The 72,089-nt window shown below is 50.4% G+C and overlaps 1 protein-coding gene and 1 pseudogene across 1 annotated transcript; both read right to left on the bottom strand.

Annotated features, from left to right (window-relative positions):
- Window positions 1-31,238: 31,238 nt before the first annotated feature.
- On the bottom strand, window positions 31,239-46,600 carry LOC147710104 (uncharacterized; annotated as a pseudogene).
- A 5,946-nt stretch (window positions 46,601-52,546) lies between these two features.
- Window positions 52,547-55,524, bottom strand: LOC147710103 (uncharacterized). The gene has a single exon (XM_086919940.1). It carries the CDS (start codon window positions 55,522-55,524, stop codon window positions 52,636-52,638), a length of 2,889 nt encoding a protein of 962 aa, XP_086776066.1. The 3' UTR covers window positions 52,547-52,635.
- Window positions 55,525-72,089: the final 16,565 nt, after the last annotated feature.

Raw genomic sequence — 72,089 nt, 5'->3', positions numbered from 1 at the left:
AGAAGGGGTAAGTGTCAGAGGGGTAATGTGAGATCAGAAGGGGTAAGTGTCAGAGGGGTAATGTGAGAGCAGAAGGGGTAAGTGTCGGAGGTGTAATGTGAGAGCAGAAGGGGTAAGTGTCAGAGGGGTAATGTGAGAGCAGAAGGGGTAAGTGTCAGAGGGGTAATGTGAGAGCAGAAGGGGTAAGTGTCAAAGGGGTAATGTGAGAGCAGAAGGAGTAAGTATTGGAGGGGTAATGTGAGAGCAGAAGGACTAAGTGTCAGAGGGGTAATGTGAGAGCAGAAGGGGTAAGTGTCAGAGGGGTAATGCGAGAGCAGAAGGGGTAAGTGTCCAAGGGGTAATGTGAGAGCAGAAGGAGTAAGTATCGGAGGGGTAATATGAGATCAGAAGGAGTAAGTATCGGAGGGGTAATGTGAGAGCAGAAGGAGTAAGTGTCAGAGGGGTAATGTGAGAGCAGAAGGAGTAAGTGTCAGAGGGGTAATGTGAGAGCAGAAAGGGTAAGTGTCAAACGGGTAATGTGAGAGCAGAAGGAGTAAGTATCGGAGGGTTAATGTGAGATCAGAAGGAGTAAGTGTCAGAGGGGTAATGTGAGAGCAGAAGGAGTAAGTGTTCTAGGGGTAATATGAGATCAGAAGGAGTAAGTGTCACAGGGGTAATGTGAGAGCAGAAGGGGTAAGTGTCAGAGGGGTAATGTGAGAGCAGAAGGGGTAAGTGTCAGAGGGGTAATGTGAGAGCAGAATGGGTAAGTGTCAGAGGGGTAATGTGAGAGCAGAAGGGGTAAGTGTCAGTGGAGTAATGTGAGAGCAGAAGGAGTAAGTGTCAGAGGGGTAATGTGAGAGCAGAAGGAGTAAGTGTCAGAGGGGTAAAGTGAGAGCAGAAGGAGTAAGTATCGGAGGGGTAATATGAGATCAGAAGGAGTAAGTGTAGGAAGGGGGAGGCTCTAGTTGGCGCAGTGCAACACTAGCGACAAGCAGGGACTCTCTCTTCCTCGTCAGGGCTGAGGGTTACCTTCCAGACAACCTCTGCTTACCCTCTAGGTAGTGTGGCTTAAGCAGTCGTAGGCTAATCTTTGGGGCACATAGGTTAAACACTTGCAATAGTATACCGTCACAACCAACCCACCACACAATGAGACCAGACTGTATTCTGTAAAAATATATATCTTTATATAGACTTCAAGCAGGCTTATGAATACAGTTGTCAGACTTTCAAATAGCGGTTCCAAGTTACTTAGTTCAAGTTGCCACAGATCGTTCTAGCAATAAGAGTTCTTTCGGGCCTTCTGCCCAGTTCAACAAAGTTCTTGTGGAGCAGGCGGCTCCCAGGGGATCTGTCCCACGTCGCGTTGCCTTCCCGAGGTCGCTGTTCGTTGCGGCTCTCAGCCGAGCAGTTCACGGGTCATCCGGGGCAGCGGTGTTCTGTGGCGGCAGGGTCCTTTCCTCGTCGTCCGCTCCGACCCTGGAGGTGGCGGTTGCATGGTGGCGGCAAGTGGCAGTACGGTCCTCAAGTGCAGGACGTACCCAGCCAAGTGCCGGTGCAGCTGTGCGCTCACAGCTGGCTGTCGGGCAAGGTACCGACCTAGGGGACTCTCACAGGGCGACTGTCCGTCTTTGCAAGTGGATTGGCTGCTCGTTGCACAGTCAACTCGAGAGCTCGGACCGGACGGGTCCTCCTTCGCTTTGCTCTCGGGCTCCCGGTGCAGTTGCGGTCTCGGTGTTCGGGCCAGCGGCGGCTGGTCCTTACTTTGCTTTCGCGGTTTCTCTGGGCCCCGGTCACGGTGGTCAGGTGGATGTCGTTGCCTTGGAGGAGATTCCTCCGTCGGTACTGCCACGAGGAGCAGCACACGCAGTTGCTTTCTTCAGGGTGTAGCGCCCACTGGTCCTGGGGCGCTGGTCAGGGGCAAGTTCAGTTCCAAGCCCTTGGAGATCATTTAGCAGAGTTCGGCACAAAGTTTTGTAAAGCAAAAGTCTTTTCGTAGTCTTTCCTTTTTCCTCTCCTTCGGCAGCAAGGCACCAGACACAGGCAAGAGACAGCACTCTTCCTTGTCCTTCCCGGTCCTTCTCGTCGGGCAGAGTTCCTTCTGTAGCCCAAACAGGATCTAATTTTCAAGGAGCAGGGCTCCTTCTTTTATATGGCATTTCTTTTGTTCTCGCAGGCCAGGGGGGCCTCTGCATAGCCACTCTCAGTCCTTGAGTACCCTGGCGGGTGTACTCCGGCTTCTGCTTTCAGTGTGAGGGGCAGGCGCATCAGACGCCCCACAGGAGGTGGAGCCAGCATTGTGCGGACAGGGGCAGCCAGAGTACCTTGTTGATGGGGCTTCGCCCTTCCTGGGCCAGGTGTCGGCTGAGTCATCCGACGCTCCCCAGGAGGGTGGAGCCAGCATTGTGGTGGCAGAGCACAGCAAGATCCAGAGTCAAGAGCCACTCCTACCTCCCACTAAGGTGTAATCTGCGCATTCACCACCTGTCATCCTCCCAGCCCTGTCACTCACACGTCCCAGACAGTCAGATACACATACCAGCAGAGGCGGGCTGAAATGGTTAGGCAAGCAAAGGCTAACTTTCTAAAAGTAGCATTTGCAAACCCAGGATACTAAAATAAACTTGACTACAAGAAATATTTTATCATCCTGAGTTCAGGCATACTAAACATGACTCGCTACCATGCTCCTTGAGCCTGCTGGGATTATAGGGTGTAATAATTCCAGCAGCTCAGTCTGGCCTAATGGAGCAGGTAGACTTCAATAGTGAAATACGGTTTTGGTTGTAAGTCACTACTAGGACATGCCACACACATCAGGGCTTGTCCTACCTTACACCTACAACGCACCCTGCCCGCAGGCCTACCATAGGGGTGACTAATATGTAGTCAAGGGAAGGTTCGGGGGCTGGCAAGTGGTTGCACTTGCCCAGCTAGCGTGACAGTACGAGACCGCACGCGGGTTCTGCGGGCGCAGTTCCCAGACACATCTTTACGGCTGCTACGGTGGGTGGCGCAACCAGCGCTGCAGGCCCACCAGCAGTATTGGCATCTACAAGCCCCGGCACTCTCTAGTGCGCGTTACTAGGGACTAAGAGTAAATCCAATGCACCAATCATGGATACCAATCACATGTACAATTTACAGTAGGGAGCACTTGCACTGCGGCACGGGTCAGCCGTGGCGCAGTGCCCTGAGTATCCGAAAACCAGCAAAACATCGGAGGCACATCAGCAAAAAGTGGAAGGGAGACTCACGCCAAGGTGCCAGGTCTAACATGTGTCCCCTCCAGCTGAAATGTGGGGGGAACTACCCTTCCCCAGGGAGTTCCACATCACTAAGGCGGAAAAATCTGGACAGACCGTCAGCGTTGGCGTGATCGGTGCCAGGGCGGTGTTCCACCGTAAAGTCCATACTCTGTAGAGAAATGGACCACCTCAACAGTTTCGGGTTCTCACCCCTCATTTGCATCAACCATCTGAGGGGCCTGTGGTCCGTCTGAACTCGGAAGTGAGACCCAAACAAGTAGGGTCTTAGCTTCTTCAGCGCCCAGACCACAGCAAATGCTTCACGCTCTATTGCACTCCACCTACTTTCCCGTGGAAGTAACCTCCTACTTATGAAGGCTACGGGTTGGTCAAAGCCCTCCTCAGTCATCTGTGAAAGAACGGCCCCTACACCATGCTCTGAAGCGTCTGTTTGCACTATGAATTCCTTGGAGAAATCAGGAGCCAGGAGCACGGGCGCCGTGCACATGGCAGTCTTCAGGGTGTCAAAAGCCTTCTGACAGGTGTCAGTCCAAATCACATTCCTGGTCTGCTTCTTCGAAGTCAGCTCTGTCAACGGGGTCACGATCGTGCCATAGCCCTTGACAAACCTCCTGTAATACCCAGTGAGCCCCAGGAAGGCTCTCACTGCAGTCTGGGTCTTGGGGGGTTCCCAAGCCAGGATGGTCTCAATTTTGGGTTGCAAGGGTGCTACCTTGCCGCTCCCAACTTGGTGTCCCAAGTACACCACCGAACCCTGCCCAATCTGGCACTTGCTTGCCTTGATTGTGAGGCCTGCTCTGCGCAGAGCCATCAACACTTCCCAGAGGTGTCGCAGGTGTTCTGGCCAGGTGCCACTGAACACCGCGATGTCATCCAGGTAGGTGGCACTGAACTCGTCCAGCCCAGCCAACACCTGGTTGACCAATCTCTGAAAGGTGGCAGGGGCATTCTTCATTCCAAATGGCATAACCCGGAACTGGAAATGCCCATCTGGTGTAGAGAATGCCGACCTCTCCTTTGCCCCATCGGTCAAGGCGATCTGCCAGTACCCAGACGTTAAATCAAACGTGCTGAGGAACCGGGCAGCCCCTAGCCGATCAATGAGCTCATCAGCTCTGGGGATGGGGTGCGCGTCAGTCTTCGTGACTGAATTGAGTCCTCTGTAGTCCTCACAGAACCGGAGTTCGGGTGTGGCTCCCGGCGTAGCAGCCTTCGGAACCAAAACCACGGGGCTGGACCAAGGACTGCTGGAAGACTCAATCACCCCCAGGGCAAGCATCTTGGAGACCTCCTCCTTGATGCAGGCCCGGACCCTGTCAGTCACCCTATAAGCCTTATGCTTCACAGGTAAGCTGTCTCCAGTGTCCACATCATGGACGCACCAATCTGTGACACTCGGAACCAGGGAGAACAGGTCTGGAAACTGCCCCAGCAACTGGCGGCAGTCTTCCTGTTGTTCGGCGGTCAGGGTGGGTGAGAGGTTAACTCCATCCACTGACCCATCTTTCTCACAGGCCACTAAGAGGTCAGGGAGAGGCTCCGACTCCTCCTCCATTCCGTCATCAGTTGCCAACAACATGCCCACTTCGGACCTTCGCAAGTGGGGCTTGAGGCGGTTGACATGTAGGACCCGCAAAGGGTTCCTGGGCGTCTTCATGTCCACCAAGTATGTCACGGGGCTCTTGCGCTCTACAACCTCAAATGGGCCTGTCCACTTATCCTGAAGGGCACAGGGCTCCACTGGGGCCAGGACATACACCTCTTGTCCAGGCTGAAGCTCGACCAGAGTGGCATTCTGGTCGTACCACCGCTTCATCTCTTCCTGGCTGGCTTCCAGATTTGCCTCGGCAAGTTGTCTGAAGCGTCTGGTCTGGTTTCTGAAGGCCAGCATGTAGCTATATACATTCTGGGGAGGTTTCCTGGGAGATTGCTCCCAGCCTTCCTTTACCAAACTCAGTGGTCCTCTCACGGGGTGGCCATACAGTAGTTCAAAGGGGCTGAACCCTAGGGACTTCTGTGGCACCTCGCGATATGCAAAAAGCAGGCATGGTAAGAGGACGTCCCACTTACGCCTCATCGGACCTTCTAGGCCCATGATCATGCCCTTCAGGGTTCGGTTGAATCTTTCAACCAACCCGTTACCTTGGGGATGGTAAGGCGTGGTGAACTTATACGTTACGCCACACTCTTGCCAAAGGGACTTCATATACTTGGATATGAAGTTGGTCCCCCTGTCGCTCACCACCTCTAGAGGGAATCCTACTCGTGAGAAAATTCCCATCAGTGCACGTCCCACCACGGGGGCCGTCACTGTCCTCAGAGGGATGGCTTCAGGGTACCGGGTGGCATGGTCCACCAAGACCAGGATGAACCTGTTGCCCATGGCTGTCTTGGGGTCCAGAGGCCCAACAATGTCAATACCCACTCGCTGGAATGGCGTACCGACCACAGGGAAGGGTAGGAGGGGAGCCTTCATCTTCCCTCCGGTCTTCCCACTTGCCTGGCAAGTCGGACAGGTTCTGCAATGAGCGTCTGAACTCTTATGCATTTGGGGCCAGTAAAAGTGGGTGACAAGCCTGTCATAGGTCTTGTCCATCCCCAAATGTCCTGCTAAAGGCACATCATGAGCCAGACCCAGTAGGAAGGCTCTGAACTTCTGGGGTACCACCAGCACACGGGCTGACCCAGGTTCAGCAGCCTTAGGCTCTGAATACAGGAGGTCGTTCTCCCAGTACACGTAATGTGTTTTGGCCTGAACACCATTGGCCTGGTCTGCAGCCTGCTGCCGCATACCCATGAGAGAGGGGCATTCTTTCTGCTCCTTGCAGAATTCCTCCCTGGAGGGTCCTCCTTCTTGCTGCCAATGGGTCAGCTCAGGCAGGTCCCCCAGTTCGGGGATCTGTTCCCCTGTAGGCTCCAGGGCATCCCCCTCAAGGTCTGCTCCCTCCTGGACCATGGGACCCTCAGGGGCCGGTTTCCCGCGCCCCCTGCGCCCTCTCCCTAAGGCCGGTTCCTGGGCCTCTCCTTCAGGCCCCAGGACCTCTTGATCACCCCTACTGGCTGTCATTGACCGGGTGGTCACGCACGCCCAGTCAGGCAGACCCACCATCCGCAGGTGAGTCGTTTTCTCCACCTTTTCCCAAGGGGAGTGCTCCAAGTCATTCCCTAGCAAACAGTCAACAGGCATGGTTTTTCTTACACAGACCTGCAGAGTACCAGAGACCCCCCCCCACTCGAAGGGAACTTGAGCCATCGGACACTGACTCTCAGAATTATCAGCGTTGATAACCCTACAGTAGGCATGGGGTGCAACCTGCTCTTGAGACACCAGGTGCTGCCTCACTGCTGTCACACTGGCTCCTGTGTCTCGAAGAGCCTCAGCTTCCTTGCCATTGATGATCACCATCTGCCCATATTTCTTAGTGTTAGAGGGCAGGTAGTTCGTAGGGATCATCTCACTGTCTCCTAGCGAGACTAGGGTCATCTGAACGGGATCTCCACCCCCCGGGACCATCACTTCTTCTCCTAAGTGAACACTAGTCACTTGTCGGGGCGGAGCACCAGTGGGTGCGGGTTTTCCAAACAGGCGACACTTGGGGTCACTGGATATGTGCCCAGGCTCGCCACATTTGTAACAATTGAAGGGCCCCTTTGGAACAGGTTTACCTGTCGGGCCCCATTCTGCTTCGGGGGTGGGGGAGGCTGAGAACCCTGCTGCGGGCTCCCCTGGGAACTACTTTGGGGGCCTTTTTGGAACCCTTTCTGTTTTCCCCCATTGTCCCCCCCACTCTTCTGCTGGGGACCCTGCCCACTCTTGGCGGAGTCTCCCACGGGACCCTTGTGGACCCTGGTGCTGAGCCAGCGGTCTGCCTCCTCAGCAAGCTTCCTCGGGTTGGACAGCTTGCTATCGATCAGGTGTTGGCGTAACTCAGGAAAACAGTGATCAGACAAGTGCTCCCATGCAATCAAATCAAAGAGACCTTGAAAATCATTAACTTTGCTACCCTTCACCCAACCATCCAGTGCTCTGCAAAAGTAAGTCACATACTCCACATACGTATTCCCAGGCCGCTTAGTACATCCCCTAAACTTCTGTCTATACATTTCAGGGGTAAGCCCGTACCTGCGCATTAAAGCTTCTTTCATGTGGGAATAGGATCTCTGTTTCTCAACGGGCAAATCTAGCAAGGTATCTCGCCCTTCGCTAAGGAACCTTCCCCACAACCCCGCTCCCCAATCCTTGTCAGGGACCCGGTGGGAGGACATGGCTACCTCGTATGCCCTAAACCACTGTCCTATGTCATCCCCCTTAAAGAACTCCTTAACTACGTCCTTCGGGATGTGCACTCTTGACTCTACCTGCACTGGCGATGTGCTGCCACCAGAGGGAGGACGATCCAAGTCTCTCTCCTTGAGACTTATCTCCCTCATTTTCACTTCATAATCCATTTGGTGCTTTCGCTCTTCCAGCGCCATTCTTTTTGTTTCCAACTCCAGTTGGATTTTCAATTCTGCCAGCTTTCTTTCGTGATTCCTTGTTTCCTTCCTGTCTGCCAGCTCCTCTGGCGACAGGCCTTTACCAAAGCTGTGCACGCTGTCTTGCCTTTCGAGATCCACCAGATCCATAGGTGCAGTCTGCTCTTCAGTCGCATCTTGCTCCGCGAGGGCATCTTGATCCTCCGGGGCCTTTCTGGACTCTATCCAGGCTTTCAGGGCCTTGTAGAATTCTGGCTTATTCTTGCAACCAGCGTGCGGAACTTTGAGTTTCTTACAGAAAAACTTCAGCTCCGTCTTCGAGTATTTGTCCAGCTTTGCGGCGTCCCACTCCACCTTCAACACCTCAGAGGTCGTGGACTCCGCTCCATCCAGGCTCTTCGTGCCCGGCATGGTTCTCACACTCGGAATCTCCTTTCAGTGAAAAGCAAAGTCTGTGGCTACGTAACTGGACTGAAATCACTGTGCAATGGTCGGAAGCTAAGGTATAGATACCGCAAGTGTAAATTCGAAAAATCCCCACCGCTGCGTCCAATGTAGGAAGGGGGAGGCTCTAGTTGGCGCAGTGCAACACTAGCGACAAGCAGGGACTCTCTCTTCCTCGTCAGGGCTGAGGGTTACCTTCCAGACAACCTCTGCTTACCCTCTAGGTAGTGTGGCTTAAGCAGTCGTAGGCTAATCTTTGGGGCACATAGGTTAAACACTTGCAATAGTATACCGTCACAACCAACCCACCACACAATGAGACCAGACTGTATTCTGTAAAAATATATATCTTTATATAGACTTCAAGCAGGCTTATGAATACAGTTGTCAGACTTTCAAATAGCGGTTCCAAGTTACTTAGTTCAAGTTGCCACAGATCGTTCTAGCAATAAGAGTTCTTTCGGGCCTTCTGCCCAGTTCAACAAAGTTCTTGTGGAGCAGGCGGCTCCCAGGGGATCTGTCCCACGTCGCGTTGCCTTCCCGAGGTCGCTGTTCGTTGCGGCTCTCAGCCGAGCAGTTCACGGGTCATCCGGGGCAGCGGTGTTCTGTGGCGGCAGGGTCCTTTCCTCGTCGTCCGCTCCGACCCTGGAGGTGACGGTTGCGTGGTGGCGGCAAGTGGCAGTACGGTCCTCAAGTGCAGGACGTACCCAGCCAAGTGCCGGTGCAGCTGTGCGCTCACAGCTGGCTGTCGGGCAAGGTACCGACCTGGGGGACTCTCACAGGGCGACTGTCCGTCTTTGCAAGTGGATTGGCTGCTCGTTGCGCAGTCAACTCGAGAGCTCGGACCGGACGGGTCCTCCTTCGCTTTGCTCTCGGGCTCCCGGTGCAGTTGCGGTCACGGTGTTCGGGCCAGCGGCGGCTGGTCCTTACTTTGCTTTCGCGGTTGCTCTGGGCCCCGGTCACGGTGGTCAGGTGGATGTCGTTGCCTTGGAGGAGATTCCTCCGTCGGTACTGCCACGAGGAGCAGCACACGCAGTTGCTTTCTTCAGGGTGTAGCGCCCACTGGTCCTGGGGCGCTGGTCAGGGGGCAAGTTCAGTTCCAAGCCCTTGGAGATCGTTTAGTAGAGTTCGGCACAAAGTTTTGTAAAGCAAAAGTCTTTTCGTAGTCTTTCCTTTTTCCTCTCCTTCGGCAGCAAGGCACCAGACACAGGCAAGAGACAGCACTCTTCCTTGTCCTTCCCGGTCCTTCTCGTCGGGCAGAGTTCCTTCTGTAGCCCAAACAGGATCTAATTTTCAAGGAGCAGGGCTCCTTCTTTTATATGGCATTTCTTTTGTTCTCGCAGGCCAGGGGGGCCTCTGCATAGCCACTCTCAGTCCTTGAGTACCCTGGCGGGTGTACTCCGGCTTCTGCTTTCAGTGTGAGGGGCAGGCGCATCAGACGCCCCACAGGAGGTGGAGCCAGCATTGTGCGGACAGGGGCAGCCAGAGTACCTTGTTGATGGGGCTTCGCCCTTCCTGGGCCAGGTGTCGGCTGAGTCATCCGACGCTCCCCAGGAGGGTGGAGCCAGCATTGTGGTGGCAGAGCACAGCAAGATCCAGAGTCAAGAGCCACTCCTACCTCCCACTAAGGTGTAATCTGCGCATTCACCACCTGTCATCCTCCCAGCCCTGTCACTCACACGTCCCAGACAGTCAGATACACATACCAGCAGAGGCGGGCTGAAATGGTTAGGCAAGCAAAGGCTAACTTTCTAAAAGTAGCATTTGGAAACCCAGGATACTAAAATAAACTTGACTACAAGAAATATTTTATCATCCTGAGTTCAGGCATACTAAACATGACTCGCTACCATGCTCCTTGAGCCTGCTGGGATTATAGGGTGTAATAATTCCAGCAGCTCAGTCTGGCCTAATGGAGCAGGTAGCCTTCAATAGTGAAATACGGTTTTGGTTGTAAGTCACTACTAGGACATGCCACACACATCAGGGCTTGTCCTACCTTACACCTACAACGCACCCTGCCCGCAGGCCTACCATAGGGGTGACTAATATGTAGTCAAGGGAAGGTTCGGGGGCTGGCAAGTGGTTGCACTTGCCCAGCTAGCGTGACAGTACGAGACCGCACGCGGGTTCTGCGGGCGCAGTTCCCAGACACATCTTTACGGCTGCTACGGTGGGTGGCGCAACCAGCGCTGCAGGCCCACCAGCAGTATTGGCATCTACAAGCCCCGGCACTCTCTAGTGCGCGTTACTAGGGACTAACAGTAAATCCAATGCACCAATCATGGATACCAATCACATGTACAATTTACAGTAGGGAGCACTTGCACTGCGGCACGGGTCAGCCGTGGCGCAGTGCCTTGAGTATCGGAAAACCAGCAAAACATCGGAGGCACATCAGCAAAAAGTGGAAGGGAGACTCACGCCAAGGTGCCAGGTCTAACAGTAAGTATCGGAGGGGTAATGTGAGAGCAGAAGGAGTAAGTGTCAGAGGGGTAATGTGAGAGCAGAAGGGGTAAGTGTCAGAGGGGTAATGTGAGAGCAGAAAGGGTAAGTGTCGGAGGGGTAATGTGAGAGCAGACGGTGCAGGCAGCCGAAGGCCTATGTGTGAACAGAAGGGGCAGGGAGTGTGATGAAAAAGGGTAGTGTGTAGACAGTGGGCAGAGCGCAGTGATGCAGTGTGTAAAAAGAGGGGGCGGTGCTTGAGCAAAGTGGGCAGTGTACATGCAGATTGTACCAGGAGCAGATTCGGCAGAGTGTGAGCAGGGGGTACTGTGTGAGCAAGAGGGTCTAGGAGCAGGGTGGCAGCGTGAGAGCAAAAGGGGCTGTGTGGGGGCAGAAGGGGCAGTGAGTGAGCACAAAAGGGCAAGAGTATGGGCAGAATGTCACTGGAATAGATGGATCTATATTTGAGGGTAAACATCGAATCCGGAACACCGCATGCAATTACAACGTGGCCGTTACAACGACTTGCTCTAGGGGTCAGAAGGTGTAGGATTTAAAAACCAACACCTTCCCTACTGCTGCACAGAACGGAGTTGGAATAGTAAATTGTACTAGTCCAACATCCAGCTCACCCCCTAGAGCAAGTCATTGTTCGGACTTGCGGAGTAACGGCATGCGTTGTTACAACTCGGTCGCTGTAACAACAGCTTTGTAATTGCATGCGGAAAAAAACAAGGGTGGTAAGGTGGCATATCCGTATGTGAGAGCAGGCAGGGAGCACATTGGACAATTTGTGAGCAGCAGCTAGTGAGTGAGAAGGGGCGGAGAGCAGAGGGAATATGGTGTGAGCACAGGTGCTGGTTTTTGAGCAGAAAGGACAGAGAGCCGATGGAGGCAGTGTGGGAAGAGGTGGAGCATTGTATGAGCAGTGCATAGTGTGTCAGTAGAGTGCAATGAATGAGCAGAAACACCTTCAGCAAAGTGTCAGCAAAGGAGGCAGTGTGTGGACAGAACCTAGGGGTGGGGACAAGATGAAGCGGTGTGTAAGCAGAAGAGACAGGGAGCAGAGAGCACTGGGGCCCTACCACTACTGTGGGGAATGTGGCTCATGTGGCTGTAGCTTTGCTATTTCTCACCCATTCTCTTGGGAAGGTCCTGGCTCACGAGACGGGACTGATCTATTGGGCAACATGGCAGTGCCAGAAGGGCTGGTCTGACTGGTCACGGTTTTGGCTGTGAGTGGGCCTTTAACATGGACTGGTGTGTTGGTTTTACTTGAATTCCCTGAAATTACCACATCACCTACAAAACACGTCTTTACAAGTTCAAAACTGCCCCGATCTGCAGATGTGGGTCACTTCTTTAACCGTGATTCGCTAATTGGAGCCACTGTTATGTTGGTGCCTGTGTCTGTTTTCTGTCCCACTCCGACTACGCTGGCTCATACAGTTTGAAGGGAATACACGTAGGTTTCTGGAGGTTGGGAGCATGTGCACATCTTCATGCACGCATTGCAAGCATTTATGATAAAAAAACATTCTGGGAGTTGGGTACAGAATTGTCTCGCAAGCGGGTTGAGTGCTACTGGTGGGTGAGGGGAATCACTAATAGGGGAGGGGCATCACTGGTGGGGCGGGGCAACACTTGTGGGGGAGGGGCATCACTGGTGGAGGAGGGGCATCACTGGTGGGGGAGGGGCATCACTGGTGGGGAGGCGCATCACTGGTGGGGGAGGGGCATCACTGGTGGGGGAGGGGCAACACCTGTGGGGGAGGGACAACACCTGTGGGGGAGGGGCATCACTGGTGGGGGAGGGGCATGCCTGGTGGCGGGGCATCTCTCGTGTGGTAGGTAAATCACTGGTGGGGAGGGGTTTCACTGGTGGAGGAAGGGCATCACTGGTGGGGGAGGGGCATCACTGGTGGAGGAGGGGCATCACTGGTGGAGGAGGGGCATCACTGGTGGAAGAGGGGCATCACTGGTTTACAATGCCAATAGCTCAAACTCTCACAAATCTGAGACCTATTGCATTGCAAAAGCTCGTTTTTAGGAATGTTTAGGACTATAGAAAGTCTCTCAGATGTTTTTGTGTGAAAGTATGATTCAATATTGTTTGGCCTCATGTTGGCTTGAATCAGCTGAAAATAGGTAGTAAAATTCTAATTTCTTCTGAACAGTGGGGCCCCAAAACCTTCCTTGCCCAGGGCTATGAAAATACTTAAGGAGGCCCTGCATTTAGATCTCTCCCAGCGCCACTGTTGGGCCTTTAACACATGGCTTGCACACAACTAATGCACTTTCTTACTATATCTGTACTAATTGTGCTGTCTTTGTTTAGATTGTATTTTATATCCGGTGCTCAGGGGAGTGCTCGCTGTACCCCCTAATGTTTGTGGATGGCAGGACGGTTCTGGGTCTGTGCTGTCCTTCCCTCTGCCTGTCCTCGGATGCTCCCTTGACACTCACCTTTAACAAAAGCAAATAGGTCGGACTTATGGTTCTCTTCTATTCCTAACATGGGGCAGACTGCCACCTAGTGGAGACGCTTCTTATCGTGGTTAAACCAAGGCCACGTACGGCCAGTACCGCGCATGCGCAGACATGCAGCACACGTGTCCCTCTCCAGCTCTCTCTTCTCTGCTCCTCAGTGTGACCTGGAGCCTGGTTCTCTTGTGCTCTCTGATTCCTCATCAGTGATTCTCAGCTTCTCTTTCTCTTCCTTCCTTCTGAGGGCCTGTGGCTGCTGCTTACCTTTGAATTCAAGCCATGCTCTCTACTGTAGCCATGGCGGGGCATGGACGACAATGTATTAGATTATAGCATTTATATAGCGCTTACTACCCTTGTGTGGGGCACTGAAGCACTTACCTAGATGAATATTACGCTATATTGTGTGTGTGTGTGTGTGTGTGTGTGTGTGGTTGGAATTAGTTTGTTCCTTTGTGAGAAGTGTTTCCAAGTCACGCGTGATGACCACCGAGGTGCAGTTATCGAGGTTCAGGATGCGGCGCATGGTGTTGGGTGAGGATACGCGAGAGATGGAGGCGCAAATTATAAACATAATAAGGACCAATCAGCTTAGTCACGGGGAGTCAGGGTGAGGTGTCCACATCAAGGGGGGTAAATCCGAGAAGGTCCAGTCATCCATCTGCTGACATGCAGAGGTGGTGCTGACGAGTAAAGGACACCTGAAGGGCAAGGATGGAATTGATGACGTAAGCAGGAGCCTTGCGCCATTTTATCTACTTACATTTATTTCAAGGCAGGATACTGCCTACAGCTGAATACCCCATGAAGGAGGGCAGAGGTGCAAGGGGCACTCCAGGCGGCACCTGAGCAGAAACAGCCCAATCTTTAAAAGGACCGGATTCCACCAACTCCCGCTAGGCAGAAGGAAGCAAAGGGATTGGAGCAGGGGTTCACGCCCCTAGCCACTCTCAGACAGCCATTGGCTCTCAAAGGTAGACACGCCCAGTTGGAGTGTGGTCAGTCCCCAGCCAGACTGGCACCCTGCGCATGTGGATGAGAGACGAAGCGCTTGGAAGGGTGCTGCTCTGACAGCGCTAGAGCGGATTGGTTTGCCTCTTGTCACTCTGTAGCCCTCACTCCTCTTTGCGAGAACAATACTTTTCTAAGACCTCGGCCACCCTTGCTCTTTTAGCTTACATGAGAAGGCTTTTTTCTGACCTTTATAATTTCCTACCAGAACAACTTTCACTTTCATTATTAGAAGTGGATGCCATTTTAGGGTAAAAAGGAGACAATATGGTGAAAGGAGGCTTGACCTGCTGCCATTGTTCCCATAGGAAAGCTGCCTGGCATTCATGGTGTAGTCCAGCCTTTACAGGTGCAGGTGCAGGGACAGCACGAGATAAAGAAAGGGACACCCCGTGCAAGAGAGACACCGGCAGAGGAGGGAGATATACAGACACGCGCAAGTGCTTCCACTTCCACTGTCACACCTGTGCCTCCTCCTGCTGTGAACACAGTGTCTCCATGACATTCTCCACCACAGATACTTTCTCTAGACAAAGAGTAATGCAGTGCAAGGTTGGCAGCAGGCCCAAGCCAGGGACAGAGGGTCAGCCATGGGCGAACGTTGCAAACCAACGAAGAACGCAACGCTGAGTGTGCAGTGAAATCCGCACAGGTCCACTTACACAAAGCAGTTTACTATGGAATTTGCACCTTAGCAGGTGGTGTGACAGACGTTCCACACTGCTGCGTGTCACTTCATACTACATTGCACCTGCAATTTAACTTTTTTGAGGCTTTTTGCTCCTGTACACCTTAATCGCGATGATAGCACGTGCTTGTTGATGGGGCCATTATTGTGAATGTAGTGAAATATCAAACTCCCATTCAGACCTCAAGACGGCTGATTTCATGCCTACTGGACAGACCTGAGGTACTACAGGACATTGGCCCCACATACCTCAACAACAACATAAACTTCCACAAACCCAACCAGACACCTCTGCTCAGCCGGACTCCTACTCGCACACCCCACCCGCATATGCTGAACCAGATCCGGCGGTCGTGCCTTCTCCCACCTCACTCATAAAGCCTGGAATGGCCTGCCCCAGCACATCAGAGCCGCCTACTCAGGACTTGGATTCTGCAAGAAACTGAAGACCTGGCTCCTCACCTCGCCCAGCCCAGGCTCACCCCATACAGAGGCTTCCTTAGCATCATGATAACTTCCTGGGTCACCTCTTCCAGCCCAGGCTCACCCCATACAGGTCCATCCTTAGCATCATGATAACTTCCTGGGTCACCTCGCCCAGCCCAGGCTCACCCCATACAGATCCATCCTTAGCATCATGATAACCTCCTGGGTCTCCTCGCCCAGCCCAGGCTCACCCCATACAGAGGCTTCCTTAGCTTCATGATAACTTCCTGGGTCACCTCGCCCATCCCAGGCTCACCCCATACAGGTCCATCCTTAGCATCATGATAACTTCCTGGGTCACCTCTTCCAGCCCAGACTCACCCCATACAGAGGCTTCCTTAGCATCATGATAACCTCCTGGGTCACTTCGCCCATCCCAGGCTCACCCCATACAGGTCCATCCTTAGCATCATGATAACTTCCTGGGTCACCTCTTCCAGCCCAGGCTCACCCCATACAGAGGCTTCCTTAGCATCATGATAACTTCCTGGGTCACCTCTTCCAGCCCAGGCTCACCCCATACAGAGGCTTCCTTAGCATCATGATATCTTCCTGGGTCACCTCGCCCAGCCCAGGCTCACCCCATACAGGTCCATCCTTAGCATCATGATAACTTCCTGGGTCACCTCGCCCAGCCCAGGCTCACCCCAACAGGTCCATCCTTAGCATCATGATAACTTCCTGGGTCACCTCGCCCAGCCGAGGCTCACCCCATACAGGTCCATCCTTAGCATCATGATAACTTCCTGGGTCACCTCGCCCAGCCCAGGCTCACCCCATACAGAGGCTTCCTTAGCATCATGATAACCTCCTGGGTCTCCTCGCTCAGCCCAGGCTCACCCCATACAGAGGCTTCCTTTGCATCATGATAACTTCCTGGGTCACCTCGCCCAGCCCAGGCTCACCCCATACAGAGGCTTCCTTTGCATCATGATAACTTCCTGGGTCACCTCTTCCAGCCCAGGCTCACCCCATACAGGTCCATCCTTAGCATCATGATAACCTCCTGGGTCTCCTCGCTCAGCCCAGGCTCACCCCATACAGAGGCTTCCTTAGCATCATGATAACCTCCTGGGTCACCTCGCCCAGCCCAGGCTCACCCCATACAGAGGCTTCCTTAGCATCATAGCTTCCTGGGTCCCCTCGCTCATCCCAGACTCGACTCATACAGAGGCTTCCTTAGCATCATGATAACTTCCTGGGTCTCCTCGCCCAGCCCAGGCGCACCCCATACAGGTCCATCCTTAGCATCATGATAACCTCCTGGGTCAACTCGCTCAGCCCAGGCTCACCCCATACAGGTCCATCCTTAGCATCATGATAACCTCCTGGGTCAACTCGCTCAGCCCAGGCTCACCCCATACAGGTCCATCCTTAGCATCATGATAACCTCCTGGGTCAACTCGCTCAGCCCAGGCTCACCCCATACAGAGGCTTCCTTAGCATCACGATAACTTCCTGGGTCAACTCGCCCAGCCCAGGCTCACCCCATACAGAGGCTCCCGTAGCAGCATGATAACCTCCTGGGTGAGTTGTGCGCTAGACAAATACACATAACATAACATTGTGATGCTTAGGAGTCTTATGATGTTAGACAGTGGTCCACATCCCCAGAACTGCAGTCACACTCCAAGACGATTATCACACAACACAACCTATGATTCAAGACTCCAGCTATACATCCCAAGAAGCTAATGGCACTACACTATGCTCACATCCCAAGACAAAACATCTGTAACATGTGAAAGTAATTACACAACCACACACCAACCATCCAAGCTTCAATGTACATACATCAAGGAATGAATGCTGCAGGAACACCACGTCTCAAGATTTCCCCCACCAATAACGCAGAAGATAATGCCATAATGTGTCCACATTCTGTGACACCACAATATGCATTCAAAAGTAATTCTACAACACCCCACCCACATCAAAACACTACCCCGCCAATAATGATGCAACATAATTCACATGTCCCAAGATATCTTATTCATTGCACAAGGTGATGATGCCATAAACATACACCCAAAACTGCATGTACACATCCTAGGATGATGATGCCATAACATCACACATAGGCACCAAACCCACGGCAAAGGAAGATAACGTCTCAATACATCACATCCAAGAATGTAAAGCAAAGGAGCTGCACCCATGTGCAAAGGCACCACATCAATATCCAAAGGAGATAATGCCACCACACTCTGCCAATATCCCAAACACCTCACATCTATAACCAAAACATACACTACAATAATACATTCCGTCCATGACAACCCACTTCTAACCACAGAAGATAATGTGGAACACCATGACGACATTCCAAGACACCACATCCCTATCTCCATCAGATAATGCCACCACACCCTGTCAACATCCCAAAACACCATATCTGTAACCAAAACAGATAACACCATAATGCAACACTCCATCCCACAACACTGCACCCTTAACCACTAAAGTGAATGTGAAACACCTTCACGACATACCACGACAACACATCCATATCCCAAGGAGATAACAGCACCACCCCCTGCAAACACTGCAAAACATCACATCTATAACAAAAGCAGATTATACCGTAACACAACACTGGATTCCATGACACTGCATCTTTAACCAAAAAAGACAATGTGAAGCACCATGATGACATTTCAGGGCACCACATCCATAGCTTATGGTGATAATGCCACCAAACCCTGACAACAACCCAAAACACCACATATATAACCAAATCATACCCTATCAATAAACATTGCATCCAATGACACCACACCCTTGATCACAGAAGATAATGCAAACACCATGATGATATTCCAAGGCACTACATCTATATCCAGAGGAAATAACATCACCACACCCTGCCGACTGCCCAAAACACAACATCTATAACCAAAGCAGACACCATTTTTTAAATTGTTTTTAAAGATCTTTATTGTACAAAGTGCGTTATACACAGCATAGAGCTTACAACCCCTTAGGGCCAGCTGCGGAGAGTAATAACCATATAAAGCACCGTCAAGTTTACACAGCCGTATGGCCGACAACCCTGGGGTTTGGCGGCATGTCGTTTTCATAGTGTGTACATTAATCATATCGTAAATCCGGATAAGTAAATAGGTATACAAGGTTTTATCATTTTGTAGAATAGCAATGATGCTCTGTCATTTTCATCACAATAATAACAGTCCCCTCCCATTTGCAAGTAGTGCAGGTGGCTGTATCAGGAAGTCTAATATGGGGGCAGGGGGCATAGAGTTGAAAAGGAGTCTCTTGCGATATCGCAGGTGTGGCAATAGATGTGGGTTAGTATAGCTCACTATGTCTGAAGGCGAGATTTTAGCTCCGACAGCAGCGTCCGGCAGTAGCCGCCATAGCCGTGGCTGTGGTTCCTAGCGGTCTTGGACTTGTAGCGCCCCTCTTTAGCGGCGATGCTAGCGCGATGGCCAGTACTGCAAGGGTATAGCCAGGGTGAGTTATCCGTCCCCAAGTAGTGCGTGTGGCAGTCTAGCCTCTTAGGTCGTGGCTGTTACGTTGGCACCATGTAGTGGCATAAAAGAGGGGGGGGCTTGATGTGGTGGCCTAAACGCGATATCTAAAGTCTCTTGTGTAGCTCGTACAATGTGTTTGTTACCAAAACTAAAAAGAAGGCTGGTCGGCAAACAGGGCCAGCATATTAATGAATACATGAACCATAAACCATTGGACCTCCTCCCCCTGGAGTCTAGGCGTACCATGACTCAGGCCCTAGTAACCTCTCGAATGGACTATGGCAACGTGCTTCTTCTAGGCACCTCGGAAAAAAACATCAGGAAACTGCAGGTGCTACAAAACTCAGCAGCACGGCTAGTGCTGAGACTTCCTAGAAGAGTGCCCTCTAAACCCACCTTGGATACCCTTCATTGGTTGCCTATTAGGAAGAGAATCCTATTTAAAGCACTTCTATGGTGCTATAGGATCATCTCTGATAAAGCACCGTCCTATTTGTCTGACCTCGCCATTCCCTATGAGCCTAACAGATCCCTCCGCTCCATGGGAATGGGTCTGCTCAAGATCCCTCGTATAAAAAAAGCGAGAATGGGAGGTCGCTCGTTCCGATCGTTGGCAGCCAATAAATGGAACTCCCTACCCACCAACATTAGGCTAGCGAATAATGAGTCCACATTTAGAAAACTGCTAAAAACCTATTTATTCACCCTTTAGCTCCTTTCCCTCAGACACTCTCACTCTTCTCCACAGCGCGGGGATACGCCGGGAGGAGTCACCAGGCGCTTTACAAGCCCCTTTAATAATAATAATAAAATGGGGCGTGAGTGGGGGAGGACAATGTATGGGTAGTAGCAGCTATGCGGTCGGGAAAAGGGAAGGTAAGGCTGCAGCATCAGCATAGGCCCGGCGGTCGGGGAAGGCATGTATCTTGCAGGTAGTGTGTGCGCAGGGGGGGGGGGGGGCCATCCCGGTGGCGCGCGGATGACATCCTGGCAAGAGTCTGGTGTGTGGGAGGGGAGATAGGGTGAAGGGCGTTTCATCGCAGGTAGCGGGGCAAGTATCATGAACATTTTGGAGTGCGGAAGGGTCGCAGGCGTGGCATAATGTAACGTTCGCAGTGTGGCCGAGCTATGAAGGCGCAGATTCCGGTGTCAGTTTCTTCACCAGACAGGGGGAGGGAAGGGGGGAAAGGGGGAAAGCAGTGGGTGCAGGTGCGTTTCATAGGGTCTCCTATATGAGTGCGAGGAGTGTTTATGGGTCCCCTCAAGTGATTCCCTGCTTCAGACATTTCTGTTGGAAGGATTGGAGGATGTCATCCCAGAGCTGCGCAATGGGGAATTTTCTAAGACCCGCCGTCTCCTCCCGTCGTAGGACTGCGCCCTCCGCCCGAGCCCAGTTGGTGAGAGAAACATGCACCAGTGTCGCACATGCGGGGGTGTGGTGGCCTTCCACCGCTTGGTAAGCAGGTGTTTGGCCGTGATTAGCCCTAGATCCCAGAAGCGGATCAGCACCTTGTTCAGTTTCATGCGTTTGCATAGTCCTAGGATGCAGGCCTCCCAAGACTTCGGCACTTTTTCGTTGGTGCAGTGTGTTAGCAGCTCCGTTACCTCATCCCAGTATTGCTGGATGTCGGGGCACAGCCAAAGCATGTGTAAGAGGTCTGCGTTTACTAGGCCGTATCAGTGACCGAGAAGTACTTGTTTATCTCGTCAGGTGTGAGGTAGGCCCGGTGTAATATATAGAACTGTATGACTTTGAAGCGGGGGTTGCGCAGGACGTTAATCAGCCCAGCTAGCGCCATCGCCCATTCCTTGTCAGTCCAATCCCTTCCTCGGTCTGTCGCCCATTTCTCTCTCAACTGTGTGGTGGAGGGTTGTGTATGGATCAGGAGGCCTTGCGCCAGCAAGTGCACTATGTGGGAACCATTTCCCATGACATGTAGGTATTGCATAAAGTGATGCGTTGGCAGTTCCTCAGACATGTCGCCCCAGGCAGCGGTCAGTGTGCGGACAAGGGATGCGTGCAATAGGAACTGTCCAGTCGGGAGTGTCGTGCCTCCCGCAAGGTCCGCAAAAGAGAGAAGGGCGCCGTCGTTGTAGAGGTCCCCCAGTATCTGTCAATTGTCCGGCTGTCCGAGGGGTGCCTAGTAAGGGGAGTATCGGGACATATGGTGTCGTCTCTCGGGTGAGTCATAGGCTTCGTAGGAAGCACTTGCGCGCAACCGCTAGGTACAACTGCGAGGGGCGACGGGCCCGGGTCAGTGGATGAAACAGAGTGCACACCTGTAATTGTGACCAGGCGGGGACATCGGTGGCGGTGTCCTCCAGGTTTTTACCACTCAGCCATCCCGATACCCATTGCATCTGTGCCGCTAGGTAATACAGTTCCATGTTAGACACTGCCAGACCCCCCGAGTCAGTGGGCATATATAGCTTTGTCAACGCAACACGTGGTCGGCCTGTATTCCAGATCAGACCCCGGAGCAGGGCCTCACGGTCCCGGAATATCCTGGTGGGGACATATGACGGGATGTTGACAAAGTAATATAGGAGCCTCTGTAAGACTATCATTTTGACTAGTTCTACGCGGCTGGGCACATTCAGTGGCAGGGTCTTCCAAAATCCAATTTGAGCGCGGACGGAGGCAATTGCTCTCAGCAAGTTCCCCTCCAATACATCCGTAGGGTTACGGTAAATGTAAATTCCTAGGTATCGGAACGTCGTGGGATACCACTGCAGTCTCTCCCCACCGAGGTATATGTCACTTTCGGGCACATCCGGGTCAAAGGAATATGCTCCAGATTTAGCCCAATTAACTCTCAACCCCGACATCTCCTCAAAAGTGCGGAAAATGACCGTGACAGAGTGTGGGATATTAGTTAAGTGTCTGACATAGAGGAGGAGATCATCTGCGTATAGCGAGATCACGTGGAGTCCATCCGCCATTGGAAGTCCCCACTCCTCACCCTGAGTCCGGAGGATCGCGGCCAGGGGTTCCATGGCTAGGGAAAACAGCAGAGGTGACAGGGGGCAGCCCTGTCTAGTGCCCCTGCGTACCCGGATCGCGTCAGAAAGCAGCGTGCCCGTGTGGACCCGAACTGTGGGCCTGTGGTACAATAGGCCAACCATGGTCTCGTAGCCATCCCCCAGGTCGAATTTCTCCATGACCGCCCTTAGGTATGGCCACTCCACCGAATCAAATGCTTTCTCGAGGTCCAGCACCAGGCATCCGGCTCACGGCCAGTGGTGTGTTGCGTACTCCTGTATGCGAAACAGGCGGCGGATATTATAGGATGTGTGGCGCGTTGGGACAAAGCCATTTTGATCTCGATGTACCAGGGTCGGGACCAGGGGAGCCAGTCTCCGAGCCAGGGTAGAAGCGAGGATCTTGTAATCTGTATTGAGGAGGGCCAGGGGTCGATATGAGCCCAACTGTGTGCCATCTCTGCCGGGTTTGAGGATAGAAATGAGATTAGCTTCGTTGAGCGTGGGGGGGAGGGCGGAGTCTTCCGCGGCCGCGGCATACATCTTTAATAGTTTGGGGATGAGAATATCTGAGCCAGCCTTGTAAAATTCGGCTGGCAGGCCGTCTGGGCCAGTTGACCTGCCGTTGGAGAGATTGTAAATGGCCTCACGGAGTTCCTCAGGAGTAAGTGATGCTCCGAGGTCGTCCTGTTGCGCAGCCGTCAGGTGAGGCAGCTGCAAGGGCAACAGATATCCTGTTATGTCAGGCTGTGGGTCGCAAAGCCGAGAGTTATATAAGGCTGCGTAGTGGGTGACGAATGCCTCGTGTATGTGTCGTTGTGTGTAAAGCAGCCCCTTCCCCTCCACGTATATCGCCAGTATTGGTGCCGCTCGATCCTCCCGAGCAATCAGCCAGGCTAGCAGTTTGCCAGGCCTATCACCCAGGCGGTGTGTGCGGGCAGAATGTGCCGCAAAGTTAAGACTGCGCAATCGCTCCAGGAGGCGTGCATGTTCGGCTTTTGCATCCGCTAGGGGTTCGGCCGTGCCATCGACCGCGTCTCGCTAATGGTCTAGTAGTTCAGTTCCCAGTCGTGTCAGGTCACCTTCTAGTGCCTCCGCATGTGACCCTGTGTGCCCAAGTCGTGTCCCCGAATCACCACTTTGAAGGCGTCCCACTCGATCTGGGGGGAGGACGCCGTGTCAGTGTTGTCGTCAAAGTATTGGGCAGTTTGCGCCAGGAGGGAGTCGCGGAAGGCCGCATCCAGCAAGAGATCTGGCTGGAGACGCCATGTGGGAATGGGTGGATGTGGGCGCTCCCATGCAATAGCTAAAGTGTGTGGGTTATGGTCCGAGTGGGTACAGCCCATGTATTGTGTGTCCACTAACAACGGGAGGAGGTTGGTGGTCACCATGAATCTGTCGAGGCGTACATGTAGGTCATGCGCACCCGACCAGTAGGAATAGGTTTGTGCTGCAGGGTTGTGTGTCCGCCATGCATCGTGTAGGTCCCACTGTGTAGCCCAGCTAATTAGTGCTTTCGTGGCGATATGTGTCGGCGCCCTAGTCGGGGGCAGGGAAGAGCGGTCCAAAGCCGCATCTAAGACATAGTTATAGTCTCCCCCAGGATCCACAGGACTCCATGCCAGGTCGCCAGCGTCATAGATAGGTGGGCAAAGAAACTACCCTGGTCAGTGTTTGGTGAATATAGAGAAGCTAGCACTATGGGCTGTCCATCCAATCTGCTGCGGGCCGCTACATACCTGCCATCCGGGTCTACATGTATGTCCATGACTGCCCATGGGGTTCCAGGGCGGACCCACAGAAGCGTCCCGCGGGCAAAGGAAGAGTATTCAGTGGCATATAGTTGCCCACGCCATCTACGGTGTAGAGCACGTACCTCCACCTTGTTCAGGTGTGTTTCCTGCAACAGTGCTATATGAAATTTATGTTGTTTCAAGTAAAAATAGATCTGGTATTGTCTCGCCGGTGTATGCATGCCCCTGAAATTCCAGGTACACATCCTAATTTCAGCCATTGACATCACTCATGCAAGTCCCACTTCTGCCATCCAGTTCCAACCCTCCGAATGGGGCCCCCCACCGGCTTCTCGGTACCTCCCCCATCCCCAGGCCAAACACAGCTGCAATCACATTAAGGAACGACCCAGACAGGTCCCAGGGGGTAGGGGTAATGAGGAAAACATAGCGCCTGTAAGAGGCAACAAAATAGGAAATACCAAAAGGTCGGCAGCTTAACATGCCGCCGTCCAAACATTCTAGTTAGCTGGGAGAAACTACTAACTTGACAGTTCTAGGGGGTGGTGTGCAAGTGGCACAGTAGCGACACAACAATAGTGTTCGTAAAAGGAGTAAGATCCCGCCCCGGGCCGGAATGGGGTGAGTGTTAACTAACAAGCATCACCAGGCGTCAGTAGATACACTACAGAGGAAGAGTAACTGTACATTGTAGGAGTTTTGGTAAAGTCTGTGTGTTGGCATCCATCTCCGACAAAGCCGGGCCGAGGATCGCTCGGCCAGCAGCAGCCATAGTGAAAGATGGGATGGCGCCGCAATGACATAGTTCAAGTGTTAGTATGGCTTGTAAAGTGTTACTCACTGCGTTTCGCTGACTCGAGTCCATGCAGAGCAAGAGGGGGTTTCCCCTTCGTTCATTGCCGTCAAGCGATTCTCACCTCATGGCAAACAGGGGGTTGCATGAGCGGCAGTCACCGCTGCACGAGTGGTTGGAGAGTTGCAGGGTGTTCCTTCTCAGCCAAGCAGATCCACAGTTTGTGGCATGACTTCAGGTGGGTCTGCGGATTGTTGGGAGTCTGGTAGGCCGTAGATTGCGTCGTCATCGCTGGGGAAGGTGTGCGGACTGGCGTGTGGGGCAGAGGACGGTGTTGGAGAGCTGCTGATTTCCGCCACCCTGCGTAGCGCATCTTGTTGTTCCTGCAGGACTAAGTCCGCTGGTGGGGAGTGGGTCGCTGTGTCTTGCAAGTCGCGGGGTGTCGGTGATCTGTGTCTGCGTCATCGTCTCGGCCCCCGAGAGCGCGCCGCCGTGACAGTGCCTCGCGCTCGTCGTGGTGCTTCCCCTACCCCTCCATCCAGCCAAGCCTCAACTTCTTCAGGGCTAGTAAAGAAGTGTGTTTTATCCTGCGCCACCACCCGCAGGCGCGCCAGGAAGAGGAGGGAGTATTTGAGACCAGTTTGTCGTAGCCTGCGCTTTACCGCTAGGAAGGAATGTCTCTGCCATTGCACCTGAATGGTGTAGTCTGGGAAGAACATTATCGTGGCATTATCTATTCGGATGTCTCCCAGCTTCCTGGACTCACGCAGGATGGCGTCTCGGTCTCTGTAGTTAAGTATACGAAAGATCAGCGGTCTGGGGTTAGATCCCGGAGGGAGGGGTTTCGTGGGTACCCTGTGAGCTCGCTCCACCACAAAATGTGGCGATAGTGTACCCTCCGGCAAGAGGTCCTTTAGCCACTCCTCAACATGACGTGCTGGGTTCGCTCCCTCCCATTTTTCCGGTATTCCAGCGAGTCTGATGTTATTTCTTCGCGCTCGTCCTTCTGCGTCCTCGGCACGTTCCTCTAAAAATTCAACCCTGTTGAGGAGGTCACGGACATGTTTGTCTGTTTGAGTCACTCGAGGTCCCAGGTCAGCCATCGTGGTTTCCAGCGCGGTGGAGCGATCTTGTAGCTTCTTATGATCGGCCTTGAGATGGGTCAGGTCAATTGCCACGCTGTCAATCTTAGTTTCTAGGGAGGTGCGGGTCTGCTGGCATACTGTCTAGTCTGGATTTCACATCAGCATCCATTGTGGGTGGCAATTTGGTCTGTTTCCCCTTTATAGATGCTCCACCGATTCAAGTGCGCGTCTTCACTCCTCCAGACATGAGCAAGGCGGTGCGTGGGAGTGATCGTGACTCACAAGGGAGGCGGGTCTCAGGGAGCAGCCCCTGCAGTAGTTCAGGGCCGAGAGTTTCGCCCGGTCTTCAGTCTTTCCGTCGATCTGTGGGGTCCGCCCCGGTCGCAATGGGAGCGTCGGTAGGGCGCCTGCACCACTTCGCGTTAAGTAGTAGCAAGTGGGCGGGAATGCCGCAATTGGGCAAAGTCAGTAGGATGGGGTATGCAGGAATGGCATCCAAAGGGGTGTGGCAACTTCTCAGCCTGCAGCGCGGTGGTTGGTGTAAGGCGCCAACGATACGCCGTGAATCGCCTTACGGGAGCAGGGCTTCTAGGGGTGATGTGTCATGGCCAGTATTGTAGTTGGCGATGTTGCTACTCCGTCTCCCCTTGCGGCCTCCCAGTGGGGGCAACAGGCAAGGAATAGGGGCCGCGTGGCAGCTGTTAGGGCCACCGCATTGGCGTGTCATCAGGGAGAGTGTCTTCGTCTATGCTGTGACGCACCGTGGTGGTGCCAGCGGGCCATGTTCAACTGTTCGTCTTTCACACCAGTCCAGGTCTCTCACCTCACAAAGGATCGGTACATCCAGCAGCTCACAGTTGGGTGGTCATCACTGGCGCGGTGTTTCACGGCCCCCAGGGTCAGTCGTGTGGGATTATGGCGCGGTGTCCATCAGGCAGCCACTCCCGGGCGCAGACCACGCCTGCGCCAATGGCGCGTCACACCCGCTCTTGGCGTCCCCAAGTTCCGCCTGATGTGTGTGTCGTAGTGAGGCTCCAGTGGGGTGCTCAATGCATCATGAACGCCTATTGCTTTGCCCATTGACGGTGTTTATTCTGCGCCATCTGCGCACTATTCCAGTCGCGTGGCAGCCTCTCAGCAGGTGAAGGGCAAGCGGCGTCGCCCAGGAGTGGGGGAGGGAGAGAGAGGGGGGTCCCCGCCGTGGGCAGTCAGTGTTCAGGGCAGCGGGAGGTGTCCAGTTCAGAGCCGCAGTGTCCGTGTGAAGGTGCAGGGGACAGCACTGTCCGTTATAGCAGGTTCCGCGCTGTCGCGTTGATGAGACCCTACGTGATGGGCGCTACGGCAGACGATGGGGCCGCAGCACTCCGTCGCCGGGCCGCACCTGCTTTCGGGGTATGTCGTAGGCACTGCGGTGCAGTTGGTCCGAGTGTAAGCACCGTGGGGGGGCAACGCTCCCCCGCGAACCCCTCGCAATCCGGCGGCTGCCACCTCACAGGGCCGGTTGTCGCCCCCTCTCTCTCCTTTTCGAGATCTCCGTTTCTCACCGGACCTCTCACCGGTCGGTCAGTAGTGCCACAGGATATCAGTGGGGTTGGTGTGTTCTCCGGCTGCGGGGTCAATCTCCCAGGTCTCGTCACCGCGGCGCCAGGTGGCTCCCTGATGGCCGCGCAGACCGCACCAGTGGGCCCAGCAGCAGGATACAGACCGCGGCCTCTCGTGCCTACGCACGCCGGTCGGGGAACCTCCTGCACGGCCGCAAACTGCCAGGCAGCGCGGGGGTGGGCTCTCGACCAGCGATGTGCCTCAAAGTCGCTGAGGGTGTAGCGGGGGCCAAATGTCATTCCGCCTCGAGTCTCAGCCGATTCCGGTGAAATGTGACGGATAATCGGCCCAGGGAAGGGGAGCTCAGGATGGAGCTCTACCCAGTGGGTGCTGTCGCCATTGCATGCCAAGCCACGCCCCAACCAAAGCAGACACCATAATACAATACACCTTCCGATTAACCCACCTCCTTAACTACAGAAGATAATGTGAAACACCTTGACGACATTCCAAGAGACCACATCCATGTCACAACACCAAGCCCACAGCTCCATTTCCAACCGTCATCAAATGACAACACATTCAAATGTCAACCTTCCAATTCCTGAGAATAAGGTTATTACTCACATTGGTTGGTTCTGCCATTATTGCTTTAGGAGTCGCCATGTCAACTTATAAATCAATAGGGCCCCTCAGCTTTCAGACCTGCAAATTTCTCCTCTAATTGTCAATAAGAAATAACACAGAAAAACATACACATCCCAAGTCACTGCATGCATAACCCAATAAATAATGCTTGGACCACACACTCGCGTGCCAAGTCACAACATTCATAACCACAGACTATGCTTCCATCGCACCACACGCCTCTCCCTTGGCATCACATCTGTAATCCAGAAGTTCATTCCTACAAACCAAGACCCAACATCCACAACCGAATAAGATAATGTCACAAGACCACACCCAACATCAACCAACCACATTCATGCATCGCACAATAAGTATTCCAAGATGAGGCTGGCATCCTTTGACATCACACATCACAGCAAATTAATTCTGCCCAGCCACAGCTCAACATGTCACATCCATAGTTGTGCACCTCCACCACCCCCATACAGTGCACCAATAACCCAAGTAGAGAACGGTGCAAATCCAAACTCACTTTCCAAGACACCATGCATACTCACCTATCGTAACAGTAATTTCTTTTATCGCAATCATACACTTTGATAGAAGGCTTCTTGCCACTATAGAACAAAGAGTAGATTCTGAAAAAAGATAATAAAGGGCAAGATGGCAATTAAACAAAAACAGATATGGTTATTTTTTGCACAGTTCCTCACAACGCTACACCTAGATCACAAATTACCAGTTCCGTCCCCTAGATGATTTCTGCTACAGACCCTGAACCAAGACAAAACTCATCCCCTAAAAAGAGAATACCATAGCCCATACCCACATTTGAATGTCCCTACAACATCTCAAAAATAGAATGCCACAGCAGTACACCCAAAGACATCACATGCAAACCTCCAACACGACACCAGCCATTGTACAACGCAAGATAAGAAATCCAAAATTAATTGTTGATGGCCAAATTCAATGTCCTCACAACAAATCCCCAAACGACTTCCTCTGTAGGTACCAAATGCCCCTGATGTGCTCCAATAAGTAGGGAGAGGAGCCACTCAAAATGCCTTTCAGGAACAAGGAAAACTCCAAAAGTCACTGTTCGGACTCTGTTAGCACAATCAAGGACCACGCTTAGGAGCTTATTTACAAGCCTCTTGCGGCACCGGTGAGTCACTCTTCATATGGGAAAAGGTGATGCACCAGAGGCGCAAGGGGCTTGTAAATACTATTCCCAATCTGATCCTTTATTTTCCAGACTACTTAAAAATCTCTAGCCGACACGTGTTTCGACACGCATCACAGCCTAGACTTCCTCAGGGCCTAGTACTAATGATTCTCACAAATATCTTCTATCTCCCCACAGTAACCCTGCTGCTAAAAGTAAACAAAACGATTAAAGTTCTCAGCGTATGGGTTGTCATGTTCAGTCAAACCGGTATATACCTCACATCGGACACTTCATGTCGGGATGCGGTTACTGGCAGGGTGGTTCTAAGGTACCTTGAATTCCGGCTCACACTATGGTCGATCATATACTGATTTGACTGAATATGACGGCCCTCACTTGTGGAACTTTAATCCCTTTCAATACTTTGGCAGGGTGGTCACTGTGGTGAGGTTGATACTAGGCGCTGAGGAAGTCTAGGCGATGATGCAAGATGAAACACATGTTAGGTAGGCTAGAGGTTTTGAAGACATAATGAAAATAAAGTAGCAGATAATGCTTACTACATGCAACACCCTGCTATGTGTAATGTGTGTTCCTTGATTGTGCTCACAAAGACTGAACAAATGCAAACTAACCTGCCCAAAAGCCACCATAACAAGGCAACATGACACTTCATGCAGTATTGTTAATCAGAAGTATGTGTAACAATGATCCTTTTAATACTGTGTGCGGTATTGATGCCTGAATATACAGGGGTGCCTGCCACCTGAGAGTCTCTTCAGACCCCTGTACATGAGTGTCGTTTTCTCCTATCTGCACCACATTACTTATCTCTCTACTATCACCCTTACTCTCAACCTCTACTAAACTTTTCCCCTATCGCTGCTACATTACGTGTCTCTGTACTATCACCCTTACTCTCTACCTCCACTAACCTTTTCCCCGATCTCTTCTACATTACGTGTCTCTGTACTATCTCCCTTACTCTCTACCTCCACTGTCATTTTCCCCTATCTCTACTACATTAAATATCTATCTACTATCTCCCTTACTCTCTACCTCTATTGTCCTTATCTCCTAACTCCATTACATTATGTATCTCTACTATCATCCTTACTCTCTACCTTCACTGTCTTTATCTCCTATCTCCATTACATTACGTAGTTACGTACCTCTCTACTATCACACTTACTCTCTACCTCCACTTCCCTTAGCTCCCATCGCCACTACATTATGTGCCTTTCTACTATCACCCTTACTCTCTACCGCCACTGTCCTTATGTCCCATCTCCAGTACATTACATGCTTCTCTGCAATTATCCTTTTATACGTCTCTACCATCTCCCTTACTCTTTACTTCTGCAGTCCTTTCCCGCCTATCTCCACTTCTTTATATGTCTCTCTGCCATCACTCCTACTCTACATTCCTGCTGTCCTTATCTCCACTCTTTCCTCAATGTTCTCTCACTGCCCTGCTTCTGACTCCTTCAACACTCTGGACTAGTTCACTAGTTTACTCTTGTATCCCTGCCTTTCATTTGGGATCTGGTGATATATGGTTTTTATGTCTCCTCGGTAAAACAGCCGGAGAATCCGCAAATGGTGCCTGGTTTCAAGATGGCTTGAGCAGAAGCCCTGATGCAGTAGCTTGACGAGTTGTGTGTATGTGTGTGAAAAGTGTGCGTTCTCCACTCCTGATACTCAGTCACTAATCAAAGGATCATTAATGTGCATCCAGACATTGATAGATGCTACAAGACCTGCCCTCGACCTGTGAAGAGAATGGACCAGCTCCATTCCAACCACTCCAACTCCAGCATCTTCCACCCTCTGGTACTCACCAGACACATTGTGATGTTCTCAAGAGCCATCAAACCAAAGGGGAAGGAGGAAAACATGAGGGGGGAGGACAAGAGGGATAATCAGCAGTCAGCAGCACCACCACTCGCCTTGGCTTGAGTAGGATATGGTATTTTCAGATCTATTTTACATCCACCTCTGCTTCGACACATCACGGACAGGGTTAAGGATGAGTTGACCTAGACCAGTGAGTACCTAAATACCAGGACACCTTTTATCTACAGAATCAGATCTTCTTTAGCAGGTCTAGAGGTCGCGCATTACTTGATCCTCAGCGGTCAACAACAGTGAGCTTGCCTTTTAAAGTTGATAAAATCATCTTGCCAATTAACAGACATATATCACTGACAAACTGTTGCTTATTGCAAGGTTTTAATTACTGGGATAGAGAATCAGTGGTCAGGAAAGAAAAAGAGTTATGAAATTGAGTTTTTTATGATTTCCTGGTGAGCTCAACCTGCTCTCTTCTCTTTGTATCTTTCTTCTCAAGTGAGGTGATATTGCTCTTCTTTTTTAGGCATTTTTGGCGTGCTGGTCTATGAGTCCCATCCTTTTTTAGCAAATGGGCTTCTCTCTTCCCCATGCCTCCTCTGGGGAGATGGCCTTCCTCCATCATCTGTGGTGAGTCTGGAACAGATTGTCTCATTTGACTATGATGTCCTGTTGCTCTGCTCCATCCCCTCCAATGGCTTTGCGTAGTCCGGCCCAGAACAGAGGCTGCTGTCCCAAGTCCTCCTCCCACTCCAGGTAGGTTTTCTTCTTCACCAGCTTGGCCAGTTGGTGGTAGCGGGAGAGGCTCCTCATGGACACTTTCTCCAGGAACCCCATCACCAAGGAATCCTTCCTCTCTGCCAGAAGGCGGTATGTGGCCATCCGCACTTCCAAGGAGCACCAGTGGCTGCGCAGGTAATGGCGGCTGATCAGACACACCACCCAGCGGCTCCTATAGATGCTGTCCATGATGTTATCCAAGATGTCTTTGCCCACCTCGAAGTCCCTTCCATGCAGACACACTTTAAAGAACGGCGGTCCCCTCTCTTCCAAGTTGGGCAGAAACTCACGGACAACCCAAGCCTCATCACAGCTGCTGTAAGAGACAAAGGCATCAAAGTCATATTGCCTCTTCCTGTCGCGTCTCCCACAATAGTTCCACCAGGTCCTGAGCATGTAGAAGAGATACAGGAGGTACCAGCGCACCCTGTGATACAGCAGGGCCGTGATCAGGAACAACATGTTGAAGGAGAACGTTCCAATGAAGAGTGGGTAACCTATCAGCAAGCTGCAGTCTTTCTCCAGGAAATTCAGGAAATTCAGATCCTGTGGCCCACTAGAACATGTCTGAAATCCCAGCTGTGGCACTCTCACTTGGGGGTGGGTGGTCACCCATTTTCTGATCCAGGCATCTTCACATAGACAGTCCAAGGATATATATCCTTCAGCTAGATGTACCGCAGACTTTCCGTGTGGTCGAGCAGACCCTCCTGTAGGGTTTTCACAGGCTGGAACTTGAAGGATAGGAGCTCCAGAGAGACAAGCTCTCTAAACATGGTGGCCGTAAAGTCCTCTATCCCAGAATCCTCCAGGATCAGGGTCCGAATGTGTGTCAGGTTCCAGAACAGCTGCTCAGGAGTCGGGAAATTCTTTTTTAAATCCAACCTTAGGTTTCTTAAATGGAGATGACGTAAATTGTGTAGATGCTGCAGGCTGTTATTAAAGGGGCTATAGGATTGATAGAAAGGCATATCTGCAGATGAACTGTAGTACAAATAATCAACGTCAGTAAAAGACGGGAGCCCCAAGCGTTCAGTCTCCTTGGTCCCAAGTGGTAGACATAGCACCATGTGGTTTTCATAGAGGTGAAGTTCTTTCACGAATTTGAAGGGCGGGTGTTTGCACGAGTCAATATTAACCACTGGAGCACTAATGTTAAGGAAAACAAGTAAACTGCAGTTATTTGTGCATTTCAGAGTTAGTGCAGACTTTGCTTCCAAGGTGAGAGTTGTGAGTTCTTTATGTTTGATTTAAAAATTCCCATGAGTCTCAAATGTGATGGATAGCGCCTGAAGCTGGTTCAGAGCGATCAGGGAGCTATTGTCAGTCTTCAGTAAGTTGATCCTGAGGCCCAGCACCCTGACACTACTCAAGTGCAGTCCAGCTTCAGAGATTGCAGCCTATCCAGACCAACAAAGGCGTCCTTATCCAGGGACACAAGGTAATTACTACTGAAATCCAGTGTCTCCAGATTTGCCAGGCAGAGGAGGCGCCCGGAGCCGATACTGGTGATGCGGTTGAAAGACATATCCAGGTGTGTGAGGTTGGACAGAACATTGGGGGTCCCAGGTGTGCACAGGTCTAGATTTTTTATCTTGTTTAGAGAGAGACCGAGGGACCTCAGGTTCAGCAGTTTCTTTGCCATTCGTGAAAGCTCTAAGGAGGTTGCCGGACATGTTGAGAGACAACAGCATGGAGCATCCTTCAAAGGTCTCAGGAGGAAGATATGAAATGAAGTTTTGAGCGACTGTCAAGTTCCTGACCTCCAGCCCAGACACAACAGTGTAGACAGCTCAAATCTTCAGATAGTCCTGATGTTTCATGGCATTTAGGGACAGCATTTCAATGCTCTTTATTCCAGACCGGAGAAGCTCGATGACCTTGAGACCTGTGGTGTCTACCCTGAGGAGAGTAAGATGAGGGAAGTTGCAAAATGCATTTTTCTCCACATGTTTAAGATCATTGCTTGTCAAATCGAGGGTGGAAATCCTTGGAGAGAAAAGTGTGCTCTTCGTGAGGTTGTTTGTCTCAATGCAGTCCACCTCCCGAGCTGCAACAATACCATTCCTCTTGATTTCCAGGACCTTCAGAGAGGCCAGGGACTGAAGCATAGTGGTCGGGCTGTACAGCCTGTGAACCTCATTCTCAGAAAGGGCTATTGTCTGTGTTCTATTTAAGGGTTTAAAAAGGTTTTCTTGAGAATGATCTCAGCGCCATTTCAGGCCTCTGCTGTCTAATCTGTGGTTTGAAGTGCAGGTCTCTGGGCCGTGGTTTGCTGTATCACCTTAAAAGTAAGTGAAACATCCCCTTCCTCTGTGCTTGTCTGAGGGATAAGGGAGGGCCCTATGAAAAAGGAACCGAGAGAGATAGAGATTTATAATTAGGAAAAAGAAGAACAGAGAGTCTGAGTGTATAAAAACAGAGCCAAGAGCAGTAATGTCCACTGCAACATGTTCATTCATGGGAATGTGAGACCGCCTTCCTATCCGTCATCGAACCCTGACCCTAATTAGAATTGTTACAAAGGCCCCGTACAGACCAAGAATCTTTATGCATTAGGTCCAAGCATTGGCTACTCCAGGAGCTGAGAATGAAATTCATGTTTACTGCGCCAGCCTCAAAGTCCTTAGACATCAACAACCGGCACAAGTCCACTCCACACTAAATACACCCAGAAATCTGCTTATTAGGAAGCTGGTGTTTACTGATGTTTCTGTGGCTGCAAAGTGAGAGAATTTTGTAAAGTGAACTCTCTGACAATCTTAATGGGAAGAGGAAGTGAAAGGGGAGGCCAAAGGATGTCCCTTCTAACACACAACAACTTTTAAATACAAGGTAATGAACTGTGCACTGAAGCATCGGTAATTCTGGAGTGTGATGGAAACAAAGATTTTAATAGGCTCAAAATAATCAAGACCCTACACTGAATGATGCGCAAAGGATAAATATTCGCTGAAACCTGATTTCCACGCATTATCATTTGTGTGCTGTATAGTTTTACCTGTAAAACCGCGCGTCGATGCAAATTTAGTAGCCATTTCAATGGAGAATGTGCGCACTATAACGGCTGCCTCACGGCGCTTTAGAAATATGTTTGCGACAGCGTGATCCAAAATGCAACACTGGTCCATACTCCACACTCACCACCGGCTCCATACTCCACCCTCACCATCGGTTCCATACTCCACCCTCACCACCAGCTCCATACTCCACCCTCACCACCAGCTCCATAATCCACCCTCACCACCGGCTCCATACTCCACCCTCACCACCGGCTCCATACTCCACCCTCACCACCAGCTCCATACTCCACCCTCACCACCGGCTCCATACTCTTCCTTCACCACCAGCTCCATACGCCACCCGCACCACCGGCTCCATACGCCACCCTCACCACCGGCTCCATACTCCTCCTTCACCACCAGCTCCATACGCCACCCGCACCACCGGCTCCATACTCCACCCTTAGCACCGGTCCATACTCCACTCTCACCACCGGCTCCATAGTCCACCCTCACCACCAGCTCCATACTCCACCCTCACCACCGGCTCCATACTCCTCCTTCACCACCAGCTCCATACGCCACCCGCACCACCGGCTCCATACGCCACCCTCACCACCGGCTCCATACTCCTCCTTCACTACCAGCTCCATACGCCACCCGCACCACCGGCTCCATACGCCACCCTCACCACCGGCTCCATACTCCTCCTTCACCACCAGCTCCATACTCCTCCCTCACCACCGGCTCTATACTCCACCCTCACCACCGGCTCCATACTCCACCCTCAACACTGATCCATACTCCACCCTCGCCACCGGCTCCATACTCCACCCTCACTGCCGGCTCCATACTCCACCCTCACCGCCGGCTCCATACTCCACCCTAGCCACCAGCTCCATACTCCACCCTTACCACCGGTCCGTACTCTTGATGTACAGAACATGACGCACTGCAACAGTCCATTCAATCTTCCTCACGCAGGGACATATCTCTGCCACGGATGGACCGACATTATTAGACACATGTAGACCTCTGATAGGTTTGCGCTGGGATAAACATACCGGATACCATGGAATGTTTGTGTTTGGAGCGCTTCCATTGGGATGACTGTAGATCCTGGGCCTGGAGCCCCTACGGAGACGTACCAACCCAGCAAATTTCTCAAAATGAAAGAGCCAGAAAGATCCACGGGTGAATTGGCTCGCTTGAATCCCAGCACGGTTTAATTTCCAGAATACCCACCCAATGTCACAGTATGGGTTGAAATCACTATTTCTTAAGTTTTCTGGGACTGAAAACTTCACAATTCAAGCAAGCTGCAAAATTCTCACCACCGAATGTTCCCACCCCCAATACAATGTGTGGATGAACAAGAGAAGGTGAGAACTATAATCATGTGAGGACCACTTAGAGACCACATTTGCTGCCCACCATCACAGTGTTGGCCAGTGTCTGACCATTAGAATAGGCGCACCCACACATGTGAGGGGTTGTTTATCTTGGTGGATGGGTGGAATGCAGGGTGGTGGGGCTTCTGCTGCTCTCCACACATTCTGTAATGTACTGCCACAGAGATGTGGGGACATTCTATTTGTGAACCAAAGTTTGATGCTTACAGGTAATGAAGGTAAGAAAGCGTAGAGGCATCTCTGTCACATCACTCAGGGTGACTCTGGTGGCTTTTATTGTGAAGTTTTGGGGGTTCGTAGGTTCCGGCCATCCCCAAGCCATTAACCGCAGCATCCATCTCCCAAAATTCAAATCAATATAAAGCTTTTTCTTGTGTTTTCCATGGACGCCTTCTTAGGCCTCTTCTATCCCAAGAGATGAGTCCACTCAAGCTTGTGGGGGCGGTGCTGATTGGGAGAAGTGTGGGAACAAAGAATGGAAGGACATTTGGTGTTGTCTACTGAATTTCCCTTTCCATTTGATTTTCTGTGCATCTCAGGATCCACAAACAATGTCTCAGTGACACAAATGACAGCCGCGCCTAAGCTCATTAATAAAAATACTCGGCTTCCTTTCACTTGATGTTTTATTGATTCCTGATCGAGGGGTGCCTGGTCATTACACTGTGAAACTCATTGTAAATCAGGGCTCGTCGCTGCCTTTGGATTTCTTGGGTTTTGATCAAGCCTCGAATGCTGCCCAGTCTGCACCAGGAAGAGGCTGATGGACAGAGCTGGGCTCTTTTGGGGGCCTCCCTTGTGTGCAAAACATTACCCATATCTCTTTCTTCCGCACTTACATTCGCTATTTTTTTTATTTCAACCCTGAGTTTGTGTTGGAATTCCTAATGGAATTTGCATATCTTACCTTACACAACAGTGGGCCTATCTCTCAGTAATCTAGAGGTTTCTGGCAGTTTTGGGGGTCTTTGTTGGTTCCAAACACACTCCCACCTAATGAAATCTGCCTGATGGTAAATGTTCAAAGGCGCCGAGCTGGAGTGACCTCAGTCCAGGGTCACGGGGGAGCTGGGGCCATGCTTTGATGGCTGTCGTCATAGTCCCAGGTCACACTGTGCACAGGGCCCTGATGACAGCTACAAACCCTTGTGGATATATTCGTCTTCACGAAAAACTTTTAATCTTTTGTTTAGAGAGCACAAGGCAGGTCCTAGTGCCAGGTCCCTTGTTTCACTTTTAGAGCTCCCAGCAGCCTCCCAGTGAGTGCTCAGGCCACTCAGAGCAGTGCGCCACAGCCCGCATGGCCACTGCTTCTACACTGTAGGACCCACTGAAGCGGCATTGTAGGTAAGTAGAACCTGCTTCATGGTCACCCCCACTTTTTGCTGATGTCATTATGTTTTTCTGATTTGTCTGACTGGGATCCTGCTAATCAGGACCCCAGTCTCTGTGCTTCTTCCCTAAATTGGACTATGGTAAGTACTTAGGTGCCCCCCACATTGGCTACTAGTGTACTCTTGTAAGTCCCTGGTATATGGTACTAAGATACCCAGGGCATAGGTACACCAATGGCCCCCCAGGGGCTGAAGCATTAATTATGCCATCAATGAGAGATCACTCAAATTGTGATTACAGGCCTGCCATTGCAGCCTCTGTAAGCTGGTGCTAGCATCACTTACGACAAATATAAGTTTCCTTATATCTGAGGTCACTGCACCTAAAACCTATGTCACCCCAAAGGTAAGCCTTAAAATCCTGAAGGCAGGGTGCTTGGTTATAAGTGTCAGTGTGCCCATGCATGAGCAGGACACCCCTACAATCCTCGGAGTCCATTCTACTGGGTTGTAAGTGCATCAGCCATTAGGACACATAGAGTGGCCATGAGTCATACGCAATGGCTAACTCTAAACTGCCTGTAATGAACTCTGGCGTGTTTGGTATCAAAGATGTTGGCATCATATCCCAACACCCGGTGTTGGAGGTATGATTTCATGCACTGTGGGGCCCCTTTCTGGAAGCCCTCAATGCACTCGGTACCCGCCTTCCAGATTGGACAGCAAATTATGGCTGCTGACGAACAAAGACAGAAATCTGCCCTCCTGCTGCGGAGCCAAGCTCGATCAGGGGAAGGTAGACCAATCGGTTTCCTGTCACAGGGAGGTGTGACCACCTCCCAGACAGGACTCAGTGTATTGGGCCAAGGTGGGGGCACTTGCCAGCACCACTAGACTGCTTTGAAGGGCACATTTGGTGCCATCCTAGCATGCTCCAGTTTCAACCAGTTCAGGGAGCTGAGGCTCCAGCTCTGGGGCGAAACTGGACAAAAGACATGGGAGCATCCTCCCCACTGTCCAGCCAATCCTGCGGGAGGGACCTCTGAATCCTCCCAACCCTTTCCTTAGAGTACTTAGGGCTTACCTGTGGGTGGTTCCTTAGATTCATCGTGGAACAAGATTCAGATCCGAAACCACTTAATCTTCAACCCTCTGGTCACTTTGGACTTCATTAGACTTTGGGAACCGAGACTGCAACTGGGAAGACTCCTGCTGTTCCTGGTCTCGTTGTCCTGCCAGTCTTCTGTGTTGTCTGTGCCTGTACTCCATACAGGTTCTTCTACAGGCCTGTGGACATCCAAGACACTCAAAGGAATCTTCCTTGGAGTGAAGGAGTCACTCCCATGCATCTGCAGGCATCACAACAAAGCTGACTGGTCTGCTTTTCCAGGTCTTTCAAGGACTTTGAAAGGTTCCGCAACACAGGTGGTGGTTCTACAACACCCTCCAGGCCGGCACTTTCTTCGCAGCAAGTTTGAAGCCAGTATCCTTTGTCGGAACCAATGGAGCAGTACCCTTGTGCATCGCTTGCTGACTCTCTTCCGTAAATCTTGTTAGCTGGAATTGCATACACTTAGCCTCATATTGTTTTAGTTACTTTTCCCAATTTACTGTGTGTTTTAAACTGCTCATTTGCACTGTGTTACGAGCTGGGAAGAGCTGTGTTAAAGCTCGGGGGGGAGATACTTTATCCACAAGTTAGCGCTCTAGTCTTTGACGCTAACGCACGTCATACTCACATCGATAAATTAGCCCATGATGCGACTGCGCTCCTGGGCCTTCCGTAAATCTTGTTAGCGAGAATTGCATTCACTTAGCCTCATATTGTTTTAGCTGCTTTTAACAATTTACTGAGTGTTTTAAACTGCTCAATTGCACTGTGTTACGAGCTGGGAAGAGCTGTGTTAAAGCTCGGGGGGGAGATACTTTACCCTCAAGTTAGCGCTCTAGTTTTTGACGCTAACACGCGTCATACTCGCATCGATAAATTGGCTGATGACATAATCGCGCAGCTGACGCGCACTGCGGGCGCGCCGTGCCTAAGGCAAGCCTGTCTGCACCCGTCCGCGCCCAAACGGGGCCAGGGGCAGAAACCGCCACCAGTTTTGGGAGGGACAGAATTACTTTTAATGCGGCACAAATCTACGATCTTAGAAGAGAGGCAGATAGTAAGTGTGCTCATGTTATGCTGCCAGGTAACACGAGCTTGCAATGTACTAATTGCAAATTCAACTTCCAAATCACCACTCGAAGCTTAGTAAATTCCCCCAATAAAAAACAGGTTAAGATGCTTCTACTTAACCGCTGCTCGCTCCCTAAACATTCTACTAACATGTATCTACTCCTTGAAGAGAGAAACCCTGACTTGCGTCCACAGCCAAAGGAAGGATGTATTAAGCACAGTTTGGACGATTTAAAGTCTTCTTCTATATTAACCTGCAAACACTGTCAGGTATCCATTCCCCTCCTAAACAAATTAGTGGGAAGCGACGTTCAAAATCAAAAACAGATAACAAAGAATCCCACTTTTGCTCTTATTAATGTTCGGTCATTGGCCAAACATAGGCAAGAAATTGCGGACTTAATTGTAGACAGGAATATTGACGTGATGTTCCTAACAGAGTCCTGGATGGACAAAACATCGGACCCAGATCTTGTCATAGCCATCCCAAAAGGATTCAAAGCCTATAGACAGGATAGATTAGGCAAAAGAGGAGGAGGAATTGCTATAATAGCCCGGGACACTTTTAAAATACGGATTACGACAATTCCTACCACGACATGTGAGTCGTTTCAGTATGATATCTACCTGTCCCCGTCTTACAACTTCAGAGGTGTATTATTATATAGACGACCTGAGACGCGGTCGGGATTTCTCATAGAAATTGCCACTATTCTAGAATCACTAGCAACCGAGAAATCTATAACATTGTTAGGAGATTATAATTTCCACTTAGACAGCCCTGAAGATAAAGACACCATGGCCCTTCAGTCAGAAATGGAGGTCTGCGGCCTGTCACAGTTGGTGACGGGACCTACCCATAACGCAGGCCACACCTTAGATGGTGTATTTACCAATTTATAAAACCTATTGATAACTGACGTCCTCCCTATGACTTGGACAGACCATCATCTAATATTAGGCACTATAAAAATTAGTGAGGCTCCCTCCCTTAAACTGCCCCCCTCAAGGCAGGAATATTTCAAAGTATGGAAAGATATTAGCATTTCTAATCTTGGAGTATCTCTGGACAACTCTAAACCTATTCTTTCTACTGACCCAGAGATTGCAACAATACAGTATCATGACTGGCTGGTTCACGCTACTAACGAACTAGTACCAATCAAACAAATGTCCAAAAACAGAAACTCTCCTTCGGCACCCTGGTACACAGAGGAACTTAGAAAACACAAACAGCTTTGTAGAAATAAGGAGAGGCACTGGAGGAGAAATTATGATGAGGAAAGTAAAGATGAGTACAAGAAGCTGCTAACTAAGTACAAGCTTTTGATCCTGGAAGCCAAAAAGAAATATTATAGGGAGCAACTTGAGAATTGTAGTAACTCTAACAAAAAGCTCTTTGACATAACTAAACAACTTGCAGGAGCAATTCCTGATCTGAATCCCCCAGCCTCACAAAAGTTTTGTGATTCAATAGCTACTTACTTTTTTACTAAAGTAAATGATATCTTTTCTTCATTTACTACTTTCGATAAACAAAAAAGTAATGATATAAAGAGGCCACATACTGACAAAACTTTCTCGCAGTTTGTGGAAATCTCGGAAAATCAAACCCAGGATATCATCAAATCCATTAAATCAGGCTCAGCACTGGACCCTTGTCCTTTGAAAACCTTACGCCCATTAATGGATATTTTGATTCCGGTTATAACCCAGATCTGCAACCTAATGTTCCAAACTGGAATCTTTCCCACCCCTCTAAAAAAAACCTTACTAAAGCCACTCCTGAAGAAATCTGGCCTAGATAAAGCGGAGTTAAAAAACTATAGGCCCATAGCTAACCTCCCATTCTTAGCAAAAGTGGCAGAAAAAGCCATGAACACTCAACTTGCGGAATTCATCGAGCAAAACCAGCTGCTCGATGAAACTCAATTTGGTTTCCGTAAGTTTCATGGTACAGAAACAGCGCTCATCAAGGCAGCAGATGACATCCGACTGATCCGAGATCAAGGGGGATCAGCACTATTGGTGCTTCTAGACCTGTCAGCTGCGTTCGACACGGTCGACCATAAGATCTTGGTCGACCGTGTCGAGGGGATGGGAATAAGGGGCCTAGCGAAGAATCTATTGACATCATTTCTGGCGGACAGATCTCAGGCAGTCGCTGTGGGACAATTCGAGTCAACAGAGTTGTCCTTGCCATGTGGGGTACCTCAAGGTTCATCCCTGAGTCCGACACTCTTTAATATCTATGTGTCGGACCTCGCAAAAACCATCAAAGCGCACGGGATGAACCTTACCTCATATGCTGACGACACCCAGTTGATTCTGACGATCAGAGATGATGGGGAAGAAGTAGCGCAGAGTTTTAAGGCAGGAATGCAGGCTATTGGCCGATGGATGTCCGAAAGTCGCTTAAAGCTGAATTCGGAAAAACCGAAGTGGTAACTGTCGGTCACCTCAGCCCCAGCTGGTCCTCGGCGTGGTGGCCACTATCTTTTGGAGCTCTGCCTAAACCAACTACGAAGGTGAGAAACTTAGGTGTCACCTCGATGATAATCTGAATTTTATGGCTCATGCCAATCAGACGACCTCGGTGGCTTTTTACAAATTACGGTTGGTAAAAAAGATCTTGCCATTTCTACCTGATTCTGTAGGCAGAACCTTGGTAAGTACCCTGGTCTTGTCGGCACTAGATTACTGCAATGGCTTGTTTGCCAATGCCCAAATTAGGGTCATAAAAAAATGCAGCTAGTGCAGAATGCTGCGGCCAGGCTACTCTCAGGTGTCCCCAGATTTAAACCAATAACTAACACCCTGAGAGAGCTTCATTGGCTTCCAGTAAAGAATCGAATAAAGTTTAAGACCTTGTGCATTGTGTACAAAGCCTTGCACCAACAAGCCCCGCAATTTCTGAGAAAACACCTCATGCCGTACCAACCTTCCCGACCACTTCGGTCCGCGAAGATGAACGATCTAGTAGTGCCACGTACTAGATTAGTAAACTGGGGAGACAGACGCTTTCTGGTTGCTGCCCCTAAATTGTGGAATACTCTTCCACAATCAATCAGAGCTAGCCCAAATCTGTTGTCATTCAGGAAACAGCTGAAAACATGGTTGTTTAACCTCTAAAAGCCTAGAAGCCAAAGTTAGGAGAGTTTGCAGACTACAGCGCCAAGACGCCTGCGGGCATTTGTTCGCGCTATATTAAATGTTAATAAATAAATAAATAAATAAATAAATAAATAAATGTTTTATTTCTAACAGAGACCTGGTTAAATAAAGAAGCAGATTATGCCATTGTCCAATCTCTTCCCTCAAATTATTAATCCAAAGGCTTGACCGCAATATAGGTCGTGGAGGTGGCTTGGCCATTATCTATAAGGACAACTTCACATGTAGAACAACCGCAAACCCCATCCCGACTGTGAAGTATGTCCTTTGTGATTGATTTCGCCACCCACGTACACATTTTCAGGGATTCTTGTTTACGGACCCCAGGCCCTTTTGACTTACCCGACGTTGGGGTAAATTTAGCCAGCGCCTCCCCCAACTTTACAATCTTGGGTTACTTTAACCTGAATTTTGATGATGATCAATCTGTTTCTTCATCAGAATTAGTTGATGAATTGTCAATGTTCCAACTCGTGCTAAAAGTGGACAGTTCCACCCATATTAAAGGCCACTTGTTGGACCCTATTTTTTCAAATATAAGTAATCTTTCACTAGAGGATGCTGTTCATATCCCTTGGTCAGACCACTTCTTACTCCCTTTCAATTGGCCACTACCAGATGCTATCCCACCAACTGTTAGAGCTACTAAATTTACCCGCAATTGGACGAAACTCCCCTTAAATATCTTGATAAGCAACCTTAGGGATACTTTTCCCTTATCTCACCCAAACCCCATCGTTGTTAATGACAATTTTAATAAGTGGCTCGAATCTTCACTCAACCTTGTCCTTCCAAGGAACGAGATCTCAGAAAAGGTGGGAGCAAAAAAAAAAATCCTTTGTATTCCCAAAAACTACGCAAACTAAAGCAAATATGTAAAAGACATGAAAGAAGCTGAAGGAAGGACTTCTCCGCTTCCAGTAAAGCCATCCAAATCGATACAAATTAAATAAAAAATGCTCAAGCCCTCTACTATCAAGAAAATATTTCAGCAACAAACACTTCCAGTGAGATATTTAAAATTGCCAAATCCCTTCTCACACCCCCCTAATGTCTCAGACAATGTTCAATTGCGGTGCGATCAAATTTCTGGTTTCTTTTCCACCTACTACAGATTCACAAGCGTCTGTATCAACTGATATAGTCACTCATCTTGATCCTGCTGGAGGAATTCCTGCCTCTGTATCTTACTACCCTGAAAGGGTTGCTGAGAGAGCTCAAATCAGGTTCCCCTTTAGATTCCACCCCACCCCCTACAATTCTCCATAAAATCTCAGAGGTGGTGTCAACAGTTATACTCAATTGTATAAATGCATCACTCAAGACAGGGATTGTGCCTCCCCAATGGAAACATGCAAGGGTCAAAGCACTCCTAAAGAAACTGAACCTGGATCCAAATACCTGGGGAAATTATCGACCAATTTCCTTACTGCCAGGAGTTAGTAAATAAGCAGAGAAATACATTAATTCGATTTTATCAGCCTTCTTGACTGACTGACTGAAACATTTATAAAGCGCTCGAATGCCGCGGCGTCTTGGCGCTGTAGTACAAGAAAGCGGTGTGAGCAAGCTTCTACTGCAGAGAGAAAAGCCAGGTTTTCAGTGCTTTTCTGAAACACGTTTTGGATTTTTGTGAGCGCAATGCGGGGGGCAGAGAGTTCCACAATCTAGCGGCTTGGTAGGAAAAGGATTTTCCACCCCAACAAGCTCTCCTAATTCTAGGTTGGCGAATTAAGTCTTGGTTGGCTGATCTCAAGGTGCGTGCTGGCAAGTACCGAGGAAGGAGTTTGGTAAGGTCATCAGGTCCCTTGCCATACAAGGACTTGTGGACCAGGCAGAGGGATTTAAACTGAATTCTGCTTCTGATTGGCAGCCAGTGCAGCTTGTGTATGGCTTTAGAGGTTGGGTGGCGACGTGGTAGGTTCAGCAGGACCCTGGCTGCGGCATTTTGGATTGCCTGTAGTTTTGTCAGCTGTTTTTCTCCTGTGCCCAGGTAGAGTGAGTTGCAATAGTCCACTCGGGACATTACCAGGGCACCCATCACCGTCTTTTTTAGTGTTGACGGAATGTATGGTAACACTTTTCTAAGGATCTTGATGGTATAAAAACAGGTGGAAGTCACCTGATTGATTTGCGCCTTGCACGAGAGATCTTTGTCTAGCATAAAACCAAGGTTCCTGACCTTGTCTGCAGGGTCAGGACATGAGCCCGCCTCAGGGGGCCACCAAAGGTCACTCCAAACGGAAGATTTTTGGCCGAACTCAATGATCTCGGTTTTATCCGTGTTCAATTTTAGAAAATTACCACTCATCCAATTTTTTACACAAATGAGGCAAGTCTTGAAACGCTCTGCTGTTGCTTCAATAGACTGGGATACTTGGAAAACAATAACCGTCTTCTTCCAACGCAGACTGGATTTAGACCCCAACAAGGCACAGAGACGGCCCTTCTGGGTGCGGTAGAGGAAATCAGGAAGACCCTGGATAATGGAGGCTGCTCTGACCTTATCTTATTGGACCTCAGCGCAGCCTTCAACACTGTAAATCTCCAGCTAATAATACAAAGACTGAGGGAGGCCGGAGTGACTGGTCTGGCACTAAAATGGCTACAGTCTTTCCTCCAAAACAGGGTCTTTACATTCTTCAAAGAGGAATGCTCTTCAAAACAAATACCGTTGACTTCTGGGGTCGCACAGGGATCTTCCCTAAGCCCCACTATCTTCAATGTCTATATGAGCTTGCTGGCTGAAAGGGTATGCCCATTTGGTGTACAGATCGTCACATACGCCGACGACACTCAGTTAATTATCTCCTTGAAGCAATTTAACCACCTTGACCCTGATCTAGCGACCTGCCTTGAGAAAGTCTTTAAATGGATGAGTGATTCTTTCATGAAACTCAATGGATCAAAGGCCGAACTCCTGCTTTTAGGGAAGTCTGCTCCCCCAAACATAGACCACCTCTGGCCTAGCTGCCTATCCCCCCCTGCCCCAAAAAAACAAATAATAAGTCTAGGAGTCTGGCTTGAAGATATTCTCAATTTTAAGGAACAATCACGCATAGTGGCAGCGAGTTGTTATGGTCTTCTAAGAATGTTTAGAAAGTTACTCCCCCTGCTCACTTTTGCTGCTAGACGACTGCTGGCTCAAGCCCTTGTACTTTCACAACTCGATTATGACACCACCAAAAGGCTTCAAATGGTACAGAACTGTGCGGCCCGCATGCTGTTGACCATTTTCAGATGATCCTGTGCAAGACCCGCTCTTGTTACCCTGCATTGGCTCCCTGTCCTGGAAAGAATTTGATTTAAGCCTCTGTGTATCACCTATAAGTCATTCTCTGGAAAGGATCCATCTCTGATCCATCGCTGGATCAAACCATATGTACCCAACAGAGCTCTTAGATCTGAGAACAAAGGTTTAATCTTAGTTCTCAAGATTAAACGTGCACGTAGTGGAGGATGACTGTTTACATACAATGCATCCAGACTTTGGAACAGTCTCCCTCTCCACTTATGCTCTGAACCTACCTACCTCAAGTTCAGAAAACTTTTGAAAACATTTCCCTTTCCTTAATCTCCTCACAGTTTACATGGTGGTCGTAGTGCAGGGATGCCCCTGGGTAACCATGTGCTTTATAAATGCTCTGTCATTCTTCATCAGAGATCTTCATGTTCCAAGAACCTCCAGCCTCAACCATCTCTTGCTCCAAGATCTGTGCCCCCAAGGCATCCTCTCCACTGTGTGCCTTCATCATTGATGAGCTGCTGCTGGAGGTCCTCTTGTGACTTCTGAGCCTCCGGCCTGTGGTTCCTCTTGATGGTCTTGTTTGGCTCCAGTGGGCTCTTCTGCTTGCTTGGGCCTGCTCTGACTTACATGTTCGTGGTGAGTCCCATGGACCTTGCTGATCCCGACATTGCACCTTTTTTTGTCTACGATGTTTGTTGCCATTGCCAAGGCTTGTTGGTGCTCCTGGCAGACACCAAAACCCTGGCTCTTGACATCTGACGTGTGACAGCTCATGATCAGCTCCTGGTCTTCCACAGCGTTGCCTGGTCCGCACACCTGCAGCTCTAAGATCTCCGTCAACTCTCCTGCATCTTCTGACATCGGTGGACATTCACCTTCCATGCCTCCTGGTTGCTCCTGAGTGGCATAGACCCTGTCCCTTCTGCTTGCAGGTAGTTCTCTTCCTGAAGCCACCTTTGGGTTCCATCGGACACTTTCACCTTCTTCACCAGCGGCATCTTCACTGAAGTCCTCCATTGTGGTCTACAGCGGTTTCCGACGTCACTTCACACGTATGCAGACGGCTTCCCTGGCGTAGGTATCCTGGTTACCAGTGTATCCATGGTTGAGGTGACTCTACAACCTTCCATCTTCCTCTGAGTTTCTTCAGGGTCCTCTAGGAAGGTCCCTTCTTAAAAACTGCAACCAAGACTTACACATTGACTTGTATAGAGTTCAAGGTGTGTTCCCACTCTGCACACGGCCCCGTGCGGTTCCTGGGTACTTACCTTGAGTGATTCCTTGGGTCCCAAGCTCTTCTACGTCTTCTAGGTCCAGTCTTGATTTAGGTCTTGGTTCACATTCCACTTTATTAATTTATAGTTTTGTGTCCCCTTGGGAACCACTCTGTATTTGTGCTACTTACTTGTTCTATTACTAAAGTATTGTGTGTATTGTGATTATATCTCTGAGTAGGAGATACTGCAATGTGTTAGTGAGTGTTGATAATACATACACATTTATATAACTACAGTGTGTGGTTCTTTTTCACTTAACCTGCACTATATGATTAGTACTGGTAAAGAAGCTGCTTTACACTCCTTCTGGACTAAGCCATAAGCCTGCTCTCCACAGCTACCTCTTAGAGAGCTTCTACGGTTGTCTAAGACCTCTAAAATCACCATAAGGGTTGTCTGGATTGGTGCAGGGACCTATATGAGCCCTCTTAGAGGTGGGCTCTAGAGATCTCCATTAGTCTGGAAGTCCTATAGGCAGACAGGGGCAGAGCCGGACATTCTGCAACCTGAGGTCCACTTACATAAGCGAGCACCATATACTAAGCCAGCCTCCTACAGGTATTGAGCAGACTGCGCCATTGTTGTATCACTCTGAGAAGACCGTCATAAGCGAGCACCATATACTAAGCCAGCCTCCTGCAGGTATTGTGCAGACTGCACCATTGTTGCATCACTCTGAGAAGACCGTCATAAGTGAGCAGCATATACTAAGCCAGCCTCCTACAGGTATTGAGCAGACTGCACCATTGTTGCATCACTCTGAGAAGACCGCCATAAGTGAGCAGCATATACTAAGCCAGCCTCCTACAGGTATTGTGCAGACTGCACCATTGTTGTTTCACTCTGAGAAGACCGTCATAAGCGAGCAGCATATACTAAGCCAGCCTCCTGCAGGTATTGTGCAGACTGCACCATTGTGGTATCACTCTGAGAAGACCGTCATAAGTGAGCAGCATATACTAAGCCAGCCTCCTACAGGTATTGAGCAGACTGCACCATTGTTGTATCACTCTGAGAAGACCGTCATAAGTGAGCAGCATATACTAAGCCAGCCTCCTACAGGTATTGTGCAGACTGCACCATTGTTGTATCACTCTGAGAAGACCACTACGTTTAGAATCAATGTGGTGACGATGCCTGACGGTGACTAACAGCATTTGTGTGATAATAAAGTCACATCCACTGAAAACAAAGTGCCCGTCTGTGCCACGGCGGGTGGACCACTCCTTTACTTTGCCAGTGTTGTTTTTCATTCATTATTTACCTTTGTTGTCATCCTTGTGTTTAAACTTTGGGCCTGACTTGGAACTTGGCAGACAGGTTTCTCCCTCCCAACGGTGACGGATATCCCACCCTCCGAAGTATAAATCCCACAGGATGCAATGGGGTTAAACTTTCAGGGGACAGGACATCCGTAACCGTTGTGACGGAGTAAGCCGTCTGCCAAGTTCCAAATCAAGCCCCATGTCTTCAGGTCACAGTGATTCAAAGCCTCTTCTTTGCACCAAAACCAATCATATTTTCCTGTCATGTTCATTACAAAGGCTTCGATACCTGTTGTAAGACCACCTACCTGCCTGGAAACACCTTCAAACAATGTTAACGTTTTAAATATACATTTTATTGCAAGCATTTGGCCACCGTGTTTAGGTGAAGGCTTGTTATTGTTCACTTATTCCTTTCATTTTTTGAAATCTGCTTGGGATACAGAACAAATTAAGAAAAATGAACCATTGCACCGCCTTGCTCAGGTCAGAGCTACTGGCTTTGTCAGTGCTTGTCTTTATTTGTGAATTTACCTTAAGTTCTTAGGCACAACATTGGTCAAGAGGAACCCATATAAACCGCTTAGACCTATATCAGCCCTCTTAGAGGTGGGCTCTAGAGAGCTCCATTAGTCTGGAAGTCCTATAGTCAGACAGGGGCAGAGCCGGACATTCTGCATCCGGAGGTCCATCTTGCATGAGAGCTGCTCTCTGCATACATTAGCTTCTACACTACACAGTGTTAATAATGACCTCAAACCAAGACTGAACATCCACAACCAAATACAATACAATAATGCCACCACACCACATCTCGATCCCATGGAATCACATCTGTAATCCAGAGGGCCATTCCTACAAACCAAGATCCAACATCCACATCCAAATATATCTTCATTGTTCACTTGAACTACTCCGAAGACACCACAGTCCAGAACCTCACAAACGTTGAAATAAACGACCATAAACAACTCTGTAATAACCCAACTCATATTAAAGGCTACTCTCTCAATATGATAATAACCAAAAATGAGCTTGTATCATTTAGGTCCATCCTACCCATTGACTGGTCCAACCACCATCTCATACTGTTTAATATCGATACCCAGGTCAGACCTCACCCAGCCTCAACATACAAACCTAAGCACTGGGCTAAGAACATCAATTAAGTCCCAAAAATTGAACTGGAATCCAGAATCTGTCCCCCACTACAACATCAACCCCTCACTCATAGCGTCGATGACCTCACTGCCCACCATAACACAACGATGACTAAAGTTCTTGACCAAGTGGAAGGCTCAAACTAAAACAATCGGGAAGAATCCAATCAAAGAATTGGTTCAGCTCTGACCTGAACAACAAGAGGAGACAACTCAAACAGACAGAAAGGATATAGAGACAGAACCCGTTGACAATGCACCTAGCACTACTAAGAACCGCACAGCTTTCCTATAAGAAGCATATTTTTAGAGAAAACACATCTTTCTTTCAAAACCAACTTGACCACGCTAAGAATAGACCCAGGGAACTCTTCAACATCATTAAACAACAAACTACCCTCACCTCCCCTCACAAAAGAACAGCCACCAAGGAATGCTGTGAAGAAATTGCTGGCTTCTTCACTGACAAAGTCGCAAAAATTGAGCAATCCTTCATCCAAATCACAAATCTGCCAGCCCTCACACCCTTCCCCACTGACTCACTTCCCTTCACTGTAGCCACTCCACCAGAGATAAATATTGACCAAATGGCCCCAAATAAACATAATGTCAACTATGACCTCACTCTACTGAGAAACAATGCTAATATATCTGACTTCAAACCCATGACAGACAATGAAGGGCCCGATTCACAGAATGAACTTAAGACTCAATCCTAAACCTACTACTATTTTTGTATTCACAGAATGCACTTACTACTTTTAGCATTCACAGAATGCACTTACTACTTTTGGTATTCACAGAAGTTAGGATTTTGTCTTAAGTCTGTCTTGGGTATCAATGGAACAGTCCTAAAATGGTTCACATCTTACCTGCATCACCGCTCACAACAAAGTAAAATTAGCACTTTTCTCTCTAAACCCACACTAGTTACTCTTGGTGTACTCCAAGGCTCCATTCTCTCCCCTCCCATTTCAATCTCTTCCTGGTACCCCTTACAATCACCCTGAAGCAAGCAGGGGTCAAATATCACCTATATGCTGATGACACACAACTCTACTACAAAATCAAACCACCCAATGACATCCTACATCTCAACGCCACACTACTCAAGATACAAAGCTGGCTCAATTCAAACCACCTGATGTTGAACCCCAACAAAACCGAACTACTAACGTTCTCCCCTAAAAATAACCCTCCACCAATCCAAGAATGGCTCAAGAACCCAGATGCCCTCAATTGCCCTCTTACTCTGTCCAATTCTGTAAAGTCCTTTGGCAAAAACATGTCAGTGAAGGATCACATCAGTAACTCAGTCAAAGGAGCGCTTTACACACTCAAACACCTCAAGAAATCAAACCGTTCATTCCCCCGGATGATCTTAAGACTGTTGTACAATCTCAAGTCCTCTCTAAACTGGACTAGGGGAAGGCCATTTTCACAGGGACACAAAAAATTCACCTCCCCCCCCCTCCCCCCTAAGAACAGTACTCAACATGGCGGCCCGGCTCCTAACAGGTTTTAAATGGTTTGAACACATCACACCGGCCCTCAAGATCCTCAACTGGCTTCCCATGAAAGCAGGAAGAACCAGAACTCTGAGAACTCCAATCCACTTCTTCTCATACCTCCCAAACTGAAAAGGAAATCCACCCAGATTCACGCTTTCTCTGGAAATGCACTCAGGAAATGGAGCTCACTTCAGAGAGATCTGTGATGCAACCCCTCTTTCTCCTGCTTCAAAAGTCTTGTACATAATATTCACAATCTGATCCTTTATTTTCCAGACTACTTCAAAACCTCTAGCCGACACGTGTTTCGACTCGCATCACAGCCTAGACTTCCTCAAGGCCTAGCACTAATAAATCTTGCAAATATCTTCGATCTCACCACAGTAACAATGCTGACAAAAGTATTCAAAAAGATGATTAAAGTTTTCCAAGTAACAATTGTCATGTTCAGTCTAACTAGGGTACATGTCAAGTTGGAAACATCATGCCGGGATGCGGTTCCTGGCAGTGTGGTTCTAAGGTACCTTAAATTCCAGCTCACACTATGGACAATCATATACCCATGTGACTGAAAATGACAGCCCTCACTTGTGGAACTTTAACCCCTTTGAATACTTTCAGCAGTGTGGTTACTGTGGTGAGATTGAAGATATTAGTGAGGATTATTAGTACTAAGCCCTGAGGAAGTCTAGGCGATGATGCAAGATGAAACACATGTAAGGTAGGATAGAGATTTTGGAGACATACAGAAAATAAAGGAACAGAACATGCTTACTACATGCAACACCCCCAGGTGTAATGATCTCACAGAGACTGGACAAATGCAAAGTAACCTGCCCAAAAGCCCCCACAACAAGGCAGCCTGAAACCTCATCCAGTATTGTTTATCACGTGTACTTGTAAAAAAGACCTTTTACTGCTCTGTGCACTATTCTTGGCTGAATATATAGGGGTGGCTGCCACCCGAGAGCCTCTTTAGAGCACTGCACATGTGTCCTTTTCTCTTATCTGCACTGATTTGTGAGCCCACTACTATCACACTTACTCGCTACCTCCACTGTCCATCCTCCACCCTCTGGTACTCACCAGACATGTCGCGATCTTCTCAAGCGCCATCGCACCGCAGGGGATGGAGGAAAACATGAGAGGGAGGAAAAGAGGGATAATCAGCGGTCAGCAGCACCACCGCTCTCCTTGGCTAAGTTGGATGTGTTATTTTCAGATCCATTTTACATTGTCCTCTGCCTGGACACAGCACAGACAGGGTTAAGGATGAGTTGACCTGGACCAGTGAGTACCCAAATACCAGGACATCTTTTATCTACAGAATCAGATCTCCTTTAGCCAGATAGAGGTGGCGCATTACTTGATCCTCAGCGGTCAACAACAGTGAGCATGCCTTCTAAAGTTGATAAACTCATCTTGCAAATTAATAAACATATACCAGTGCCAAACTGTTGCTTATTGCATGGTTTTAATTACTGGGATAGAGAAGCAGTGGTCAGGAAAGAAAAAGAGTTATCAAAATTGTGTTATTTTATGATTTGCTACATGCAAGTTCTTTTCAAGTGAGCTCAACCTGCTCTCTTCATGCTGATCTATGAGTCCCGTCCTTTTCTAACAAATGGGTTTCTCTCTTCCCATCGCCTTCTTTGGGGAGATGGCCTTCCTCTATCATCTGTGGTGAGTCTGGAACAGATTGTCTCATTTGACTATGATGTCCTGTTGCTCAGCTCCATCCCCTCCAATGGCTTTGCGTAGTCGGGCCCAGAACAGAGGCTGCTGGCCCAAGTCCTCCTCCCACTCCAGGTAGGTTTTCTTCTTCACCAGCTTGGCCAGTTGGTGGTAGCGGGAGAGGCTCCTCGTGGACACTTTCTCCAGGAACACCATCACCAAGGAATCCTTTCTCTCTGCCAGAAGACGGTATGTGGCCATCCGCACTTCCAAGGAGCACCAGTGGCTGCGCAGGTAATGGCGGCTGATCAGACACACCACCCAGCGGCTCCTATAAATGCTGTCCATGATGTTATCCAAGATGTCTTTGCCCACCTCGAAGTCCCTTCCATGCAGGCACACTTTGAAGAACGGCGGTCCCCTCTCTTCCAAGTTGGGGAGGAACTCACGGACAACCCAAGCCTCATCACAGCTGCTGTAAGAGACAAAGGCATCAAAGTCATATTGCCTCTTCCTGTCGTGTCTCCCACGATAGTTCCACCAGGTCCTGAGCATGTAGAAGAGATACAGGAGGTACCAGCGCACCTTGTGATACAGCAGGGCCGTGATCAGGAACAACATGTTAAAGGAGAAAGTCCCAATGCAGAGTGAGTAACCTATCAGCAAGCTGCAGTCTTTCTCCAGGAAATTCAGGAAATTCAGATCCTGTGGCCCAATAGAACATGCCTGAATTCCCAGCTGTGGCACTCTCACTTGGGGGTGGGTGGTCACCCATCTTCTGATCCAGGCTTGTTCACACAAACAATCTAGGGAAACATCTTTCAGATATATGTAGCGTAGACTTTCAGTATGGTCGAGCAGACCCTTCTGTAGGGTTTTCACAGGTTGGGACTTGAAGATTACGAGCTCCAGAGAGACAAGGTCTCTAAACATGGTGGCCGTAAAGTGCTCTATCCCAGAATCCTCTAAGATTAAGGTTCTGAGGTGCGTCAGGTTCCAGAACAGCTGCTCTGGAGTAAGGAACCCCTTTTCTATGTCCAACTTTAGGTTTCTGAGATGGAGATAACGTAACTTGCGAAGAAGTGGCAGGGTGGAATTCAGGGGGCTGTAATTTTTGATATAGTGCACAAAACCACTGGAGCTATAGTATAAATGTTCCAGGTTGGTGAAGCACGTTAAAGCCAAACGTCTAGGCACAGTGTCTGGGTGTGTATGACATCCCAGTTGTTGATTTTCCAGTAAATGAACTTCTTTAACAAATTCCAAAGATGGGCCAGCCTTCAGGTCAATGAAAACATCTTCAGCTTTAATGTGAAGTACCTTCAAGAAGGTACAGTTTTTCCGGCATTTGAGGTAAACGGTTGACCCCTCAACTGCAAGGTAGGTCAAGGGATTCTGAAAAAATGCAAACCCTGGTACATCTTTGAAGGTGAGCCTCATATCTTCAAGCCGGTGCATTCCTATATAAGAATCATTGTCGCTTCTAAGCTGGTTTCCCAGAAGGTCGAGAACCCTCACGTTTGTCAAGTGATTGAAATAGAAATTCTCCAACAGAAAGAGCCCATTGGAGCTCAGGTTGAGTGATTCCAGCTGCTCCAGACCCATAAAGGCATCTTTTTCCAGAGTTGGAATGTGATTCTGGCTTATATCCAGTGTCCGCAGATTGCCCAGACAGGATAGGCGCCTGGAGCCAATGCTGCTGATGCGGTTGGTAGAAAGATCCAGGTGTGTCAGGTTGGCCAGAAGAACCTTGGGTTGTGTCTCAGGTGGGCAGATATCTAGACTCTTTATCTTGTTTACAGATAGAATGAGGGACCTCAGGCTCAGCAATTTCTTGGCCATGTCACTAGTGAAAGTCCTTATGAAGTTGTCAGACATGTTGAGCGACAGTAGGTTGTCGCATCCTTCAAACAACTTTGTGGAAAGCCTAAAAATAAAATTGTGAGCCACACTTAAGTAACTCACTTTCAGCTGTGACACCACATTGCAGACATCTTTGATTTCCCGAAAGTCTGCATTTATCATGGCATTTAGGGACAGAGTCGCAATGCTCTTTATTCCAGAGTCAACCAGCTGAATGACCTTCAGAGCAGCGTGATCCGCCCTGAAGACCGTGAGGTGAGGGAAATTACAGAATGCATTTTTCTCAAGTCTTTCCAACTTATTACCCGATAAATCAAGGGTGGAGATCCTTGGAGAGAAGACTGAGCTCCTCGTATGTTCAGGCAGCTTGGGGAGATTGTCTGTCCTAATGCAGTCCTCTTCACGGGCACTCGTTATACCGTTCCTCATGATTTCCAGGACCTCTAACGATTCCAGGGACTGAAGCAGAGTGGTCAGCCTGTATAGCCTACGACAGTCGTTCTCATATAACGATATCACCTGTATTCCATGTAAGGGCTTGAAAAGACTTTGTTGAAATTCTGAGTAAAGCACCACGTTTTGAAGGCCCAAGCGGGTTAGGTTCTCCAATCCACCAAACACCTGATCATCCATGTCTACGGGTGGAGTGTGATTAGTGTAATCTCCTTTGATTCCCAGATGTCTCAGGTTGGCAGCACCATTGAAGGCTCTTGCAGAAGCATAAAAGGATCCATACAGATAGAGCCGGGTCAGGTTCTGATACCCGGAGAACGAGTCTGTGGGAACGGTTGGTACGTGTAACACCAGGCAGAGGGTGTCCACGTCCACTGGAACCTCTCTTAGATCCACCTCCATGTTCCTCACTGGGCTGCATTTGCTGAAAACCCAGAACCCCTCCAAGGGGAATCCAAAGCAGGTGGGGGCCAGCACTCCCAGGGATCCCAGCTGGTCCCACTCGTAGATGTCACACTTGGCAGTGACCGTGTCTGACACTATGGTCCACAAACAGACGACAAATGGGCAAAGCACGGCTACAGAGAATGATCTCAGCGCCATTTCACGCCTCTGCTGTCTAATCTGTGGTTTAAAGTGCAGGTCTCTGGGCCGTGGTTTGCTGTATCACCTTAAAAGTAAGTGAAACATCCCCTTCCTCTGTGCTTGTCTGAGGGATAAGGGAGGGCCCTATGAAAAAGGAACCGAGAGAGATAGAGATTTATAATTAGAAAAAAGAAGAACAGAGAGTCTGAGTGTATAAAAACAGAGCCAAGAGCAGTAATGTCCACTGCAACATGTTCATTCATGGGAATGTGAGACCACCTTCCTATCCGTCATCGAACCCTGACCCTAATTAGAAGTGTTACAAATGCCCCGTACTGACCAAGAATCTTTATGCATTAGCTCCAAGCATTGGCTACTCCAGGAGGTAAGAATGACATTCATGTTTACTGCGCCAGCCTTAAAGTCCTTAGACATCAACAACCGGCACAAGTCCACTCCACCCTAAATACGTCCAGAAATCCCAGAGGGCAAGCACTTCTACGACTGGAATCAAGATGATTTAAGGCTTACTGAGTCCTTTTTCAGGGGCTGCTCCGGCTTTATGAAACTCAGTACCTGAGGGCCGGAGAAGCCAGAAAAACATTGCTACTTTCTGGAAGAAAAAAACATATATTTGTAATTTGTAATTTGTAACTGTGTTTTGTATCGCGCCAACTCACCGACAGGTCTCAAAGCGCTACTGACCAAGTACAGCAACAAAGATGGAATAAAAGTATAAAGGTGTCTGATCTAGTAGCCGACTATTGAGATGGAAAAGCGTCTTTGAAGAGTAAGGTTTTCAGGGACTTCCTAAAATGGAGAAGATTAGGTTCTCTGCGAAGCGCCTCCGGTAACTTATTCCAGATGGTAGGGGCCTGAACTGAAAAAGATCTGCCTCCTTTTGTCGCTAACTTGAAGCGTGGACAGGATAACAGACAAGATCCGGACGATCGCAGGGCGCGCTTGGGTTCGTATATCTTGAGCCTTTCTTTTATGTAGGCTGGCGCCTGTCCGTGGATTGCTTTGTGGCAGATACACATACTCTTAAATTCGACTCTCTGCGCTATAGGCAGCCAATGTAGCCTATAGAGCAAAGGGGAGGCATGAGTCCTCCTCGGCAATCCAGAGATCAAGCGTGCAGCATCATTCAGGATAACCTGAAGACGGTTGATGGTATTTTTTGGAAGGCCGAGGTACAGTGCATTGCCATAGTCTATTCTAGACACTATGGTTGCTGAAACAATGGTTCGCAGCATGTTTCTCGAGAGCAAGGGGGCGAGTTTACGTAGTTGCCTGATCAAGTTGGTGCAGGAGCCAACTACGGCGGATACTTGGTTAACCATCGAGAGTTCCTGGTCAATTTTCAGGCCAAGACTCTTAACACTAGGGCAAGGTCTTGGGGTGGGTCCTAATTCTTGTGGCCAAAACAGATCATTCCAGGGGGAAGTAGAGGTTGAGACTACGAGCACTTCCGTTTTATCTGGATTGATTTTCAGCAAATTGGATGACATCTATATATATATATATATATATATATATATATATATATATATATATATATATATATATATTTTGGCGCGTATCAATATTTATGTCCATATTTATCAAGGTTTTGCGTTGCCTTTGTGCAGCGCAAGGGGACGAGAGGCCGACTCAAAACCTGAATGAGATTTATCGAACCTGTGTGATTTGATAAATCTAAAGTAACGCAGGGCAACGCCAATCCATGCCGTGTGTTACTCTGCGGCAGGGAGGCGTGCCATGGGTGAAGCATGGGTGGAGCGTGGGTGTCTCTGCAGCAGGGAGGAATGCCATGGGTGGAGCGTGGGTGGAGCGTGGGTGTCTCTGCGGCAGGGAGGCGTGCCATGGGTGGAGCGTGGGTGGAGAGTGGGTGTCTCTGCGGCAGGGAGGCGTGCCATGGGTGGAGCGTGGGTGTCTCTGCTGCAGGGAGGCGTGCCATGGGTGGAGCGTGGGTGTCTCTGGGGCAGGGAGGCGTGCCATGGGTGGAGCGTGGGTGTCTCTGGGGCAGGGAGGCGTGCCATGGGTGGAGCGTGGGTGTCTCTGGGGCAGGGAGGCGTGCCATGGGTGGAGCGTGGGTGTCTCTGCAGCAGGGAGGCGTGCCATGGGTGGAGCGTGGGTATCTCTGCGGCAGGGAGGCGTGCCATGGGTGGAGCCTGGGTGTCTCTGCGGCAGGGAGGCATGCCATGGGTGGAGCGTGGGTGTCTCTGCGGTAGGGAGGCATGCCATGGGTGGAGCGTGGGTGTCTCTGCGGCAGGGAGGCGTGCCATGGGTGGAGTGTGGGTGTATCTGCAGCAGGGAGGCATGCCAAGAGTGGAGCATGGGTGTCTCTGCAGCAGGGAGGCGTGCCATGGGTGGAGCGTGGGTGTCTCTGCGGCAGGGAGGCGTGCCATGGGTGGAGCGTGGGTGTCTCTGCGGCAGGGAGGCGTGCCATGGGTGGAGAGTGGGTGTCTCTGCGGCAGGGAGGCATGCCATGGGTGGAGAGTGGGTGTCTCTGTGGCAGGGAGGCGTGCCATGGGTGGAGCGTGGGTGTCTCTGCGGCAGGGAAGTGTGCCACAGGTGGAGCGTGGGTGTCTCTGCAGCAGGGAGGCATGCCATGGGTGGAGCGTGGGTGTCTCTGCGGCAGGGAGGCGTGCCATGGGTGGAGCGGGGGTGTCTCTGCGGCAGGGAGGCATGCCATGGGTGGAGCGTGGGTGTCTCTGTGGCAGGGAGGCGTGCCATGGGTGGAGCGTGGGTGTCTCTGCGGCAGGGAAGTGTGCCACAGGTGGAGCGTGGGTGTCTCTGCAGCAGGGAGGCATGCCATGGGTGGAGCGTAGGTGTCTCTGCGGCAGGGAGGCGTGCCATGGGTGGAGTGTGGGTGTCTCTGCGGCAGGGAGGCGTGCCATGGGTGGAGCGTGGGTGTCTCTGAAGCAGGGAGGCGTGCCATGAGTGGAGCATGGGTGTCTCTGTGGCAGGGAGGCGTGCCATGGGTGGAGCGTGGGTGTCTCTGCGGCAGGGAAGTGTGCCACAGGTGGAGCGTGGGTGTCTCTGCAGCAGGGAGGCGTGCCATGGGTGGAGAGTGGGTGTCTCTGTGGCAGGGAGGCATGCCATGGGTGGAGCGTGGGTGTCTCTGTGGCAGGGAGGCATGCCATGGGTGGAGCGTGGGTGTCTCTGCGGCAGGGAGGCGTGCCATGGGTGGAGCGGGGGTGTCTCTGCGGCAGGGAGGCGTGCCATGGGTGGAGCGTGGGTGTCTCTGCGGCAGGGAGGCGTGCCATGGGTGGTGCGTGGGTGTCTCTGCTGCAGGAAGGCGTGCCATGGGTGGAGCGTGGGTGTCACTGCAGCAGGGAGGCGTGCCATTGGTGGAGCGTGGGTGTCTCTGCGGCAGGGAGGAGTGCCATGGGTGGAACGTGGGTGTCTCTGCGGCACGGAGGCGTGCCATGGGTGGAGCATGGGTGTCTCTGCGGCAGGGAGGCGTGCCATGGGTGGAGCGTGGGTGTCTCTGCCGCAGGGAGGCGTGCCATGGGTGGAGTGTGGGTGTCTCTGCAGCAGGGAGGCGTTCCATGGGTGGAGCATGGGTGTCCCTGCGGCAGGGAGGCGTGCCATGGGTGAAGCGTGGGTGTCTCTGCGGCAGGGAGGCGTGCCATGAGTGGAGCATGGGTGTCTCTGCAGCAGGGAGGCGTGCCATGGGTGGAGCGTAGGTGTCTCTGCGGCAGGGAGGCGTGCCATGGGTGGAGCGTGGGTGTCTCTGCGGCACGGAGGCGTGCCATGGGTGGAGCGTGGGTGTCTCTGCGGCAGGGAAGTGTGCCACAGGTGGAGCGTGGGTGTCTCTGCGGCAGGGAGGCGTGCCATGGGTGGAGCGTGGGTGTCTCTGCGGCAGGGAGGCGTGCCATGGTTGGAGCGTGGGTGTCTCTGCGGCAGGGAGGCATGCCATGGGTGGAGAGTGGGTGTCTCTGTGGCAGGGAGGCGTGCCATGGGTGGAGCGTGGGTGTCTCTGCAGCAGGGAGGCGTTCCATGGGTGGAGCGTGGGTGTCTCTGCGGCAGGGAGGCGTCCCATGGGTGGAGCGTGGGTGTCTCTGCGGCAGGGAGGCATGCCATGGGTGGAGAGTGGGTGTCTCTGTGGCAGGGAGGCGTGCCGTGGGTGGAGCGTGGGTGTCTCTGTGGCAGTGAGCCGTTCCATGGGTGGTGCGTAGGTGTCTCTGCGGCAGGGAGGCGTGCCATGGGTGGAGCGTGGGTGTCTCTGCGGCAGGGAGGCATGCCATGAGTGGAGCATGGGTGTCTCTGCAGCAGGGAGGCGTGCCTTGGGTGGAGCGTGGGTGGCTCTGCGGCAGGGAGGCGTGCCATGGGTGGAGCGTGGGTGTCTCTGCGGCACGGAGGCATGCCATGAGTGGAGCATGGGTGTCTCTGCAGCAGGGAGGCGTGCCTTGGGTGGAGCATGGGTATCTCTGCAGCAGGGAGGCGTGCCTTGGGTGGAGCGTGGGTGTCTCCGCAGCAGGGAGGCGTTCCATGGGTGGAGCGTGGGTGTCTCTGCGGCAGGGAGGCATTCCATGGGTGGAGCGTGGGTGTCTCTGCGGCAGGGAGGCATGCCATGGGTGGAGAGTGGGTGCCTCTGTGGCAGGGAGGCGTGCCGTGGGTGGAGCGTGGGTGTCTCTGCGGCAGGGAGGCGTGCCATGGGTGGTGCGTAGGTGTCTTTGCGGCAGGGAGGCGTGCCATGGGTGGAGCGTGGGTGTCTCTGCCCCAGGGAGGCATGCCATGGGTGGAGCGTGGGTGTCTCTGCGGCAGGGAGGCATGCCATGAGTGGAGCATGGGTGTCTCTGCAGCAGGGAGGCATGCCATGGGGGGAGTGTGGGTGTCTCTGCGGCAGGGAGGCGTGCCATGGGTGGAGTGTGGGTGTCTCTGCGGCAGGGAGGCGTGCCATGAATGGAGCGTGGGTGTCTCTGTGGCAGGGAGGTGTGCCATGGTTGGAGCGTGGGTGTTGCCGTGCATCCACCCATGCATTCTGACACATTCCCAGATTTAGCAACACGGGTAGACCTGGGAATGCATCAGAATTGTTCTCCTCCACACCAGAGGCGCAACGAGGAGAAATATCTTTATTTCTCCTCTTTGTTTCCTCTTGTAAGCGGCATCGTGCAGCACGCGTAGAAGGAGGAAAATGCCTCTGAGGATTGTTTTGTGCAGGTAGGTGTCCCTTGCTGCATAAAAACAATCCTGCCTGTAACACACCCACCCTCGCACCATGGGGCATAAATGCCTGCGTTGGTGCTCGGCAGGAGTTCTGTGCACCAGCGCGGGCAGCAGGAATGCAGCGTATTATGTTAAATACAGCGCATTTGCTGCCCTCTCCCTTTCATGCAGCGCAGGCAGCAGGAATGCAGCGTATTATGTTAAATACAGCGCATTTGCTGCCCTCTCCCTTTCATGCAGCGCGGGCAGCAGGAATGCACCGTATAATGATAAATACAGTGCATTACTGCCCTCTCCCTTTCATTTAGCGCAGACAGCAGGAATGCACCGTATAATGATATATACAGCGCATTGCTGCCCTCTCCCTTTCATGCAGCGCAGACAGCAGGAATGCACCGTATAATGTTAAATACAGCGCATTTGCTGCCCTCTGCCCTTTCACGCAGCGCAGGCAGCAGGAATGCACCGTATAATGATAAATACAGTGCATTACTGCCCTCTCCCTTTCATGTAGCGCAGACAGCAGGAATGCACCGTATAATGTTAAATACAGCGCATTGCTGCGCTCTCCCTTTCATGCAGCGCAGACAGCAGGAATGCAGCGTATTATGTTAAATACAGCGCATTTGCTGCCCTCTCCCTTTCACGCAGCGCAGACAGCAGGAATGCACCGTATAATGTTAAATACAGCGCATTGCTGCCCTCTCCCTTTCATGCAGCGCAGGCGGCAGGAATGCACCGTATAATGTTAAATACAGTGCATTGCTGCCCTCTCCCTTTCATGCAGCGCAGGCAGCAGGAATGCACCGTATAATGTTAAATACAGTGCATTGCTGCCCTCTGCCCTTTTCGTGCAGCGCAGACAGCAGGAATGCACCGTATAATGTTAAATACAGTGCATTTCTCCCCTCTCCCTTTCATGCAGCGCAGGCAGCAGGAGTGCACCGTATAATGTTAAATACAGCGCATTGCTGCCCTCTCCCTTTCATGCAGCGCAGGCGGCAGGAATGCACCGTATAATGTTAAATACAGTGCATTGCTCCCCTCTCCCTTTCATGCAGCGCGGCCAGCAGGAATGCACCGTATAATGTTAAATACAGCGCATTGCTGCCCTCTCCCTTTCATGCAGCGCAGACAGCAGGAATGCACCGTATAATGTTAAATACAGCGCATTGCTGCCCTCTCCCTTTCATGCAGCGCAGGCGGCAGGAATGCACCGTATAATGTTAAATACAGTGCATTGCTCCCCTCTCCCTTTCATGCAGCGCCGGCAGCAGGAATGCACCGTATAATGTTAAATACAGCGCATTGCTGCCCTCTCCCTTTCATGCAGCGCCGGCAGCAGGAATGCACCGTATAATGTTAAATACAGCGCATTGCTGCCCTCTCCCTTTCATGCAGCGCAGCTCAGCAAGGTGGATTGTTGTGTTACAAGAAATATTGGTAATTATGGGCCTAAATCTCTATTATTATCTTTCTTCGTAACAGATGAAGGACAGATTGGTGCAGACTCATCCATCTTCCCCCGTCCACGCCTGATTTATTAACTGTGTTGCATATGGCTTCTGAATGTTGACAACCCGCCCATGGGTGCTGGAAGTAGGGTTTGGGGGGCTGCAGCACCCCCAAATTAACCCATGCGGGAGTACAGAAGGTGAACGAGCAATAAAGCGGCCTTTAAGATTCGTATTCATCTTGTCGCTTTTGCTGCGACTTTGGTCAAAGGCCGGCTGTGTCTTCTGCTTTTTCGGAAACTGGTGTTTACTGATAAAGTCTGTGGCTGCAAAGTGAGAGGATTTTGGAAAGTGAACTCTCTGACAATCTTGCTGGAAAGAGGAAGTGAAAGGGGAGGCCATAGGATGTCCCTTCTAACACACAACAACTTTTAAATACCTGTAAATGCACTGTGCACGTGTTTCAACTGAAGTATCTGTAATTCTGGAGTGTGATGGAAACAAAGGGGCAGATTTACGTTTCTTGGCGCATCCCTGCAAATCAGCAGGGATGCGCCAGGAAAGATGCGTGAAGCAAGTTTTCCCTTGCGCCACCACAGATGCGCCACCACAGATGCGCTGCATTTACAATGCAGTGCATCAAGGTGCAAGGATAAACAGATGCGTGTCGCATCTGCCGGCGTGAGGTTGGTGCAGTGCTGGAGTTGTGTTGCAGGCACGATGCAACTCCAGCACTGTTCCAACATGGCCTATCCTCAACATGGTGCTTCACGCCTTACGCCTGCTACAAGCAGGCGCAAGGTTTTGACACAGCGGCGTTGGAAAAGTGACTGAGTGAAATCTTGTAGAATTCACTCAGGCACTTTTCCAAAGCGTTCCTGCAACGGAACGCCCCTCCCTGCGCCAGAATGCCCAGATGAAACCTGACGCAGGTTTCATGCGGCGCAGGGCTTTACAACGTAACGCATCTCCCTAGGTGTGTCACGTTGTAGACAGGGAACAACGTGGCGCATGGTTTACGCTGCCGCTGCATCACAGAAGTGACGCTACCGCAGCGCAAATGTGGCGCACAAGGCTTGTAAATCTGCCCCACACATTTTAATTGACTCAAAATAATCCAGACCCTATACTGGATGAAGTGCAAATGATAAATATTCGCTTAAACCTGATTTCCACACATTATCATTTGTGTGCTGTATACTTTTACCTGTAAAACCGCGCGTCGATGCAAACTTAGTGGCTGTTTCAATGGAGAATGTGCGCTCTATAACAGCAGCGGCTACCTCACTGCACTTTAGTCATATGTTTGCGACAATGTGATCCAAAATACACCACTGGCTCCATACTCCACCCTCACCACCGGCTCCATACTCAACCCTCACCACCGGCTCCATACTCCACCCTCACCATTGGCTCCATAGTCCACCTTCACCACCATTCCATACTCTACCCTCACCACCGGTCCATACTCCACACTCACCACCAGCTCCATACTCCACCCCCACCACCGGTCCATATTCCACTCTCACCACTGGTCCATACTCAACCCTCACCACCGGCTCGATAATCCACCCTCACCAGCAGCTCCATACTCCACCCTCCACACTGGCTCCACCCTCACGACCGGCTCCATACTCCACCTTCACCCCCATTCCATACTCTACCCTCACCACCGTTCCATACTCCAAAATCACCACCGGTCCGTACACTCACCACCAGCTCCATACTCCACCCTCACCACCGGTCCATATTCCACCCTCACCACTGGTCTGTATGCCACCCTGACCACCATTCCATACTACACCATCACCACCGGTCCATACTCCACACTCACCACCAACTCCATAATCCACCCTCAACACCAGCTCCATACTCCACCCTCACCACCAGCTCCACCCTCAGGGCCTTTCTAAAGGCAAGCAGATTGGAGGTATGGCGAAGATCAACGGGAAGGGAGTTCCATAGTTTGGGGGTGAGATGTTTAAAGGAACGTCCACCTATCCTGACTTTCCTAATGGGAGGAAGCGTTGCCAGGCCAAGACATTCAGATCGGAGAGATCTGGTAGGTTTGTAGAGAGAGAGCCGTTTCTGAATGTACGAGGCCCCTACCAAATGGAGTGCCTTATGGGCCAGTGTGAGAGCTTTGAATGTAATCCGCTTCTTGACAGGAAGCCAGTGAAGGGAGGAAAGCAACTCTGATGACCTAGCTTGCCGAGGTAGGCCAAAGATAGCCCTTGCCGCAGAGTTTTGTACTACCTGAAGTTTGTGCAGGAGGTAATCCGGCAAACCCAGGTAGAGGACATTTGAATAATCAAGCCTGGAACAAATCAGAGCCTGTACTGTCAACTTCCTGTGGACTAAAGGGAGCAGAGGAAGGAATTTACGCAGCATTTTCAACAGACCAAAACAGGTACTGGTGAGACCTGTGATCTGTGTTTTCAACGAAAGGGTATTGTCGATTTTGATCCCAAGGTTTTTAGCAACCACGGAGGACGAGGAAGGGGGTGACATGCACACCGGCCACCATTCCTGCCAAGGCGGGTCTGCCTGACAGCCAAAGAAGAGCACCTCAGATTTATCAGGGTTGCACTTGAGGCTGCTTCGCTGAAACCAGTCGAAGACAGCCCCAAGGCAACCACGGATGCTCTCCCCGTCGAACTCCGTGCCCTTCTTACAGGTGAAGAGAAGCTGGGTGTCGTCAGCGTATGATATGATCTGGGCACCCATGGACTCCGCCAGTACCGCCAGTGGAGTCATGAAGATGTTAAAAAGTGTCGGGCTCAGCACCGACCCTTGTGGGACTCCGACATCCATAGGCGGCACCTCAGCAGAGTACGGAGGGGCCCAGACCACTTGTCTACGACCCGCTAGGTAAGATCTCAGCCAGCTCAACACCGTCCCTCTGAGACCAATCTCGTGAAGTTGTCTCAAGAGGGCCTCATGAGGGACGGTGTCAAAGGCCGCCGACAAATCCAACATCACCAGCATTGCTCTTCCACCTGCGTCGAGAACTTCCTTAATGGCTTCATTTACTTCCAATAGAGCGGTCTCAGTGCTCAAATTGGAGCGGAAACCAGATTGGGTAGAGTGGAGTAACCCCTGGTCTTCAAGGAAGGAAGAAAGCACAGAGTGGACGTGCTTCTCGACGATCTTAGCAAAACTGGGCAGGAGAGATATGGGCCTATAGTTTGCATGTGTCTCTGGATCAAGGCCTGGTTTTTTTAGAAGGGGAACAACCATTGCCTTCTTCCAGGCTGGCGGGACAATGCCGCTAGACAAGGATAGGTTCAAGACAGGGTAAATTAAGGAATTTAGAATCTTAGCATTCCTGGCTAGAAAACTCGCCGGACAGGGGTCAAGCGGAGAGCCTGATTTGATCCTGAGTAAAAGATCCAGAGAGATAGATTCCGATAGAGGTGGAAACTCCGATAGAATGGGTCAGGAATCAGTTGGAAAGGACGTCAGATTGGAACCAATCAGGGATACACTAGGGGCAGCTGGTGGAAAGGATTCTTGGATCAGTTTAATTTTGGTATTAAAGAAAATGGCCAGCTCCTTTACCCAAGGTTTGGAAAACTTATGCTGGACTGTACTAGATTTGGGAGAGACAAACTCTTTAACGATGGTGAAAATTTCTTTACAGGAGTTTGACGCAGACTCAATTCCGTTGGCAAAGTAGTTCTTTTTGGCCTCCAGGATGTCTGTGTGATAGGACTTGATAGATAGTTTGTAGGCGGACTTAGCTTCCTTGTCATATTGCTTCCGCCAGAGTCTTTCGGCTAACTTACAGTTACGCCGAGCCAGAGCAAGTGACTTAGAAAACTAAGTCACCATCTGCTGTATACTCCACCCTCACAACCGGCTCCTTACTCCACCTGCTCCATACTCCACCCTCACCAGTGGCTCCATACTCCACCCTCACTGCTGGCTCCATACTCCACCCTCACCACCGGACCATACTCTACCCTTACCACCTGATCCTGAGTAAAAGATCCAGAGAGATAGATTCCGATAGAGGTGGAAACTCCGATAGAATGGGTCAGGAATCAGTTGGAAAGGACGTCAGATTGGAACCAATCAGGGATACACTAGGGGCAGCTGGTGGAAAGGATTCTTGGATCAGTTTAATTTTGGTATTAAAGAAAATGGCCAGCTCCTTTACCCAAGGTTCGGAAAACTTATGCTGGACTGTACTAGATTTGGGAGAGACAAACTCTTTAACGATGGTGAAAATTTCTTTACAGGAGTTTGACGCAGACTCAATTCTGTTGGCAAAGTAGTTCTTTTTGGCCTCCAGGATGTCTGTGTGATAGGACTTGATAGATAGTTTGTAGGCGGACTTAGCTTCCTTGTCATATTGCTTCCGCCAGAGTCTTTCGGCTAACTTACAGTTACGCCGAGCCAGAGCAAGTGACTTAGAAAACCAAGTCACCATCTGCTGTATACTCCACCCTCACAACCGGCTCCTTACTCCACCTGCTCCATACTCCACCCTCACCAGTGGCTTCATACTCCACCCTCACTGCTGGCTCCATACTCCACCCTCACCACCGGACCATACTCTACCCTTACCACCGGCTCCATACTCCACCCTCACCACTGGTTCCATACTTCACTCTCACCACCAGCTCCATACTCCACCCTCACCACCAGCTCCATACTCCACCCTCCCCACCGGTCCAGACTCCACCCTCACCACTGGTTCCATACTCCACTCTCACCATCGGCTCCATACTCCACCCTCACCACCGGCTCCATACTCCACTCTCACCACTGGTTCCATACTCCACTCTCACCAACCGGCTCAATACTCCACCCTCACCCCGGCTGCATACTCCATTCTCACCACCAACTCCATACTCTACCCTCACCACTGGTTCCATACTCCACCCTCACCACAGGCTCCATACTCCACCCTCACCACCAGCTCCATACTCCACCCTCACCACCGGTCCATACGCCACCCTCACCACTGGCTCCATACCCCACCCTCACCACTGGCTCCATACTCCACCCTCACCACAGGCTGCATACTCCAATCTCACCACCAACTCTATGCTCCACCCTCACCACCGGCTCCAAACTCCACCCTCACCATCGGCTCCATACTCCACCCTCACCACCGGTCCATACTCCACCCTCACCACCGGCTCCATACTCCACTCTCACCACTGGTTCCATACTCCACTCTCACCAACCGGCTCCATACTGCACCCTCACCACCGGCTCCATACTCCACCCTCACCACCGGTCCATACTCCACCCTCACCACTGGTTCCATACTCCACCCTCACCACCGGCTTCATACTCCACCCTCACCATCTGCTTCATATTCCACCCTCACCATCGGCTCCTTACTCCACCGGCTCCATACTCCACCCTCACCACTGGCTCCATATTCCACCCTCACTACTGGCTCCATACTCCACCCTCACCACCGGACCATACTCCACCCTTACCACCGGGTCCATACTCCACCCTCACCACTGGTTCCATACTTCAATCTCACCACCAGCTCCATACTCCACCCTCAGCACCGGCTCCATACTCCACCCTCCCCACCGGTCCAGACTCCACCCTCACCACTGGTTCCATACTCCACTCTCACCATCAGCTCCATACTCCACCCTCACCACCGGCTCCATACTCCACCCTCACCACTGGTCCATACTCCACCATCACCACCAGCTCCATACTCCACCTTCACCACTGGTTCCATACTCCACCCTCACCATGTGTTCCATACTCCACTCCCACCAACCGGCTCCATACTGCACCCTCACCACCGGCTCCATACTCCACCCTCACCACTGGTCCATACTCCACCCTCACCACTGGTTCCATACTCCACCCTCACCACCTGCTCCATACTCCACCCTCACCACCGGCTCCATACACCAGCTTTGTGGCATTACTGTCTAATGTGTGTGAGAGTGGAACAGGGTGTGGCGTTTCTGTCTAATGTGTGAGACAGTGGGACAGGGTGTGGAGTTACTGTCTAATGAGTGTGAGAGTGGGACAGGGTGTGGCGTTACTGTCTAATGTGTGAGACAGTGGGACAGGGAGTGGTGTTACTGTCTAATGTGGCGAGAGTGGGACAGGGTGTGTCGTTACTAAGTATGGGCAAATTTTGCGAATCTCGCGTTCGCGAATTTTGCGGATTTGCGAACTCGCAATCCGCAAAATCCGCGAATTCTTGCGAATTTGCGGATTTTTTTTGTGTTCGCAAGGATTTCTGCCAGTTCGCGAGGGTTTCGTACCAGTTCGCAATTGCGAACTTACATTTCGGCACGCAACGGTCGCGAATTATGTTGTTTCTACGTCTGGTTCATCATCACAGGTTCCCAGCACCCTCTGTTTCACCACTGCAACCCTCTGTTACATCAATGCCACCCTCTGGTTCATCATTACTGTAGATTATGGGGGGGAAAAGCAAGCACACCAGCCCTGCTTCAACTGAGATGAATTACTTTGGGGTTAGTTTATTAATGTGTCACTGTTTTAAAATTCCAGTCTGGCACCTGCTTCCTTATCTGTAATTTTGCTTTCTGTTGCAGTGCATTTTTTTTCCCCAGGACCTTTGTGGCCTACTTGTAGCTATTCTATGAGCCTGCTGTGAGGGTCAGAGCAGGGTCATACAATTGTTGCAACTAGCAACTGAATTCTGGAGGGGCCCCAGTCAGGAAGCACTACCGGGAATTGTTACTAATGATGAGTTTGAACTATTGCCCCTGCCGAGTGCTTTCAGTTTTGAAAAACTCGTTTTTCTGCAATTTCGCGGGGTTCGCGGGGCGCGAACACGCGCGAGATCGGATTCGGAAGCCGCAAATTCGTGCGAATATGCAATTTGTTTTTTTTGCGGCGTGTTAGTTAGCAAGGTTTTGTGCGTTTTTGCGAGCCGCTCGTAGCGCAAGGCGCGAAGTTACCCTCGCGGTCGTTCAAGGGCGCAGCCATCTTGTTTGCCTGAAGTATTTCCGTTTCCGGGCGCGAAGTGTAATCTCGCAAAGTCTGCGGCTTGCCAGTACAGTTTTGCGCGTGTTCGCAAGAAAAATCTCGCGCGAACTTACCCGCGCGGTCGTGAACGGGCGCGGCCATCTTGTTTCTCATTCATTGCTATGGTTCTGGGCATGGTCTTTGTATCCTCTGTCAATCTCTGCCATCCTTTGCTTGTTTGAAGTTTTTTTTGATCTATTTTACTTATTATCTATCCCTCTATTTTTCTAGCCCTATATTTTTGTGTTTACTGCTACTTTTGGTTAATTTTAAACTACTTTTGTAAACTCTTTTCTTTTCTTCTCTTCCCTATTCTATTTTCTTTATTCCTTTCCGCCCAGACCATGGTGAAGGGAGCCGGGAAGCATCCGAGAAGGGGAAGGGTCCCGCACCCCGTGTCCGGCTCCCGTGCGGGCGTTTGAGGGGGGAGGAGGTCGTACCCAGGGAGATCTTTACCCCGGAGGAGGTGGGCCAACTCATTTTTTATGTTCAGCGCCGCCTCCCCAGGACCATCATGGGAGGCGGCAAGATCAGTGCCGGGTACGGGGCCCGGGAGCGCCGGAAGCGGTGGGAGAAGGTGTGCCAGGCCATTTACCACCACTCTCGGGTCTGGCGCACCTACAACCAGGCCACCCACCGCTGGACAGATGTCCTGACCCGTGAGCGAGATCTGCTCGACCTCCTTGGCCTTGAGATCCCCGGGCTTGGTGAGTAGTAGTAGCTATGTCTTTACTACTATGTTTTCTCCTGCTGTGTTATTATATTGCAAATTTTTGTTTTTTACCAAGAGCAATAATGCTGCTCATTACATTGTAGGTAAATTATATTTCAAAATCTTCTGTGCATTTCAGGTACACTGCTCTCCTTCTTCTCAGTAGTGTTGCTACTATGCTTATTTGTTTTAGATTTTGTGTTCATTTCATTGGCCTGTGAAATTATGTATGAGTGTAGTTGAAAGAACTGCGTAATGCTACACACTAAGGTTCAGATTTTTAATTACCGGCGCATCCCTGCAAGGTAGCAGGGATGCGCCAGTAATTGTGCGTCACGCCACCATCACCCATGGTGCGCCGTATTTACAATGCGGCGCACCATGGGCCCAAAACGTCACCAAAGCGTTACGCATCTGTGCCGTAAAGGCGGCGCATTGCTGGAGTTGCGTCCCAACGATGGTGCGTGCAGCTCCATCAATGCTCTGGGGTGCCCTATCTCCCCAATGCTGCGTCAAGCCGTACGTGTGCTTCAAGCAGGCGCAGGGTTTGAGTCACGCATCATTGTCCTCAAAGTGACTGATTGAAATCTTGTAGATTTCCCTCAGCCACTTTTAGGATGCGTTCCTGCGCAGGAACGCCCTCCCTTGCGCCGGAACGCCCCCTATTGGCGCAGGGCTTTACAACGTGATGCATCTCCCATATGCGTCACGTTGTTCATATACGCCGCACCATTGCGCCTCTTTTGTGCTGTCGCTGCGTCACAAAAGCCACGCAACAATGGAGCAAAAGAGCCGCAAGGGCCTTCTAAATCAGCCCCTACAGACTCAAGTCCAGTCCTTCCTTTGTACACATGGCGATAAGAAGAAATAGTGGTGGTGGATTAATAGTTTGAGTATTTTAATGACTGGTTAATGTAGTAGGAAACTTTAGTGTTGTCGCTGATCTTCAATCACGATGGACTTTGGCTGTCACTTTGCGTGCTGCGGACTGCTGCCTGCCAATCCTAGGCAAACCTTTTTAGTACTTTGTTTAGTGAGTTACATAGGGTAGTTTCCAATTCGACGGTCCGCAAATCAAGCAATACTAAAGTAATGACGTAGTCGACCACATGAGATTGGTCAATAATATATCCCGTGGAGTCGTTCCCTATTTGCTATTTCGCAAAAATATTTTGTTACTTTGTTAGTTCTTTTGAAATGTTTGATTTGGTTGAGAAATATCATCCATGTTTTCTGTTTTTCTTTCTTTCATGTTGTACATCAGCTTCCCCCAGGGGCAAGAGGAGGACACAGGAGGAGGAGGAGGGTGCTGTTGACGATGCAGGCCAGGACCGGGCAGGCGAGGGCTCCTTTGCTGGCCCCAGTAAGTTTTAATTTTAATATAGAGTACTTATTTTTTCCTAGCGTTCCTCATTCGATTTTTTCTAAATCGTCTTTGATCTCTTGTAGACAGGATCTAAATTCTTATCCTGCCTCGACTATGACTCCGTGTGGTATTACTAGATTATTCTCATTAGTCTGTCTGTGTAGCTAACTAAGATTGCACATTTGGCATTTCCATTGGACTCCCATTCTAGTCAGCAATAGCTCTATGCACTGAGTGCAGTCCTCTGGGATTGTCCATAATGTCTTTTCAAGTATTCTAAATGTTTATGCTTTGACCATTGCCAACAATAAAAAGGTGAATGACCACCAAGAAAGAATAAGATACTACTTTACTTTTGGTTTGGATAGGAGGACAACCCATTCTACTACTGTTGCAGGGACAAATCTGCACAAACAGAACTATGGACACTAAATAATGCATCGCTTAGCTTATCAATTATAATAGGTGCTGTAACTGTTAGACTTTCCACATACCTCAGTGATAACAGACTTTGTAGTTGAACCCCCAATCTCCTTACTGACTAGATAGTGTGGCAGAGTCATTTAGCTCCCAAAGTCACCGATGGCAGAGGCACGGACTCATGCTTGCAAAAATTCAAAAACCTTTAGCTCATCCACTCTAGTCTGGAGGACCAAAAACCACAGAGTCTAGTTAAGTTTAAAAGCTTTATTAAAAGTAAACACATTTATTAAATTCAAGTTTGTCATAAAAGTGAACGTGTAACTGAAAATGGAAAAGTGCTTAGTGCTGACGATTAATTGGACACATTTCTTGTGGTCGAGCCGAGCTCTCACCTGGTTTGAACTTGATCCTGCTCGTGTTCTTAGAAGTCAAGGTTCTGTCTGTTAGGAGAAAA

Source organism: Lissotriton vulgaris, chromosome 5 (assembly GCF_964263255.1).
Source record: "Lissotriton vulgaris chromosome 5, aLisVul1.2, whole genome shotgun sequence".
In the NCBI taxonomy this organism is placed as follows: Eukaryota; Metazoa; Chordata; class Amphibia; order Caudata; family Salamandridae; genus Lissotriton; species Lissotriton vulgaris.
The sequence above is the reverse complement of the archived record's forward strand: the minus strand, read 5'-3'. Positions and strand labels throughout refer to the sequence as shown.

Bases quoted from the DNA above. Each gene is read 5' to 3' on its own strand.
- LOC147710103 (XM_086919940.1), bottom strand. From the start codon at position 55,524: ATGGCGCTGAGATCATTCTCTGTAGCCGTGCTTTGCCCATTTGTCGTC.